The 72089-nt window shown below is 38.7% G+C and overlaps 2 protein-coding genes and 1 pseudogene across 2 annotated transcripts; all 3 read right to left on the bottom strand.

Annotated features, from left to right (window-relative positions):
- Positions 1 to 14032: 14032 nt before the first annotated feature.
- LOC101424534 (olfactory receptor 7A10-like) lies at positions 14033 to 14989 on the bottom strand. Its single transcript, XM_004467560.1, has one exon. The coding sequence runs from the start codon at positions 14987 to 14989 to the stop codon at positions 14033 to 14035; it is 957 nt and encodes a 318-aa protein (XP_004467617.1).
- A 27921-nt stretch (positions 14990 to 42910) lies between these two features.
- LOC139437913 (olfactory receptor 7A5-like) lies at positions 42911 to 43606 on the bottom strand. The gene has a single exon (XM_071212807.1). The coding sequence runs from the start codon at positions 43604 to 43606 to the stop codon at positions 42911 to 42913; it is 696 nt and encodes a 231-aa protein (XP_071068908.1).
- Positions 43607 to 70626: 27020 nt separating this feature from the next.
- On the bottom strand, positions 70627 to 71569 carry LOC101447975 (olfactory receptor 7C1-like; annotated as a pseudogene).
- Between the last annotated feature and the right edge of the window lie 520 nt (positions 71570 to 72089).

Raw genomic sequence — 72089 nt, 5'->3', positions numbered from 1 at the left:
TTGTTGATGTGGGAGGACTGGGTGGTGAGGAGTGGCATGTATGGGAACCTCTTGAATTTTTTGACGTGATATTTTGCGTGATTCTATGTTTAACAAAAAAAGGCAATTAAAAAGTTGGCTAAAAAATGAAGCCAAGAGAAAATCAAATAAAATTAATAAGAAAATGAAATAGTAGTGATTTTTAAAGTAACAAATAAAATACAGAACAATTTAAAAATTAAATAATATAAAAGATTTTTAGACATTCTGTCATTCATTGCTCTAAGGTCTGTTGTCTTATATATGTAGTAACAATTTCTTCCATATATTCTCACAATGTCTTCTTTTTCCATTTTTGCTTCAAAGAAGCTAAAATGGTTACCTTCAAAGGTTATAGGAAATATAAGGTGGGAAGCAGATGCGATTTAAAAAATTGGGTTCCTGTCTAGGAGAGGTCCATGGTTTGATTCCTGGTGAAGGCAACCTGGCCCACATGGAAAGCTGGTCTGAATAGAGTTCTGGCCCATGCAGAGCGCTGGCCTGTGTCGCAAGCTGGCCCAAATGTAGTTTTGGTCCATGCAACAGTGATGGCCTGCGCATTGGTCCTGGCATGCACAACAAGAGGGCCCAAGCAGAGAGCTGGCTCACTAAGGTGAGGCAACAAAAAGAGACACAAAAGAGAGACAATAAGAGATGCAGCAGACCAGGGAACTGAGGTGGTACAAGAGATTGAACATCTCTTTACCAATCTGTAAGGTCACAGGACTGGTTCCCAGTGCCACCTAAAGAAAAGATGAGCATACATAAAAGAACACACAGCAAATGCTCACAGAGATCAGACAACAAGGGGGGAGGGAGGAAATTAATAAAAAAATATTTTAAAAAAGAAAATATAGGGGATTCCCAAATATCCCATATCCTTCCTTTTTTCCATTCTTCCTTATTAGTAGCATTTTACATGAGAATGGTACATTTGTTACAATTGGTGAACAAATATTGAAGCACTGCTGTTAACCATAGTCAAGGGTTTACATTGTGGTTTATATTTTGGAACATATAATTTTAGAGGTTTTGACAAGATTTATAATGCCCTTTATCAATTATTGCAAGATCATGTAGAACAATTCTAATGCCCTAAGATTTCTCTATGTTACATCTCTTCTATTCTTCCCTCTACTTGCCCTCAGAACTTATAGTACCCACTAGTTTCAACTTTTGAATAGTAAGGTTCACAGTTACTTGCAATAATGAGGGTTTGCCATATTAGTCTGTTTTCTTTTATTGGGTACTGTCTATGTTCTTGAGGAGTTCTTGTCCCTCAAATTGAGAATACAAGATGGGAGTTTCATATTTTCTTGTTTATTGTGTTGGTCTCCACCCACTGAGATACTGCAGTGTAACAAGATGAACACTTAGTTATTCCACTGAAGCATGCTCAAGGTGTGCCCTATCCCACATACGTCCTCACACCCAGTGTCCTTAGCTGGTAAATCTCCCTTGCTATATTTGCCAAAAGAACTTTCCTAACATTGTATTGTTAAACACACACATGCAAATCCCCAACAGTCACTCTCATCACAGTTCCATGGATCAAGTAAATCAACCTCCCTACTGCCTCCCTCTCAGAATGCATACCATCAAGCCCATTAGCATCACTGCACCACTCTCATGCCCATCCACTGCACAACAACATCATTCGAACTTCTCGCATTTCTCCAAATGCCTCAATACTGAGAGATAGCAGCACAGCCAAGGAGCTTCCACAATGTCCCCTTCTTATTCCTGTTCCTCATGCTGTAGATGAAGGGTTCAGCATGGGGTTGACTAATGCACATATGCTGAGGCCAACAGATTTTTCCTAGAGGATGGTGTGGTTTCAAAGCTCAGGCAGACGCCAGTGCCTATGCCATAGAACAGGGAGTCAGCTGACAGGGGAGACCCACAGGTAGAAAAGGCTTTGTATTTAACACAGCTGAGGAAATCTTTAGAATGGAGGAGACAATCTTGGAATAGGAGAAAAGGATCCCAATGACAAAAGGAATGCCACTAACAATAGCTACAAAATACACAAGTAAATTATTGAGGAGGATGTCAGAAGAGGCGATCTTCACGACTTCAAGAAGGACATCTCTGTTAGTGCAGAAGGAGAGCCTCAAGAGGGTAAACATCTCAATCAGGACCATTATGATAGTGAGACACCAGGACCCCAGAACCATCATGACACAGGACCAGGGTTTCATGATAACTGTTTAATGCAGGGGTGATAGATGTCCACAAAGTGGTCATAGGCCATAGCAGTCAGTTGGAAACTGTCCAGGTATCCAAATACAAAGAAAATAATATCTGGGTGAGGCAGGCTGCATGGCTGATAACTTTGTTCTGTGTCTGAATGCCCAGCAGCACTGTTGGGATGGTGGTATTGGTGAACCCAAAGTCAGCCAAGGACAGGTAGGAGAGCAAGAAGTACATGGGCATATGGAATTAGTGTCTGAGATGATAGCCTAGATGATGAGCAGGTTCCCAGGGAAGGTAACCAGATACATAGACAAGAACAGCCCAAAGAGCAGAGGCTGCAATTCCTTCTCATCAGCAAATCTCAGGCAGAGAAAGTTTGGTACTCCTGTTTGGTTTCTTGTTTCCATGGGATGGCTAGGTTGCCCAACTTGAGGGGAAAAGAAACAAAATAATCAGTCCAAATTGACATTTCCTGCATGACAGCGATACCATAAACTCAGTAGCTCATGATGCCATGCATCTTGTCTAATAATTGGTTCTCCTTGATGACAAATGATGGTTATTTTTGCTGCCTTGACTGGATTCCAATGCTACAATGTATTCTTAGCACCCTAACACCTTACAGGTCAATGCTGTGGGATTGGAAATTCCCCAACTCAAGGACAGATATTTCAGTCATTTTCAATGTCCTTTGTTCTATCTTTCAGTCACTTGTACATGTTACATTCTCTAGTGCCTTTGCCAATTCTATGGCTAAAAAATTAACATCCACTCTAATAACTATTTATTGTTTGCATTTCATTTATGTGACAGTTTTTCTGATACAAATTCAACAGAAATGGAGACTAAATACTGTCCTCTTTTAACATAAGAGAATCTAATGAACATTTTCCAATATACTCCAATGCTCTTCAGATTAAAAATATTCTATTATGTCATATTCTGTTTATGTACCACCCATTTTCAGACCATACTTCAATGTTTTCTTAATGAAATATGATGGTTTGTTTAATTTTAATTAAACATTTTTTCACTGAAACTGTTAGTTTAAGGAAAGATCATGCATAAAGTAAATAGTTCCCATATACCCTCCCTTGTACAAACAATTTCTCTATTTTGAATTAATATATTTTCTCTTTTATCTATCTATAAAACGCTTTTGCTAAACAAATTTCCATCGTCTCTTTAATCACTTTCTTAGAAATGATCATCTATTTCATGATCTTTATGTATCTATAGTGAGAAGCTTCAAATCTTTGGTCTTTATTTTTATTTTTATATCTTCATAATATGTTTAAATATTGAATAAATAAATTCACTTAGCATTCTATCATAACTTCATTCCAGGTGCCACCTTATTCTACTAGATGAATTCAGAATCATTTTGCCACATGCAAAGAAAATATCAGTGGAATTTTAACGTGGATTCCATTAAAGATATGAAATAATTTAGAAAGAGTTAACATTTTTCTTAAGTTCATGTTCTTATTGCAATAATAGAAAAAATATTTTAGATATTTAAATACCATTTCAGTAAATATTCTTGCAGTGTTTATGAATATCATGGTCATCTCTGGCTAAGAGTTGGTTAAGTTCAATATCAATAGGGTAGAGGTTACTCCCTCCAATATGTCTGTGATATTTCAATTAAGCTAGAAATTCTTTTGATTATTTTTGGTATTGTCATTTTAGCTTTCTGGGTTTTTTTAATCACTTTAACAATTTTTCTCAAATCCATTTTCTTTCACCAAATAATTTATAAATAACACATATTCCATATAATTACTAATAGCCATTTATTTTTAAATTATTTTACCTTAGTTTAAAATTCCCAAAAATTTCAAGAATAATGGCAAATGTGACACTAATCTTTCATTTTATGATTTTAAATGGAATAACCCTAGATTTTTAAATTTAATTTTCTGTGCACTATGATTTAGGAGATGTTAATTTATGACACATTAACTTTAATATATTTAGTTCTTATTTACATTAGACAAGTTGTTTTAACATTGTGAAAAAGTGTTTGATGACATTAACTATTTAGAAGAACATAAAGTTAGACTATATCTCTCTATTCTCAAATAAATTTCAAACAAATTTAAAAAATGAATAAATAAAATAAAATAAAATAAAAACCAAATATAAATAAGAGAAAATACTAGCTATTAGAAGAAAATACAGATGAACATATAGATACATAAATTTCTGCATAGTTTCAATCTTAAAAAAATAGTATTTTCTGAATTTAAAGTCTTTGGCAGAAATAGGAGAGGATAAGATGAAAAATTGGAAGAGCATGTTGAAAAACTCAAAACAAAATATCATGCAGAAAAAGTAAAATGAAAAATCCATTCACTCAAATCTCCTAATTATGAGGAGCAGAAAGATTACTAATTTTGTGAGCAAAAACAGTATTGGATATTAACAATTCACTTTGGAGATGTACATGAGGTTATAACTGGAGAAAATTTCATCATATTATTTTCGCATGAAAATGAAATTAAAAGAAGATGTCATCTTCACTGAACGATTTAAAAATTCTTTTTTAAGAAAGTATTAATGCAAAATTCTACTGGATGGTGAATACTAACAGTCATATACTGCTACAAATAAATAATTGATCTACTGATCTGGGATGGAGAATTTAAATTAGACTACATTTCTTTTATCAGGAAACCCATATTTGCCAATACCCAAGGTAAAAATAAAAAGTGCAACAGACTACTCTAAATTGTTAAAAGCGTTCACCACTAAGCTGTAAAGTTAACCTTGATTATTATAGTCATTTTCTTTGAATATCTTTCCCAAAAGTAGAAGAACACTTATGCATTCTAGTCTTAAGAAATGAAAACTTTAAATGTTTGACAATGTTATTGAAAAAAGTTCCAGAAAACAAACCTAGAATAGGGAGAGCTGAAGCCCAATAGTTAAATGACCTAATCAAACTATACTTCTTGGCCATATCTGAGGCACAATGACAGCATAACTGCACTGAGCTTCCAGGAACTGAACTTGATCCTGACTGACCCCTACACCAGCTGCTCAGTAAAAGGAAAATGATAGGTATGTCACTGTAAGAGCCAATTATATATTGTGATACTGGTAACATAAAGACAGCTCCCATGTAAACAGAGGAGTGGAGAACAAAGGAAGCTTAAAGGAAAATTAGAGAAAGAACAAGGAGGGAAAGGTGGAAAAGAGCATGGACTATCTCTAAATGCACAAACTCCCCATGGCCCCACATGCCTTCTTCTTTGCAAATGGCCCTGAATCCCCCACTATGACACAGGATCAAGGACCCATACATAGCCAGTAGGATATTCTTGGCATGGTGAGTGGATGTTCAGCCCAGGTGAACCTGATTGTGCATGATGGGGGTGGCTTTTGTCCCCCTTCAAGACTTTGGTATTTGGTAGCAGTGTTTCCCCTGTAATGAGCCGCTCAGAACACAGGGGAAATGCATGGTGCCCATAGGGTTCTGGTGTCAATTATGGAAAGGGGCAGAACCTTGGTCTTCTCTCATTGAGCAGCAGTTAGGGGTAGTGTAAGACACCTGTCAGGCCTGTGAATTGCTTACAGGATCACAAAAAAAAAGAGTCTGGAGGCTGTCAGAAGGATTGCCCTTATGCACAACTGAGCAGAGTCTAAGAGACAGATAAAGTAGATACAATCCCCAGGTATTGGTTCCTTTGGGGGGCTAAAGGGACCCATGGGTTCTATGGTCATGGCAGATAGGGTTCACTGCCATGTCAGATGGCCCTTCTTTGGAGCTGGTGTTTATGCGTGATGAAACTGGACCCAGAGGGGATCTCTTTGCATAAGACTATCATGCTACTTTACTGGAATTGTAGTTGGTATTGGGGTTTAAGATATATTTAGGGGATTGAATCTTTTTACTGACAATATGATAGCCAGGCCCTGAGCCTCAACAGACTCCAGCTCCTACAATCTGATTTATTGGACTCACCTCACTCAGCTAAGATGGAGTTGAAGAAGGACAACCACCACACCATGGAGCCTAGAGTGCCTACAACTGAAAGCAGGAGGATTGCATCCAGTAACCATGAGGAATCTGAGCCTCCTCTTGACATAGAGGTGCAATGGACACAACCAATCCAAGGTCCACAGAGAAAAGGTGGCATGGGAGTGGGAAAAGTGGACATGGTGGCTGATGGGTATGGGGAATGGCAGGAAGAGATGAGATGTGGAGGCGCCTTTGGGACTTGGAGTTGCCCTGGATGGTGCTTCAGGGGCAATCACCGGGCATTGTAAATCCTCCCAGGGCCCACTGGATGGAATGGGGGAGAGTGTGGGCCATGATGTGGACCAATGACCATGAGGTGCAGAGATACCCAGAGATGTAGTTACCAAATGCAATGGATGTTCATGATGATGGGAGTGAGTGTTGCTGGGGGGGGGGGGGGAGGGGTGCGGTGGGGGTGGTGGGGTTGAATGGGACCTCATATTTTTTTAATGTAATATTTTTACAAAATCAATTAAAAAAAAAAAAAAGGATCACAATGAGTCCTAGTATGAAACTCCCTCCCTGTGGCAGGATGGTACTTTCATAGTTGAATGCCCCCAGAACTGGGGTGGCTCAGATGACCACAATGACTACGTGGGGTTTATATCTGAAACCAGTCGATGTTGAGTACTAGCCCCCTGTCTGCAGAGTTGCATGAAGTATTAGGACCTATAGAGTGTTGAGTTGACCCCTCAGCTAGAGGGCTTCCTGGTCCCCAGGCTTTAAAGTGTAGCCCACACAAGGATGGAATGGATGCTATACCTGCTGATGCCTGGTGTACAAATGGGTCCACCAAAGGCATAGTGATATCTTGGGCCACTGTAGGTATCTGAGTGGATAAAGAAGATATCTGATTTGAAAGCAGAGTTTGTCAAAGCAGCCAATGAGCTGAACTGAGAGCCTTGTGGCTAGTTATAATGCATGAACCAAGACCCATTACTGTGTGTATAGATATTTGGGCCATGTACAAAGGACTAACTTTATGGCTGCCCCAGTCAGAGTGGCAAGAATGGATGGTTGGTAAAAGATCTTTCTGGTGACAAAATTTGTGGTAGGACTTGTGATACAAAGGACAAGAATGTAGCATAACGGTTAATCATGTTGCATGGCATAAGCCTCTCATAAGTCCACGAAATGACTCTGCAGAATCTACAAAAAGTAAGAACTTTTTTACCATCCAAAAGATGGATGAATCACCTGGTTGCATAGACACATGGGTCATGTGGGTGCTCGAACCTTCCTGCAGATAGCCAAGTGATATAGCATCCCATTAACAACTGCAGATGAAATGAACACGTTAACAGCATGGGAGCTATATGCTAAATAATACCCATGCAGAAATCGGGTTCCCCTGAAAGAAGGAGTTGTAAAGCAAGGAGACAGACGTCCTACAGTTATGGAAACTAGATGATAATGGAGCTCTTCCCTCTGATAAAGTATATAATTTTCTCTTCACAACTGTGGATACTAATACAGGTTTAGTTTTTGAATTTCCATTCCATATAACCACCCAAAAAAAGTATCATTGTGGCATTGAATATTTTAAGTGCCCAGTATGGGCATTCTTTTGAAGTGCAGAGTGACAGAGGAACCAATTTCACAGGTTCCAAAGTGCAAACCTGGGCAAAAATGAAGGCATTGTTTGGCATTTGCATGTCCCATATTGAGTGAAGGCTGCAGGCGTAATTGAACAGTATAATGGTTTATTAAAAGACAAATTTTCATGACGTCTCCAAAGGAGCTGACCTTGCAAGTGTGGGCTACCCACCAGTTGTGGGCAGTAGACCTTATAAGTAAGCAGCTATGTTGAATGGGCCAGTAGCCTTTAGAATTGGTTGTACAGGGATGTGCTTTACCCTTGCATGTAATAATGAACACATCAGACTCTCTTGCATTTCCTAAAGTTTTAGATGGAAATTTGGTATTGCGCAGCTCTCCTGCCTTGGGGTCTGGAGAAATAGTGGTGTGGTGTGGATATGGCCATGGACTGTTGTAACTGAAGACCACACTTTGGAAAGCCATCCTGTTAACATATGGAGATGATATGAAGAGGGGATTGATGATGACACGATGGGATTCTAAATGACCATCTGAAGTATGAGTGGCACTGCCTGAAAACTCAGGGGGAACCCTTCTGAGGCAAACGTTTGACTTGAAAATGTGGCCCATACTTTTGCTCCCAGTGGAGCTCTCCCCTTTGTGATCAGGTTTAGTTTGGGGAGACAAGGTATGGAAATCCAGACCAGAGCAGCCACCAGAGCCTGCCACGATTCTGTCCCAGGTTGACAGCAGCCAATACTGTACTGTTGTAGACTCATATCTATGCCATGTTCACAACATAACCCAGCGCTGAGCATTCACTGACCTGTCAAGAGAGGGAGCAGGCTTCCATGGACAATTGCCATTGTGACTGAGGATACCTAGACATGTCTTCCGACAGCTGACCAATCCACAGCAGAGTGGGATACAATATGAAGACAAGCAGAGCACCACTCAGAGATATGGACAATACCCACTGCCCAGTGGGTCAAGATATCTATACTGTGGGGGAGGGGGGGTTACAGCTGAAACATGTAACCTTAAGGGAGATAGTAACCCAGTGCTTTGAACAACATGCCAATAATTCCCAGAGAATAGCAGGATGGACCGCTGGTTTCTTTGCCATCGTACTGTAACCAATAAACTGTGTATTTGTGGGAACATCTGGTATCCATTTGGAAGTGGGCTGTGTTAATTGGCCTTAGTTTTGTAATTTCCTTAATTATGTTTTGTTGTGTATTATATTGTTGTAGTGGCCTTTGGGTCAGGGTTGCAGCCCTGTGGTTATGAGTTGCTAAGATGCCAGACACTTAAGGTATACCACTGTAAGAGACAATCATATGTTCTCCTAGTAGTGACATAAAAACAGTTTCCACGTAGACAGAAGAGTGGAGAGAACAAAGATAGCTTAAAGGAGTAGGAGCAGAAGAGAGAGCAGAGGAAGTAAAAGAGCATGGAATAAACTCAATGTGCATGAACTGCCCACAGCTCTGCCTGCCTTCTTTTTTGCAAATGGTACTCACTCTAACAGGTGGTCTCAGACCCAACAGTTGGTATTCAAACAAGTACATCAATATGATTGCAGTGATGGCACAAATTTTCTACATTTTTGGGAGTGAATCATGTCCCCCACAAAGGATAAGTTAATCTCCTAACCTCCAGTACTCTGTACATGAAATCACTTTCAAATAGGACCCTTGAAGTTGTTATAATTATTTTATGTAGGGCCTCATTTAAGAATATGGTCTACACAGACTCTACATACATGAGGCCACATTAAGTCATGGTGGACTTTAAACCATAATTTTGGCTTCTTCGTAAGCAAAGGAAAAAAAGTCAGAGTCAATTGAAGTCAGAAGTAAGAAGAAACCAGAGATGAGGCAGATGGTCATGTGAAAGAGGCAGAGATGCACACGAGGCAGCCCTATGGATTGTTGCTACAGGATCTGGGAGGAAGCCCTTCCTGCAGAGACCTTGATTTTGGACTTCTAGATTTGAAGTTGAGGAGGAAAAATTCTTATTGTTTTTGACAACAAGCCTGAAGTTTGTATCACAGTCACTTGGCAAAATAAAACACCACATTTGTCAGACTCCTTCTCATTTCAGTGTGACTCTGTGGAGCTCTTCAACTACCTTTGTTTCTGGGAAGTACTTAAAGCATCTGCTTCCTTTGGTCAAGAGTATATGCTGAAAGGGAAGTAGCTGCAGAGGCTTTGGCATGATTCTGCTTCTTTATTTGGAGCACTGAATCTGTCACATGAATAATTCTTCAGCTGGCTTGCTAGAGGATGAAAGAGCACGTACATCAAAAGTGAGAGACTCAGTTGAGACCAATTGGACTTCCATAGGGCCAGGTAAGAACCCAGTATGAAAGAGAACCCAGACAAGGCCATCAGAGCCACCCTGGGTGGCATAAAACTGATGACATACTCAGGAGGTTCCTGCAACGATCACTTGGCAGCCATACAATGTAAAAGCATTATCTTAAACCATCTACTTATGCAATGGCTTGTTGTATATCAAGAGCTGATTGATACAATAATAAATCAAAACAAACCTGGGTCATTCAGAATGATCACTGATCCTCGTTTTCAGCATTCCTGCAGCTATTTAAATACAGCATTATCATATTTTGGGTCTCCACCTAATGATATAACCCACTATGACCAAATGAGCACTCACACACTCCCTAGAAGCCTGCCATGTATCAGATGCCCCTACTTAAGCATATTAAACAGGTAACCTTCATTATTAGATTTTCTAAAGAGATTTCTCAATATTATAGTTTAAACCACATACTTGACAATCTCTTATGTCCAAATGTTCCCCCCACCCTCCCCCAATTTCTTGGGCCATCTGATCTATCCTCCCATCCCTAGCCCCCCTCAAGCTCAGAAAATCCCACACAAATGTATCCCTACACCCCATTTTATCCCTTTCCTGTACAAATACTTAACTCTAGTTTATCAAAGATTTCACCCATGTAGGTGTCAGCTTGCAACCTTCCTCCCCCCCAACTTCCTTTAAGCTTATCATCCAGTCTCTAGCTCTCTGAGACAGCTTATTTTACTTACTTAATATCAGAGAGGTCATATAGTATTTATCCTTCAATGCTTGGCTTGCTTAACTTAACCTAAGGTCCTCAAGATTCATCCAAGTTATCACATATGTTCGTACTGTATTTGTTCTTATACTGAATACTATTCCATTGTATGTCTACACCACATTTTATTTATCCACTCATCTGCTGATGGGCATTTTGGTTGATTCCAACTTTTGGCAATAGTGAATAGTGCTGCTATGAACATTGGTGGGCATATTTCAGTTTGTGTCCTTGTTTTCAGTTCTACTGGGTATATACCCAGCAGTCAAATTGCTGGGTCATATGGCAAATCTATAGTTAGTTTTTTGAGAAACTGCCAAACTGTCCTCCTGTATGGCTGGCTCCTTCTGCATTTCTACCTGCAGTGGATGAGAGTTCCCATTCCTCCACATCCTCTCCAGCACTTGAAGTCTCCTGATTTTTTGATAGCTGCCAGTCTCATGGGAATAAGATGGTATCTCATTGTAGTTTTGATTTGTATATCCCTAATAGCTGGTGATTTTGAGCATTTTTTCATGTTCTTTTTAGTCATTTTTATTTCTTCTTTGGAGAAGCATCTGTTCAAATCTTTCTCCCATTTTTTAAAATGGGTTGTTTGTCTTTTTATTTTTGAGATATAGGAATTCTTTTTTTATTATATTTTTTGTCTTTATTTTTTTAATATTACATTCACAAAATATGAGGTCCCCCATTCCCCACGACAACAATCTCTTCCATTATCAGGAGACATTAATCTCACCTGGTGAACACATCTCTGAGCATCACCGCAACTCATGGTCAATGGTCCACATCATGGCCCACACTTTCCCACATTCCACCCAGTGGGCCATGGGAGGACACACAATGTCTGGCAACTGTCCCTGCAGCACCACCAAGGTCAACTCCAAGTTCCAAAAATGCCCCCACATCTCATCTCCTCCTCCTACTCCCTACCCCCAAAAAGAGCTGGGAGGTTATCAGAGGGGTTGCCCTTATGCACACCTGAACAGAGTCCCAGAGACAGATAAAGTGGATACAACCCCATGTGTTGGTTCTCCTGAGGGCTGCAAGACACACAGGTCCTATGGTCATAGCAGATGGAGTTCAGTGCCATTTCAGTTGGCCCTACTTTGGTGTTTTTGTTTCTTTCTGATGGAGCTGGACTTAGATGTGATCTTTGTCCACAAGTCTCTTCTTTTACTTTTACTGGAGCTGTAGTTGGTGCTGGGGTTTAATGTACACCCAGGGGACCTGAATCTCTGGACTGACCATTTGATAGGCAGGCCCTGAGCCTCAACTGACTTGCAACTCCTATAGTCTGGTTTATTGGACTTACCCCACTCAGCTAACATGGAGGTGAAGAAGGTCAACAACCACACCAGGGAGCCAAGAGTGCCTGCAACTGAAAGCAGAATTGCATCCAGCATCCATGTGGAATCTAAGCCCCCTCTTGATAAAGATGTGGAGTGGACACGACCATTCTAAAGTCCACAGGATGGAGAAATAGAGTATGGATTAGAGTGGATTTACTGATATTCTATTCATGAACTATTGTGATTAGTAATTGAAGAAAATGTGGCATTGGTGTGGAGAGAGAGGAATTCATTATATATGCAGGATATAAATCTCCTATCAGATATATGGTTACCAAATATTTTCTCCCATTGTGTAGGCTTTCTTTTCACTTTCATGACACACTCCTTTGAGGTGTAAATAGCTTTAATTTTTAGGAAGGCCAATTTATCTATGTGTTCATTTGCTGCTCGTGCTTTTGGTGTGAATTTCTATAAGCCATTTCCTATTAACAGTTCCTGTAATAGGATCCTATTACAGATGCTTCCCTATATTGCTTTTCAAGGTCTTTATGGTCTTGGCTCTTATATTTAGGTCTTAGATCCATCTTGAGTTTATTTTTGTATAAGGTATGAGTTGATAATTGTCTTTCATTCTTTTACATATGGATATCCAGTTCTTCAGGCACCATTTGTTGAAGAGGCCATTCTCTCCCAGTTGAGTGGGTTTGGTGGCATTGTTGACTGTCAGATGACTGTGTATATGAGGGTCTATATCAGAACTGTCAGTTTGGTTCCATTGGACAGGAAGTCTATCCTTGTGCCAATACCATGGTGCTTTCACTACTGTAGCTTTGTAGTATGTGTTGAAGTCAGGTAGTGTGATTCCTTCAAATTCATTTTTCTTTATAAATATGTCTTTGGTTATTCGGGGCCTCTCCCCTTTCCAAATAAATTTCCTGGTTAGTTTTTCTAGTTCATTAAAGAATGCCGTGTTGATTTTTTTTTGGAATTGCATACTACAGTGTAAACCATGATCCATGTGGAGCAGCAGTGCTCCAAAATGTATTCACCAAATGAAATGAATGTCCCACAATGATGAAGAGGTTATTGATGTGGGAAGAGTGGGGTGATGGGGATGGGGGGTATATGGGGGCCTCTTCTATTTTTTAATGTAACATTTAAAAAATAAAGAGAGAAAAATAAATAAATACAGCATTCATGATAACCTTGGAATTCACGTTAATTGCAGATAACTATATTAAAAGGAAACTACATTACTGTTAGCCATCTGGTAACCAGCAGTATGTGCAAGGACATGTGTGTTAGTGAAGTAAAAAATTATGGCTTTGAATGAAAACCCTCCATTCCAAGAGGGATTATTAGGCAGATTTTTAAACTCTTCTTTATATTCATATATGAACAAATATATATAAGAAAGCACTGAACAAAAAAGAGGTAAAAATAACGATATTAAAGGAAATCACTAGATTGACAAATGCCTGCTCTTTAAAATTAATGATGTAATTTTGAACAAGGGCAGATATTGTTTTCAGAGGGAGCAAAGAGTTATATTCATCAGCTGCCCTGGAAGTATTTAAGCAAAACAGAAAGGTGATATAATAAAATAATATAGAAATTGCAACACATTCCTCTACACCAGTAACTAAACTTCAACATGGACATGAAGCTAGCAATGTCAAGGAGAAATTTCTCGTCATCAAAAATTTAAATTGATCTCATAATACACTGTTTGATTGAAATTTTTACTTCATCGTATTTGAGGTCATCTGGACTCTTGGCAGGTTTACATCTATGATCTATCTAAAGAAAGCAGATTTCTGGTTCTACGGGTCTGAAAGTTGCTAAAACAGCTTTTCAGCCACCACAGAACAAATGACACTTTGCAGACTTTCCTCCAAAGCATTTTTTCAGAGCCCCCTTTATGTCTTTATTCCTCAGACTGTAGATGAAAGGGTTCAGCATGGGAGTGATCACAGTGTACATCACTGAGGCTGATGTCCCAGAATGTGTGTTGTGTGAAGCAGCAGAACTTAGGTACACCCCTATGCTGGTACAATAAAATAGGGAAACCACTGAGAGGTGAGATGCACAGGTGGAAAATGCTTTATACTTCCCCTGAGCTGATGAGATGGCAAGTATGGAACAAACAATCTTAGAGTAAGAGAAAAGGATCCAACCAAGAGGACCTCCAGCCAGCACTCCAGCTATTAAATACATTGCTAAGTAGTTGAAAAAAGTGTCAGAACAGGCAAGTTGGACCATCTGGCGAAGTTCACAGAAAAAGTGGGGGATTTCTACATGTGTGCAAAAAGACAGCCGTAACACCATTAACCCCTGTAAACAGGATTGAATAAAAGTCATGACCCAGGACGCAAAAACCATCAGGACACAGATCTGGGGGTTCATGATGACTGTGTAGTGAAGGGGGTGACAGATGGCCACAAAGCGGTCATAGGCCATCACGGCCAGGAGGAAGTCATCCAAGCCCGCAAAGATCATGAAAAAATACATCTGGGTGATGCAGCCTGTGTAGGTTATGGCTCTGCCCTGTGCCTGGATGTTCACCAGCATCTTTGGGACAGTGGTGGAGGATAAACCGATGTCACAAAGGGACAGATTGGAGAGGAAGAAATACATGGGTGTGTGGAGGTGAGAATCAGTGATGATGACCAGGATTATGAGCAGGTTCCCAAAGATGGTGACCAGGTAAATGGACAGGAACAGCCAAAAGAGGAGGTGCTGCACTTCTGGATCCTCTGAAAATCCCAGGAGAAGAAATTCTGAAATTTGTGTTTCATTTCCAGTTCCCATGTGGTTGATGAGACTAAGAAGAAATAGAAAAGAACTTGGGTAGTTTTTATAGAACAGATAGTACTATCCAAACAGAAATATTACATCATCTATTTCAATGAAAAATATAATATCTATATTATTTATATGGATCTTATCCCTTTAGTGCATTTCTAGTGTCTCTTCTGATTAGGAATTCCTTCCCTCAAACTCATCTCTTTATCAAGGATTCACACACACTACAGATTTCATGAGAAATTCATTCATTTGTGAAATATATATTGAATTGTAACTAAGGGGCATGTAGAGTTGTGGCAATGAGTCCACAATGCTGTAATTGAAAAGTCCCAAACGTCTGTTCTTAGAGAGAGAATATATGCAATTCAAACATAATCATCTTACAAATAAGAAGATTACGCATGCTTTAAGGAAAAGAAAGCAGGCCAAAAAAAAAGTGAAATGATGGTGTTTTCTTCACTTGGTGCTCAGAAAAGTGCCATGTATGATATGAAATTTAAAGCAGCACCTCAAGGGGGAGAAGGCAGAAGCCATGAGGACATTAGGGGAAATTTGTAGCCAGTGAAGAGAACTTCCTGTGAAAAGACCTTAAAAGACACTTGTCTCAGATGTTCAGAGTGAAATAGGAGGTCTGTGTGGCAGGGACATGATTAAGAGGATAGAGAAGAGAGATGAATTCAGAGGATGTTTAAGAACAAGTCAGCCTTTTTGCTGCTGAATCTTTAAATTCAGGGAGTCCTTTATCCATATGGTGAACTGCTCACACTTCATTAATTTGGTTGCAATGCTGTCCCACCAAATGCGATGGAACTAGTCCTATCGGGTTTTGTGGAATATCCCCCAGACTCTGTATTATATACGAGCTCAGATACCCCTGCTCTGAGGGCTGGTCACACCCCATCAAATACACACATCACACCCACACGCATGATGCACACCTTAGCATCATTGGGCTGAGCTAACATCATGCTTTTCTCACATTCAGCCACATTGATCACCCAGGAGTAAATACAATCCATGCTGACAATATCAGTTTTTCTATCCCCCAAATTTTTAGAAATGATGCTCTGAAATTTCAGCTGACAAACCTGTGCACATTAAATAAGGTGCTAGCTTTTGTTATGATCACTTTGTTCCCTTTATTTAAAGAAACAGAAAAATGTGCGGAGTAAAATGAGAGGAAGGAATTAAATGACCGTCAAGTAAAGGGAAAGATATTATCTTCACATGAGAAATTGAAGCATCACATGAGAAATTGGTTTTGCTGGCATTCCAAGTCTCATTATATCTCCTTGAAACCCAGAAAAACTAAAAAATGAACAAAAAGAAATTCATCCAAAAGACAAAGGCAGTGATATCGTTTTACAATGACAAGACAATAATAGAATGATCACTTCAACAGGAAAATGATCTATGGGAATAAACAAATGTTTCACAATTGAAAACATATTAGTAGCAGAAAAATATTGGGAATTTTTACATGAAGCATTTGTTGTCTTTTTAAAATTACATTAAGTGCACAGTTTTGGAATCAGATATGCCTTATTTTGAATCTTAGATGCAATTTATATTAGTTGGTAATAATTGAACTTTAAAACTTTCACCGGTATTGTGGGCATTATGGCATCTATCCTCTGAAAACTCTTATCAGACATAATCAATGTGCATGAAAACCTCAGCATAACTCCATCTTCTTAGTAAGGATTTGCCTATCACTGGTGATGACAGAGGTGCATTTTTCTTCTGATTCTCAAATGTCACAATCTTTCTGCATCTCTCAGACTCTATTCAACAGCCTTATTTCAGTTCCATTGGTTCCTTCCCAGCAAGAGTAGACTGAAAACTGCTCTAGGGTGTGTAAATTATAAAGGCAACCTGTGGTCCAATGGAAAGTAAAATGCCTTCCAAATGATGGCAGAAGGTGATGCGATTTCAGAAGTAGATCTAACCTCAAAAGGCCAAAAGGCACAGTGAGGAAAATGGATGAGAAAGACAGGTGGCAATACACATAAAAATTGATCCTATTAACTTGATGGAAGCAGAACTTTCAAAGTTTGAAAACAAGTGGGGTGAATATTTTTTGTTATGATGATAGACATTCACACATTCCCCTAAATATGTCTATAAAGGCATAGAAGAACTAAATGTCAAAGAAGAAATTTGAGGGGAAACAACCTGCAGATGTTTGTTTGAATGTTTACTTTGAAAATAAGAAGGACATACACCCTAATATACAGAGGTACAGAGTTGCACAACTAAGTTGAAATAGGGGATGTAAATGATCAAGGGACAACATATGTAATCTGCCCTATAAAAGTAATTGCTGAGATGCAGGGGGAGAATGCTGTCACACAGCTTCTCCAGCCCCATACTGGAAGGTTGGGACCAGAATACTAGAGCTTCTTAAACCAAAAAATGGGTCCTTTTCTCCAGCCCACAACAGCAGCATTCAAGCCAAGCCACAAACTCGGCTTGGACAGAGCCATAATTGCTCCAGGTCCCTGAGTGGGCAGGAGCCCACATTATTTTTAAATTGTGCTTTTATGAAATAATCTATTCTAGTGAGTGGGCCTTTGGTCCTGAGGAGTGCTTTGTAATGCATTAAAGGGTGTGCACTGTGAGATTTGTGAATAATTTTGCAGTAAAGAGCTGGTTTTAAAAAATATATATTACTGAGTAAAAGTGGTAATACATACATTCCACCCATTATATAAAAATACTATTTTACATGACAATCCAATGTGAGAATAATACCTCATGAAATGCTATTGAAAAGAAATATCTACCTCCATTGGATTAGATATTTCCCATGAATAGACACTTGCTTAAAAATACCTCTTGACATAGATGTGCAATGGACACAACCAATCCAAGGTCCACAGAGAAAATGTGGCATGGGTGTGGGAAGGGTGGCCATGGTGGCTGCTGGGTGCGGGGAATGGGAGGAAGAGATGAGATGGGGAGGCGTTTTCGGGACTTGGAGTTGTGCTGGGTGGTGCTTCACGGATAATTACGGGACATTGTAGATCCCCCGAGGGCCCACTGGATGGAACGTGGGAGAGTGTGGGCTATGATGTGGACCATTGACTATGGGGTGCAGAGATGCCCAGAGATGTACTTAACAGGTGCAATGGATGTGTCATGATGATGGGAGAGAGTGTTGCTGTGAGGGGAGAGGGGGATGGTGGCGGTGGGGTTGAATGGGACTTCATATTTTTTGAATGTAATATTTTTTAAAAAAAGAATAAAAAAAATACCTCATCTTGTACGTAAAAAAAAATCAAATAAACAAACAAACAAAAAAGCGTAGCCTCAATTCTCTGCACATTCTGCCACTGCTACTAGCCCTTTCCCTTATTCCCACTTACCTGCAAAGCTCCTTGGACAGATATTTCCCTTTTACTGGAACTTCTTTATCCCTGCTCTTCCCTCTTCTAAATGGACTTCCACTCCCATTTCTTAGTCATCTGTAAAGTGCCCTGCATTACTGACTCAAGTAGTCAATCATTTTTAATGTAAAAAAAAAAAAATTAGCAGGCATGAGAACTAGTACAATGATCACTTAACTCTGGGTCAGGCTGGAGTAGATATGGAGTAGATCCCAAATGAGCTCAAGTCAAAGCTCTCAATGTCCATCCACCCTGGCTCTTTGTTGCATGACCTACTGGGCTTTCCGACTCACCTGGATAGAATCGGTAAGGTCTTACTGCAGAAGTCCACATGCGTGGTTGGTTAAGGAGACTGAGGCTGTATCCCTATAAAGACAGCAGAAGAGAGTCAGGCATTAGTCCCCAAACCAGACTTGGGACTGCAAAGAAATATCCATATGCCATCCAGCCTGACTGTACATAAGATAACTGAGTACAGCAGAGGAGATATTTACAGCTCCTCTATATTTGTTCATTAGGCATCTGTTCTTCTTGTTGATCCAAACTTGAATAATCATTTCCCTGTGGGACACTGAACTAGACAGAGAGAATGTTTTTCTTATTGATTCTCTGTTCTCCAAACACCAGGTTATGAATCAGGGGAATTCAGGTTTTATTCTCTTCCAAGAACTCTCCTGTCTTCCACACTTCTAAACTGGTAGCAATTTTCCTCAACCATTGAATTTAAATGATCAAAATTAACACTGAGGGACTCATGACCTAGGGCTCTTGACTTTCCAAAGCACTGACATGGGGTGTGTACACAGTCCATCCTAAGAGTTACTATCAGAAAATTGCTATTCTCTTCAAGAAAGTAAAGATCTGTGTTCATTTGACATAAAATCATGGTTGCTAAAACCCTCTAATTGATAATGCTATTCGAAATCAATTAAGAATATTATGTTTGTAACACAACTTAAGACCTGTAAAGTAGTCCTTCATCTGTAAAATAATTGCTGATTATGAGAACTGTATTGAGAGATTTTTAGATACTACATACCTTATATTGAATGTCTCAATTAGTTTCTCCCATATACTTTAAGTATGCTCAAATAATTTAATTAATAGATCAAGTACAATTTATTTCAGTAAAGACTGAAAAGAAAACTGATATATATATATATATATGTAATTTTTTTATTATAGAAACATAGATACAACTCAAAAATTTGCATTTTATAATTTACTGGTAAAAATGCAATTACAATATTGCACTGTCAACAAGATAAATTACCTAGAGTTTACATCACCTCAAACACAATATCTGAAAGTTTTTTTGGAGATTATATTATATTTCATTGAAAAGAACTTCCAAAATTTTCCCACTGTTAATGTATGTTCTATCATTTCTCACTAAAATCTTTAGGAAATCCAAAGTTCTGGTATTAAAAGTAGGTTTTCTTTTTCTTGAATTATCTAAAACATGTCAGTTGGAATTAGGCTTCAGATTTTCAGGCCAAAAATATATTCAAATAAGTGTTTGCGGAATATGTTTTAACACATTTATGAAGTTTGTTTGCAGTTTTGACAGAAATACCTTCAACTTTCAGACACCAAAAAATCAAACACCCAAATTAAATTAAAGGTATGATGGGCCTAGGTACTACTGAGTGAAAGAAAGTTCTCATCAATCAATTTTCACACCAAATTCTAAAACGTATTCAAAAAGCTTTTGAATCTTCTATTTGCCAAACAGTATAGTCATGTGGTTGAAGAAACCACCACATTTCCTAAAATAATAAACTATTTTTATTGCTTGGAAAATATGTTTTACTTTTCATCTCATATTTATTTTAAATGCTCACACATAATTCTGTTACTTCCCTGAAATGACGTGTTTCATGCAATAGTTTTCAGTTCATGTTGAAAAAAATACTTGATCATTTTAATCACTTTTAATGGTTTAATGATTGTTGGATTAACAATTTATTCAGTAATATAGATGGCATATGGTCCTATACGAGCAATGATCTGATAGTTGCTGTGTAATTCTACCCATTAGTAATACTTAAACCAAAAATTTGACACATATTATAGGTTATAGTACAAGTTTCCCTGTGATTTGATCAACAAAAAATATTAACACAATGTAATGATTTTTTCCTTTTCCATCAATTCTTCCAACATTCCACCCTCCTTCCTTCTTTCCTTCCTTCCCTACTCTTTTTCTGTCTTTTTTTTAAAGCAGCTTAATTATTTGGGAGTTGGTTATTATGATACAGTGAGCCTAAGGGGAAAAGTATAAAATGACAGTTATCACCAATACACTCATCTCATATGGTTACAGTTATGGATATTACTAATTCTTGTGTTACTAATCACTTATCTATAGATCATAAATCAAAGCCATTAATTTGAATTTGACATATATATTCAATACATGCACAATCTTAGGTGAAATATTTTTCATAATATTTAAACTTTAAAAAATTGGAAACTAAATATCTGTGCTGATTTGTATTTTAACGTAGAACAAAACCAGAACATTCAGCTAGGGAATGATAGATTTACCCTGCTGATAAATCTCTCCATGTGAACGATGTCACCCCCCCCATCATACTACCACAGGCTAAATAAACAATGTCTTGTGAGGGTTCAGTAAGAGAAAAATATCAGTCACAGACTTAAGACCTTAATTTGAAAGGAACTAAGGAAAAGCAAATCGGAAGTTGAGATTTCATCTCATAAATGGTCTTAGTTTTTCCTCTTATAGAAAACTTTATATTAGTTCATTATAAACATACCTAAACCACTCATTTTTGCAGGTTTCTTGTAAAGTCCACACCTTTGTTTACACAATGTCTGTGAGAAGAGGTCAGCAGACTTCATCTAATCATGACATCATCCATTCAAGTCCTGGCACAATGCCTCACTGGTCAGAGCAGAGCGTGCCTGGATATAACATTAGTGATCTTTAATAGAATTAAGTTTCAAAACCTGGGAGATTTTTGCTACAGTCATACACTCTTTAACATCTTATTTATTAACAAATGTCAGCAAACCGGGCTATCCTTTGCCTTCATATTCTAACATGTTATAAAGTTCTTCTCTAGATACAGAAATCCTTTCTCTATGCTGTACACAAACCTATTACAAACTGTTAGCACAGTACAAATGCCAGGAAAAGTGAAGAGATTGTTGGCGACCAATATGCCACGTTAGGAAACATGTATTATTAACCACACTCTCTTCCACTTCCTATTGTAGGGGATGTATGCACAACGTCATTCCTAGAAAATTGATAATGAGGGTAGTTTTCCCTGCACTGTCCAAACCAACGATGTGAGCTTTGTGCTTGCAGTGACTGAACAGTCTCCAAAGCATGGTGAAGAGAATTCCATTCTTGGGTACTGATTCTCCTCCATCCAACAGGGTTGCCTGCTGTCCTGGGTTCAGGCTAAGGGACAGGACCAGCCTCTGCTTTTCTTGCTGTTGCTTCCACACTCTCCACTGGTGAGATTCCCTGGAGCCCAGAAGGAGGCCGAAGCCCAGGCCGCCCTACTTCCTTCGAGGACCTGCCTTGCTCCCCTGGTGCTCCCCTGGCTCAGACATCTCTGCACAGAGGCATGTGGCCACCTCCTCCCTCAGTACCTCTCGGGCAGCTGCGGTGGCTGCAACCACCTGAGTTGGGAGCAAGTATAAAACTTTCCAGCAATAATTTTCCATTCCCCTTGCCTCAGTTTCTTAGTATACTCTATTGTACTATTTTTTTTTCTCTACGAATTTGCTTCCTCTAAGCATTTCACATCAACGGAATCATACAACATTTCTCTTTTGTGTCTGCATTATTTGAGCCAGTATGATGTCTTCGAGGTTTTCCCATAAAGGAGAATGTATTAGATCTTCATTCCTTTTTATTTCCAAGCAATGTTATTGTGGTGAAATACACATAACATAAAAGAACCCATTTTAAAATGAACAATTCAATGATTTTTAGGACATTCACAATGTTGTTCAACTACATCATTTATATAGTTTCAAAATATTATTTATCATCCTAAAAGAAAACCCTAGACCTATTAAGCATTCAATCCCCATTCCGTCCTCCCCAGACCTGATAACTACCAGTCTGCCTTTTGACTCTATGGATTTGTTCATTTGGAATACTTTATATTAAAAGGATAATATAATATCTGGTCCTTTGTGCCTTGCGTCCTTCACTGAACATAGTGTGCCCAGGGTTCATCTACTTTCTAGCATGTATCAGTACTTTATCCTAATGACTACTGATGTTGAGATCTTTTCATGTGCCTCTTGGCCATTTGTCTACCTTCTTTGGAGAAATATTTATTCAAGTCCTTCGCCCATTTTAAAATGGTATCATTTGTCTTTTTTGAGTTCTAAGAGTTTTGTGTCTAATCACATGTCTCTTGGTCTTCCCTTGTTTCACAGATTTCAGGGCCTATGAGCTGTCTCACCTCCGGGAATTGATTGAGGGACATGATTTTATGTGTGCATGTGTGTGTCTCCAATTAGTCTTTTTTTCACTTAACTTGGAACACTTCTTCTTATAGATATTAAGTCAGATTCTTGTAGACCATCCATTTCAATTCTAGATATGCCAAGATCAACTAGCCAATGTCACGTGTCCTTGAATCAGACCATTCTGATTACAGCTTTGTACTTTTTGTCCATTAAGTTATCCACGTACACCTTGTCCTTGGCAATTAAGTGCTGCCATATGAGTTCCCCCACTCAGAATCTGATAATTCCCATTGTTTTTAAGGATCCAAGTTCAGTGACAGCAATGGAACCCCCTGAGGTAATGGACTTTCAAGACAAACTCCCATCATTACCAACAGCCACCATCCCTCTTTTGTTCCAGACCTATAACTACACTGACCTATAATTACACAGTAAGTCCCAATAGTTGAGATACTAAGTGTGCTGCACACCAAAAGAAGCGCATGATTTTTCCAATGTGCAGACAGAATTCAGGGAATTATGTCTGATAAGGATATGAAGGGTATGGGTGGAGCAAAAAGTTGGATCAGGCTGAATTTATTGATGAGAGCCCACTAATCTGAGACCCTGGACTCATTCAATTTAGAAGGCCTGCATCAGTTTCTTCAGTCCTTTGGATGAAGCATGGGCTGAGCAGTAGCCTACATTAAGTGATGTTGAAATGCCAGAAATGTTCTGGTATAATGCTTATAAAGAAACACAAAGGCTTAGAAAAATTGGAATGTTGGAGTGGGTTGATCATGTAAGACCTGCTCATCCACCCAAAAAAAGTCAAGAGGACACATCTTTCACCACATTTGTAAGAAATAAATTGTGAGAGCATCCCCATCATCCTTGAAGAGCCATGTGGTCATTTTTCCTGTAAATCAGAAATTTGTGTGAGAATTGCTGTCACTAATATAGGCTCCTTTTCAGCTCATGCTGAACTGGGATTTCAGTGTAGTTATAGGTCTGGAATCAAAGAGGGTGGTGGCTGTTGGTTTTGATGGGAGTTTGTGGTGCCTTGAAAGTCCATTAACTCAAGGAGTTCCATTACAGTTACATCTGGTGAAACACTGTTAATGTTTTCAGCTGGGGAAGGGAAGGCTGATTCCTCAGAGAAGACAGGAGGTCGGAGCCTGAGTCCTCTAAGCAGAGCATTACAGGATTATCTGGCAAAGAACTTTCCCTACTATCATTATCCATACAGCATGATTCCAAGTTCAGTAATCCATTCCATCCTGTTGAGTGTCCTTTTTTTTAACAGCAGACACAATGCATATTGGTCCCTTAATCTACATTATAATTAAACACTCACCCAATGATACTAAGCAGCAGATTTTCTGTAATCTCAAGTCTCCATCTGCAAAAAAAAAAAAAAAAAAAGATTCCTTCAGGGCACCCATAGGAACTTTCATGCCCTTCAGGTGGTGCTTGAAATGCAAACTTGAAGTCCTGAACTCATTCTTTAACTTTTTCCAGCATATTGAGGAACAACTAGCCCATATATATATATGTATATATATATGTGTATATAATACATATATATATAGTATTTTTTGAGGATACATAGGTCACAAAAAAAGTTACATTAAAAAATATGAGTTTTCTATATATCCCACAGCCCACCACCCCCACTCCTCCCATATCAACAATCTCTTTCATCACTGTGGCACACTCATTGTATTTGGAGATACATTTTAGAGCACTGTTGTACAGAATGTATTCTAGTTTACACTGGAGTTGACACCCTTCCCCAGTATATTCAGTGGGTTATGGTAGGATATAAAATGTCCAGCATCTGTCCCTAAATGTCTGATCCTAAATGTCCATCATTTAGGACAACTCCAAGTACTGAAAATGCCCCATCACTTCTCTTCTTCCCTCTCCCTGCCCTCAGCAACTACCGTGGCCACTTTCTCCACATCAATGCTAGAGTTTTTTTCATTACTAGTCACAGTAATTATATAGGAGAATATCAGTAAATCCACTCTAATCCATATTTTATTCCTCCACCCTGTGGACCCTGGGATGGTGATATCCACTCTAACTTTATATCAAGATGGGCTTGGATCCCACAATGTTGATGGATGTGATTGCTTGGAATGCCTACATAATTTTAACAGCATAAATTTTTAACCTCATAAAGCTTAGTTACATTATCAAATATTCTGTCTCCCAGAGTCTTAACTCTCATGAGCATTTGAGTAGCAGTATCCAAAGGTGATGTTTGTGAGTCTCTATTGTGATTTCACCCCATGGAATATCAGTGTGTTCTTGATCACTGGAAAAAGTCATGATTCCTGTTTAAGTTAACCACCAGAGAGAACCCATTTTAAAAACCCAGAATAAACTCAGAAATTTCATGTTTAAAATATTCTTCTTCAAAAAGCCATCCTGGTATCAAATTTGTATTAGGATTCCCCAGAAAAACAGAATAGTATTTAATATACAATTAGGCTTCTATTAATACAACTGTGGGGGTTGGCAAGTCTGAATTCCATACAGTAGGCCACGAGTTAGAAATTTGATTAAGATAACTTCATATTCTCCAGGAGAAGCTGCCTGTCTGAAACAGAGATAGAAATTATTCGTCCTGACTGCTGCAATTTTCAGTTTTTATAAATTCTCTCTGAATGCTAAAAATTCAGTTCTCCCTTGAAGGTCACCTACTGATTGGATGAGGAGGCTTTGCTCCTTACTAAAGGCAATCTCTTTAATGAATGTAGATGCTATCAGCTCTATATGCAATCAACTGACTAATGATTTCAATCCATCTACAAAATGCCTGCATGGTGGGAAGAATAGATGCAATATGGGGGCACTTTCAGGACATTTAAATTGTCTTGCATGACATTGAAATGATGGATACACACTATTATTGCCAAAACTTATAAAGTAGTGTGGGGAGAATGCAAATTATAATGTAAACTATATTCCATGGTTAATAAAAATGTTTTGATATGTGTTCATCAATTGTAAGAAATATACCACACTAATGAAAGATGTTTATGTGGGAAAGTCTGGGAAGGAGGATATAGGAAGCCCTTATGATTTTTGCATTTTTAAAAAATGTATTGAAGTATATCACTCACATGTAAACATACATAGAAAATAAGTGTATAGTAATAGTTGTGAACTTACAAAACAATCATACATAGCATTATACAGGACTTCCATAACCCACCCTACCACCAATGTATTGTATTATTGTTAAACATTTTAAAGTAATGATTAAAGAGCACTGTCAAAATATTCCTACTAACCAAGTTATTTTCCCGCAACCCACCATATTATTACTATTATCTTTCTAAGATTTATATATGAACATACATAAACAATAAGTGTATAGTAAAAGTTGTGGACTTACAAAGCAAACATGCATATCATTATACAGGGGTCCCATACATCACCCTTTAACCAACACCATGCATTGTCATGAGACATATGTTATAGATTATGAAATAATATTGTCAAAATCTTACTACTAATTATAACCCTTATCTTACATTTGGTATATATTTCCCCCAACCCACCTTACTATTATTTTTAATATATTTTTTATGACAGAAGTTGTAAACTTAAAAAACAATCAGGCACATATGCAGAATTCGCAAACAAAACCCATTCTATCAAGACACTACACATGGTGGAACATTTGTTACAGATAAAATAATATTATCTAATTGATTTTTTAAAAATTTTTATTTTTTAATTATTTACTTTTTTTATTCATTTTAAAAAAATATTACATTAAAAAATATGAGGTCCCCATTCACCCCCACTGCCCCCACCCTACCACTCCCCCCACAGGAACACTCTCCCCCATCATAATGGCACATCCATTGCATTTGGTGAGTACATCTTTGGGCATCACTGCACCTCATGGTCAATGCTCCACATCATACCCTATACTCTCCCACGTTTCATCCAGTGGGCCCTGGGAGGATCTACAATGTTCGGTAATTGTCCCTGCAGCACCACCCAGGACAACCCCAAGTCCTGAAAATGCCTCCACATCTCATCTCTTCCTCCCATTTCCGCACCCAGCAGCCATCATGGCCACGTTTTCCACAACAATACCACATTTTCTTGATTACTAACCACAATAGTTCATGAATAGAATATCAATAAGTTCACTCTAATCCTTATTGTATTCCTCCTTCCTGTGGACCTTGGATTGGTTGTGTCCATTCCAAAACTATGTCAAGGGGGGCTTAGATTCCACATGGATACTGGATGCAATCCTCCTGCTTTCAGTTATAGGCACTCTTGGCTCCATGGTGTGGTGGTTGACATTCTTCAACTCCATGTTAGCTGAGTGGGGTAAGTCCAATAAATCAGAATGTAGGAGCTGAAGTCTGTTGAGGCTCAGGGCTTGGCTATCATATTGTCAGTCCAGGGATTCAGATCCCCTAGATATATCTTAAACTCCAGCACCAACTACAATTCCAGTAAAGTAGCAGGGGAGGCTTGTGAAAAGAGGTCACATCTGAGTCCAGCTCCATCATGCAGAGACACCAACTCCAAAGAAGGGCCAACTGACATGGCAGTGGACTCCATATGCCATGACCATAAAACCTGTGGGTCTCTTTAGCCCTCAGAAGAACCAAAACCTGGGGTTGTATCTACTTTATCTGTCTCTGAGACTCTGCTCAGGTGTGCGTAAGGGCAATCCTTCTGACAACCTGCAGCCTCTTTTTTAGGGACTCATAGCCATATAAACTCAATTGGCCTTTTCATTTCCCCCTTACTTTAGGTCAAACAGCATTTTTAACTCCTGTTATTATATATAGACAGGGATATTCTGCTGGTTTGCGTTGAACATTTTATTCAAGGTTATTTTCTAGTTACGTCATCAGCTGGTACTTAGTAGTGATCCCTCGGTGCCAGGGAGGCTCATCCCCAGGTGTCATGTCCCACGTTGGGGGGAAGGCAGTGCATTTACATGCTGAGTTTAGCTTTGAGACTGGCCACATTTGACTAACACGGAGGCTGTCAGGAGGGAACCCTTAGGCACTGTGCTGCTCTAGGCCTTGTTCTTATTTCAGGTGTATAGGCTCACAAGCATAGTCATTAGAATCAGGGACTCATGGTTGGACCCTCATACCTTCCTGGTCTTTGCTGTTGCACCCAGGGGACTGCCACTGCTCCCCTAGGGACCACAACAGAGCCCACCCCCCCCAGCCAGGAACCCAGCACCCCCCGAGCTGTTGTTTTTAATTGTTTCCACTATGAGTATATCCAAGCATTTCCATGTACCCCAGACATATGCCCTGTATAACTCCCTGTCAAACCTATGTCCCCTTTCAATAACATCCCATACCAGTATTCCTCTGCTGGTATTGTTGAACCACTCTGTGATCCAAAACTTCCTGAAAAGTGAAGCCTAATATAATGCCAGGTTCCCTTAATAGTAAAATGGAATATAGCGATGAGTTTAAAGGTTAGATATAGGACACATATTGATTTGGAAAAATTCTACATCCTATCTTTTTCTTTTCTTTTTTCCTAATTATTGAGCTTCTCTTCACAAGAGCCTTAGATCACAGTAATTCATATATACAATATAGAGTACTCCCACATATCCAATATAAAATCTTATCCTTTCCACAGCAATAAACTTTTAACATATTCATACCATATTTACTGAAACTGATGTACAGATATTGAGACAATAGCTTTCAAACAAGGTAACATTTGTGTTTACATTGTGGTTTATAGTTTAGGCTATACAATTTTCTAAATTTTTAGTTATCCTATGTTTTACATTATGATTTACATTATTAGTCTTTCAGCCCCCATGTGTTTTTGGTGTAATATTACATGTTTTATATCCATCCTTGTGTATTCTTGTGAAACACTTCTATTGCCGTCACAGTTACTTTGGTTCCATCTATTCAATATCTATTTCCCCCTCCCCTTGGGGCCCAAAGTGACAGTCAATCTTCATTTCTTGAGGAGCCATGTTCAGAGATACTTGCAACAGTGTTGAGGGCTTGACTTGCTCAACTGCTCTAATGCCCTGGGAGCCACCATTTCTCTTGAGGGATACAGTTCCCTCTATTTAATGGCATTGGTCCTCCCCAGGATGTGGGTCTACCTTCACTCTCATTATATGGGTCTCCACCCGATGGTATAACCCACTCTGGCAAAATGAGCATTCGCATATTCCCTAGGAGTCTGTCTTACATCAGATTATCCCCTTTAAGTCTCTTAAACAGGTAACTTTCCTAATTATATTTTGAAAAGGTTTTCTCAGCATTATACTCTCAAGCAACATGTGATATTCTCCTATGTTCATATGTTGCCCCACCCTCTCCCCAATTTCTTGGGGATTATTACCTATCCACTCATCCCTAGCCCCACTCAAGCCCACAAAGCCCCACTGAAAGGTAACCCTATGCCCCCATTTTATCCCTTCCTTGTACACATACTTACCTGCAGCTTATCATAGATTTCCCCTATGTAGATGTCACCTTATATCCTTCCTCTACACCCCATATCCTTTAAGCTTATCCTCCAGTCTCTACCTCTCTGAGGCAGCTTGGTTTACTTATTTCATATCATTGAGGTCATGTAGTATTTGTCCTTCCATGCCTGGGTTGCTTCACTCAACATAAGGTTCTCAAGATTCATCCATGTTTTCACATGTGTTTGTAGTTTATTTGTTCTTAAAGCCGAGTAGTATTCCATTGTATGTATATACCACATTTTATTGATCCACTCATCTGTTGATAGGCAATTGGGTTGATTCCAACTTTTGGCGATAGTGAACAATGCTGCTATGAACATTGGTGTGCATATATCGGTTTGTGTCCTTGTTTTCAGTTCTGCTGGGTATATGCCCAGCAGTGGAATTGCTGGGTCATATGGCAAATCTATGGTTAGTTTTTGAGAAACTGCCAAACTGTCCTCCAGAATGTTTGAATCCTTCTAGTGGATAAGTGTTCCCATTTCTTCACATCCTCTCCAGCATTTGTATTCTTCTGGCTTTTTTTTTCATAGCTGCCAATATTATGGGAGTAAGATGGTATCTCATTGTAGTTTTGATTTGCATTTCCCTGATAGCTAAAGATTTGGAGCATTTTTTCATGTGCTTTTTAGCCATTTGTATTTCACCTTTGGAGAAGTGTCTGTTTAATTCTTTTTCCCATTTTTTAAATAGGTTGTTTATCTTTTTCTTTTCAAGATATAGGAGTTCTTTATATATGCAAGTTATAAGTCTGTTATTGGATATATGGCTGCCAAATATATTTTCCCATTGTGTAGGCTCCCTTTTTACTTTCCTGACAAACTCCTTTGAGGTGCAGAAGGCTTTAATTTTGAGGAAGTCCCATTTATCTATTTGTTCTTTTCCTGCTTGTGCTTTTTGTGTGATGTTCATGAAGCCATTTCCTATTACAATGTCTTGTAGATGTTTCCCTACACTGCTTTCCAAAGTCTTTATGGTCTTGGCTCTTATATTTAGGTCTTTGATCCATCTTGAGTTGATCTTTGTATAAGGTGTGAGATGGTAATCCTCTTTCATTCTTCTACATATGGATATCCAGTTCTCCAGGCACCATTTGTTGAATAGGCCATTCTCTCCCAGTTGAGAGGGTTTGGTGGCTTTATCGAATATTATATGGCTATATATATGAGGTTCTATATCAGAACTTTCAATTCGATTCCATTATTCTGTGCATCTCTCCTTATGCCAAACCATGCTGTTTTCACTACTGTAGCTTTGTAGTATGTTTTGAAGTCTGGTAGTGTGATTCCTCGTATTTCGTTTTTCTTTTTCAAAATGTCTTTGGCTATTCGGGGCCTCTTTCCTTTCCAAATAAATTTCATAGTTAGTTTTTCTAGTTCCTTAAAGAAGGCTGTGTTGATTTTTATTGGGATTGCATTGAATGTGTAGATCAGCTTTGGTAGGTAGACATCTTAATAATATGTAGTCTTCCTAACCATGAAGAGGGAATATTCTTCCATTTATTTAGGTCTTCTTTGATTTCCTTGAACAGCCTTGTATCGTTCTCGGTGTATTAGTTTTTTATATCTTTAGTTAAATTTATTCCTAAATATTTGATTTTTTTATTTACTATTGTAAATGGTATTTTTTTCTTGATTTCTTCCTGATCTTGCTCATTATTGGTGTACAGAAATGCTACTGATTTTTGTGCATTGATCTTATAACCTGCGACTTTACTAAACTCATTTATGAATTCTAGAAGCTTTGTTGTAGACCTCTCAGGGTTTTCCATGTATAGAATAATGTCATCTGCAAATAATGAAATTTTTACTTCTTCCTTTCCAATTTGAATGGCTTTTATATCGGGTTCTTGTTGCAGTGCTCGAGCAAGTACTTCTAAGACAATATTAAATAGAAGGGGAGATAGTGGGCATCCTTGTCTTCTTCCTGAATTTAGAGGGAAGGATTTTAGGATTTCTCCATTGTAAACAATGTTAGGTGTGGGTTTTTCATATATACTCTTTATCATGTTCAAAAAATTTCCTTGTATTCTGATCTTTTGGAGTGCTTTTATCAAGAAAGGGTGCTGTATTTTGTCAAATGTTTTTTCTGCATCTATAGATATAATCATGTGTTTTTTTCCTTCAATCTGTTTATATGGTGCATTACAGTGTTAATTTCCTTATGTTGAACCATCCTTGCATACCTTGAATGAATCCCACTTGGTCGTGGTGTATAATTCGTTTAATGTGTTGTTGAATATGATTAGCAAGTATTTTGTTAAGTATTTTTGCATCTAGGTTCATTAGAGAAATTGGTCTGTAATTTTCCTTTCTTGTGGTGTCTTTGTTTGGCTTTGGTGCTAGGGTAATTTTGGCATCATAGAAGGAGTTAGGCAATTTTCCTTCTGTTTCAATTTTTTGCAAGAGTTTCAGGAGGATTGGTGTTAGTTCTTTCCAGAATGTTTTGTAGAATTCACCTGTGGCGCCATCTGGCCCTGGGCTCTTCTTAGTTGGAAGGTTTTTAATGACTGATTCTATCTCTTTTCTTGTCATTTGTTTGTTGAGATCATCAATTTCTTCTTTGGTCAATATAGGCTGCTTATGTGTTTCTAGGAATTTGTCCATTTCCTCTGAATTGTCATTTTTGTTGGAATATAGTTTTTCAAATTATCCCCTTATGATAGTCTTTATTTCTGTGGGGTCAGTGGTGATATCTCCTTTCTCATTTCTTATTTTGTGTATTTGCATCTTCTCTCTTTTTTTCTTTGTTAGTCTCACTAAAGGTTTGTCAATTTTGTTGATCTTCTCAAAAAACCAGCTCTTGGTCTTGTTTATCTTTTGAAGTGCTTTCATATTTTCTATTTCATTTAGTTTTGTTCTTATCTTTGTTCTTTCTTTCTTCTTCCTGTGGGATTACTTTATAGTTTTTTACTAATTCCACCAAATGTGCAGTTAGTTTTTCAATTTTTGCTCTTTCTTCTTTTTTGATGTATGAATTTATGGCTATAAATTTCCCTCTCAGTACTGCTTTTGCTGCATCCCGTAATTTTTCGTATGTTGTCTTATCATTTTCATTTGTTTCAAGGTAGTTATTGATTTCTTTGAGATTTCCTCTTTGACCCACCGTTTTTCCAAGAGTGTGCTGTTTAATTTCCATATCTTGGTGTGAAATCTGGGCCTCTGGCCCTTGCAGATTTCAAGCTTCACTCCACTGTGGTCAGAGATATTATTTTATATGATTTTGATCTTTCTGAATTCATTAAGCCTTTTTTTGTGGCCTAGCATATGGTCTGTCTTGGAGAATGATCTATGTCCACTTGAGAAAAATGTATATCCTGCTGTGTTTGGGTGTAATGATCTGTATATGTCTATTAGATCCAGCTCCTCTAATATACTGTTCAAATGTTATGTTTCTTTATTGATTCTCTTTTGAGATGTTCTGTCCAGAGCTGATAGTGCTGTATTAAATTCTCCCACTATATTTGTAGATGCATCTATTCTTTCACTTTGTTTTTCCAGTGTTTGCCTCACGTATTTAGAGGCGCCCTTGTTAGAAGCATAAATATTTTTCATTGTTTGTTCTTCTTGAGAGATTGTCCCTTTCACTAATATGTAGTATTCTTCTTTGTCTCTCACAATTGTTTCACATTTAAAGTCTATTATTTCTGATATTAATATAGCTACTCCTGCCTTTTTTGTTGTTGTTGTTTATTGTTTGCTTTTAAACTTGTTTTCCAACCATTCATTTTCAGCCTCCATGAATCTCTGGGTCTAAGATGTGTCTCTTGTAGACAGCATACAGTTGGGTCATATTTCCTTATCCAATGTCCCAGTCTGAATTTTTTGATAGGTGAGTTTAATCCATTGACATTCAGTGTTATTACTTTCAAGGAATTATTTATGTTAGCCATATTTTGATTGGACTTGTGTTTGTGATATTTTATTTGTTTTTTTTTTCCTTCTCTTTTTGTCTTTTTTGTTGTTCTTACACTCTCCTCCAACTCTGCCTGTCCTGTTTTTTCCTTTCTTCCTGCAGAACTCCCTTTATAATTTCTTGAAGGGGAGGTTTCTTGTTGGCATACTCTTTCAATTTCTGTTTATCTGTGAATATTTTGAACTCTCCATCATTTTTGAATGCTAGTTTAGCTGGATCGAATATTCTTGGTTGGAAATTTTTTTCTTTCAGTAACTTGACTATATCATACCACTGCCTTCTTGCTTCCATCGTGTCAGATGTGAAATCAGCACTTAATCTTATGGAGCCTCCCTTGTATGTGATGGTTGTCTTTTCTCTTGCTGCTTTTAGAATTTTCTCTTTGTCTTGAACATTGGATACTTTATCTAATTGTTATCAATCTATAGTGTACATTTGGCACACATTCTCCATACTTTTGCATTATCAACACATTACATGTTTGGCATAGATGCAAGCATATTACATTATTACTGCTAACCACAGTCCATACATCATTCCAGTTGTATTTTTCCTATGTTTTCCCACATTCACACCGCCTTGCAGGAGTGATGTACATTTGCTCTAGCTCACAAAGGACACTCTTGCATCTGTACCATCAATCACATTTCTCATCCTCCTCTTGGTTTACTGTGCTAATCAGTTCTTAGATTATTCTCTTGTATTCTGTCAATTGGCATTTGCATCCCCAGTCTACCCCTATCAGCCACATCCTCATTTATAAGCTGAGTATTATTCTTACCATCCACACTTTACAGTTCCACATTTTTTCATTAAAGCTAATTAGAACTTCTACATATATTAAACATCAGTAGTCCATTTCAGTCCTTGTCTTATGCCCTTTAAGAATCCAGTACCTACATCCAGGGCTTGCTTATATTTTTCTACAATTTCTTCTAGAAATTATATGGTTCTTGCTTTTCCTTTAGGTTTTTGATCCATTTTGAGCTAATTTTTGAGTAAAGTTTGAGATGGGTTCCTCTTTCCTTCTTTTGGCTATGGATATCCAGTTGTCTCAACACCATTTGTTGAATTGACTGTTCTGCCCAAACTGTGTGGGTTTGACAGGCTGGTCAAACTTAACTTGGTCATAGATGTTAGAGTCTGTTACTGAACCATGAATTTGGTTCCATTGGTCTATGTGTCTGTCTTCATGTCAGTACTATGCTGTTTTTACCACTATAGCCAGGTAATATGAAGTCTGGATATGAGAGTTCACTTTTCCTCTTTAAGATGGTTTTGGCTATTCAGGACCCCTGACACTTTCAAATAAATTTGATAATCATGTTTTCAATTTAAAAGAAAACTGCTGGTGGAATTTTTATTGGGATTGCATTGAATCTGCATATCAATTTGAGTAGAACAGACATCTTTATGAGATAAAGTTTTCCAATTCATGAGTATGCAATGTTTTTCCAATTATTTATGCCTTTTTTGATTTCTTTGAACATTGAGATGCATTTTGTTTAATACAAGTGCTATTCATTGTTGGTTAAGTTTGTTGCTATTTGTGTTTTATCTTTCATATTTTATTATCCCCACTCTTTTGACACTTTTGGTTATTTTATTGATATAATATTTATTTCCAGACTCTCTACCAGTCCTTCTCTCCTGTTTTCTCAGGCTCCAGCACACCCTTTAGCATTTCCTGAAAATCTGGTCCCTTGGTTAGAAATTCTCTCACTTTCTGTTATTTGTGAATATTCTAAACTTACCCTCATTTTGGAAAGACAATTTTGCTGTATATAAGATTCTTGTCTGGGAGTTTTTCTATTGTCCTATCTTAAATATATCACTGAATTTTGCCTACATGGTTTCTGGTGAGAAATCAGCACTTAATGTTATTTGGTATCCCTTTTATCTTATGTATGGCTTTTTCCTTGCAGCTCTCAAAATTCTCTTTTTGTCTTTGGCATTTGACATTCTGATTGTTACGTGTCTTGGAGTTGTTCTATTCAGATTTTTTCAGATGGGAGTACATTGTACTTCTTGGACATGGATATCTATGTCCTTCAATAGGCTTGGGGAATTTTCTACCATTATTTCTTCAAATATTCCTTCTGCCCATTTTGCCTACTCTTCTACTTCTGGGACACCCATGACACATATGTTTTCACATCTTCTGGTGTCTTTAAGTTCTCTGAGACATTGTTCAATTTTTTTTTCCATTCTTTTACTCATCTGTTCTTTTGTATGTTCTCTTTCATACAGGGGCCATTTCTTCAAGCTTGCCAATCCTTTATTCTCCCTCCTCAAATCTGCTATTATATGATTCCAATATTTTTAAAATATCGTTTATTGTGATTTTCATTACAATAGGATCTTCTGTTTTCATATGTATGCTTTCAAATTCTTTTTTTCACACTTCAAACATTTTATTGAAGTATAACATTCATACTTGAACACACATAAAAAATAAGTGTACAGTAATAATTGCAAACTTACAAATCAAGGATGCATGGCATCACACATGGGTCCCATAAATCACCCCACAAAGAACACCTTGCTTTCATGTGAAACATTTGTTTCAAATTATGAAAGTATATCATGAATATGTTATGACTAAATATAGTCCATATCTTTCATTTCATGAATTTCCCTGAACTCATACTATTATTAAAATTTTTAAATATATTTTTATTACTGAAGTTGTTAACTTGTAATGGAATCATGCTTATGTGTAGAATTTCATTTCAACACCCCTTCACCAACACACCATACTGGAGTGGAACATTTTTTTCTGAATATGAGATAATATCATGAGATGATTACAATCAACCATGCTCTTTCAGTGTCCTCTTAATATCCTTAATCTCTTTAGTCATCTCATTGAATTTATTAAGGGGACTTCTTTGAATACCTATGATTTGTTGTCTCAACTCCTTTATGTCATCTTGAGGCTTATTATGTTCCTTTAACTGGGTCATATCTTCCTGTTTCTTTGTGTGGATTGTAATTTTTTGTTAGTATCTTGACATCTGGATTACTAGGGTATTTATTCTGGATGCAGTTTTTCTCTTTAGTTTAGGGTTTTGTGCCCTTTCTCCCTTGCTCCTTGTGCAATAGGAGGCAAGGATGTAGTCAGTGCTACAAATTGTGGAAGCTCAAGCTGCCCTCATTGTCCCAGGAATGAATGAAGCTTCTCTCAACTTTCTCCTTTACTAGGAGACAGAGTCACAGCTGTGTGAAATTGTCCAAGTTGTGCAGGCCTAGACTGTACCTGCCCAGAGAGACTGATGATGCTTCACACCCCTTTCTCCCCTTCCTGGGTCAGGGATGGAGCTGCAGGTGTGGGCAGCAATGTATACAGTCTGGTTCCAAGATGACTGCAGTTGCCCCAGTTGAACTGTGATTATTCAGTCTGTGCCAGTCAAAGGTACTTGTAGTAACCTGGATAGGCTAGTACTGGACCCACCATCTTCCTCCCTGCCAGAGGTGGGCTGAAGCTCTGGTTAGGGCTGCAGGCCAACCTGGGTGAAAGAAACCAATTCCTACCCTGACTGATTTTCAATCCTGACTTCCCCTCAGTCTGGGTGTGGAGTCAAAATGGTAGCTATCAATCTCTTTCACATCCTAGCTGATCCTAGGGTTATACCTCAAACATCTAAGTGTACTAATCAGTAACCAAAATCAATGGCCAACTGTCTCCTTTTCCCTTTTTTTGGGAAATGTAACTTCCAATTCCAGCCACTACATTGCTCCTGGGGCAGCTTGTGCTGCTGAAGTAGGATATTTACCAACCTCCATGGCTTGGCCAGTAATTTCCCAGAGTGGCTGGTGCAGTTTCCTCCATCTTCTTTCCTCCAAGTATTGGAACTGGGGTTTAAACTAGACCTGAAATCTGATTTGGATGGAAAAATGTTGGTCCCCACCAGCACTGTGATTTTCAGTTGGCCCTGCTTCCGCTCATGCCAGGTGTGGAGTTAAGATGGTGGCTACGGGCCTCTTTCGGACTTGGACAGAGTCAAACTTTAGCTGTTCTTAGAGTGATATTTTGGCTCACTGAATTTACTCATCAGTAGCTGAAGTTGAGTCCCAACCTGCTCTTCCTCCCCTGTTTTTGAGAAGTGGAGCTTTGAATTCTAGCCATGGAACAGCTCCAGAAGTGGTTTGTGCCTCCAGTGAACGATGGGCAACAGCCTTCTTGGTGTGGAATGGTCTACTCAAGAATCTTCTCTGCAGATGGGCAGTCTCCTCCTTCAATTCTTCAAGGATGTGGCAGGATGCTCTTCTGGTCTCCTGGAACTCCCAAACAATTGTTTCAGCTAGCTCCAGATAGCTCTGGGTGTTTACTAACTCCTTGTAGCAGGAGCTGACTCTAGGAGCTCCTTACTCTGCCATCACCTTGCTGGTTCAGCCCTTATTTTTAAACTGCAAATTTTATGTACTCTAAAACTTCTTTAAAAATGAAAAAAAAATATAAAATTAAACCTATTTGTCATAGAAACTCTAAGAAAAGCATACCATCACATTAGCATTAGGTCAGAGCTTGCTTGAGCAAGAACCATAACCTAGATAAACTGACAAATGAAATTAATAATCATAAAAAAAAGCCTCACAGAAATGTAAGGGAGCCACTCCTGTTTCCATGGGAAGGGTTGTGTCTGTATTCTATATTGTAGAAGGCCCTTCTTAGAATTTATGAATTAAAATATACCTGCTATGGTGACTGTGCAAACCACCAAATATGCATAGACCTATTCAAAGAGACACACACACAGAAACACACAGATGCAATGGCACACAAAGACACAAATCGAAACATACAGTCATACATGTAAGCACACACTGAGTTGGAAGCACACACACAGGAAGGCAGACACACATGTACACACATGTACATACATGCACACAGAAACACTGAAACACTGAGACACAGAGAGAGAGAAACTCACAAAAACACGATGAAATGATTTCCTAGTGCCCTGTTGGTCAAATGCCCTTCTCACACACAGAAAACTGAGAAGAACATGGATGGCTACAGTTTAAGCTGCCATCATAGTATTTCCCCCCAAATATGTAGGAATGGTACCAAAAAATCCCAAAGACTCCTTCCATATGAAAATTAGGGGCTTCATTTGGTTATAGCAATTCTCTTGCCTGTGTTTAAAGAAAAATAAAAATCTGCTACATAGGCAGAGGTAAAATAATGTACCTGGTGAAGAGGAAAATTATAATAAAAATCACCATGGAGGAGCTGTGATAAAGAAAATTTCCTTTGTTCTGATGGCATTCCAAAATTGATAGTGTACCCTGATACTTAGAAAAGCTAATAAAAGAACAAAAACCAATTTATCCAAAATAAAAGTAGTCATATTTTCTTGGAATTAAGACATCATACAGATTGAACACTGAAAGACTAAAATGAGTGAAGGTAACAAACCAAATTTACACAAAAGAAAGTATACTAAGTAGCACAAAAGTTGGGAAATTTTATGGGAAGCAGTAGTATATATTTAAGAGATATTAAATATAAAATAATGTTGGAACCAGATCAAATTGATTTTGAAGCACAGATCAACAATTATATTAGTTGTTGAAATTTGATAGGAACCAAAATATTTTAATTCTTAATACAGCCATCTATAAAGGATTGATCTTGGCATCCATTCTACTGAAATAGTTTAAATGATGAATTAATATCTTCAAAAGTATTATGGTTCCTTCCCATCCACTAATGAATGGCTACCACAGGTGAAGAAATGGGGCTAATTTTTAATCTACCTCTCCAATGTCTCATTTTTTCCAAATAAGTCTCCAGTCCTCAATCCATTTTTCATTTCTTTAGGATCCTTCTCAGTAATCAGTGATGAAGTACCCTTTAGAATGTGCAGAGAATAAAGGTGACCTGTTGTTCAGTGATAAAGAAAAATGCTTTTAGGCGATGACAGAATGAGATGTGAGTACAGAAATAGGTGTAACAACAAAAGACAAAAAATACAATAAAGAAAACAGTAGTGTGAAATCAAGAAGGCAATATATATAAAACATTAATCATTATTAAAGATTAATATAATATGTATAAAACATTAATCATTGTTAATCAAGTCAATGGAAGAGGGGGGTTTCAGTGTTCACCTGGGACAGGTTTCTAGGGAATATGTGAGTGTTCAAGTGTTCATCTTGCCATAATGTATGATATGGTAGGTGGAGACCCACCTAAAGAGTCTCAAGGTGTTCCTAAATGTTTTGGCGGGTGTCTTTGGAGAGTATGGGCAGTATCTTATAGGGGAGGGCAAACCAGTGTACAAGACCACAGAGTTGTTGCAAGTAACCATGAATTATTTCCATCAAGGAATGAAGCCTGGTAATTGCTACAGATACTGAGGGGAATGGAGAAATAGAATAGATGGAAGAGGGAGAATTTTGGGGGAGATGGAAGTGTTCTACATAATATTGCTATTTTGGATACAGGCCATGTAGAATTGCATCAACATTTATAAAAGTGTGTGGTCCAAAAGGTAAACCGTATTGTAAATCATTGATCATGGTTGGTAGCTATGTTTCAGTATTTTTACATTAGTTGTTATAAATGTATCAGTCACATATACAATATTATTAATAGGGGATGGAGAAAAAGGGAAAGATGTCCCCTGTATTTGGTATATTACTTTTCTATAACCTAAAACTTCTTTGAGGACAAAATGATAAAAATTTATTAAAAATTATAAAAAAAGTAACTGGGATAACATATGGGAGACAATGTTATTGTACATATAAGACAACAGATGTTACATTGATGAAACTGAAAATCCAAAAAAATTTTAAAATGTTTTCATTACCTTTATTTTCTGAAAAATTTAAAAAATTTTTTAAATTTTATTTCTTATTTTTAAACTATCATTATTTTATTTTCTTATTAATTATATTTAGCTATTTTATTTGCTTCATTTTTTAAGAAGTTTTGGATCATGGAAGAGTTACAAGTGTGGCAGAGGAGTACCATTGGTGTGGGTTGTCAGGGATGGGGGATACAAGGAAGGATTCTCACGTGAGCATATATATATATAAGGCATATAAATGTGTTCAAATGTCCATGGGCCATTTTCATGGTGGTTGGAGATTCATACAACAACTGAAGGAATATCAAATTCCCACCCTGGGGAGCTCTGCCACATTTTCTAATACATCAGCCAGAATCCCCAAAGTACAGAGGCAATGACCAGTGAAGGAGGAGAGTCCATTGACCGATCCTTGATATTGATGACTGTGCATATGGACCTTTACTCTGGAAATTGAAACGTAGCATAGTATTATAGTGTGCCTAAGAATTCCCTTCTGGAAGCCTTCTTGTTGCTCAAATTTGGCCTATCTCTAAGCCAAACTCAGCATATAAACACATTACCTTTCCCCCAGTGTGGGACATCACTCCAAGAGATGACCCTCCCTGGCACTACAGGATTACAACCAAGCACCAACTAGCAAAACAACTGTTAAAAGACCTTTACCAAAGGGGGGAAAATGTAAAGATGAATGAGTTTATATTGTTAAGAGACTTCAAGTGAGTTGGGATATCATTCAAGAGGTCACACTTATGCATGACTCAGCACGTGCTCTTTCATTGCCCAAGTAGATACTACCCCAAATAGTGGGGGTCCTGAGGGCTCTGGAGACTTCTAGACAGTATAGGCAAGGCAAATATACTCAGGAGTAAAGTGCCTTGCCAGTCGGCCCTACTTTGGAATTGAAGCTCCCCAGAGTGACAGAGTTGGATACAGTTGTGGCTTCTCTGCACATGGACCTCTGTCCTTCTATTTGAATTTATAATTAGGATTAGAGTTGGTAGATGTACATCCAAGGGTCTTAAATCTTTGGGCTCTCCATGTGCCAGCTGGGCCCTGAATCTCAATAGAGTTGCAATACCTACACTCCAGAGCATTGGTATCACCCAGGATAAATAATATGAAGTTGGTGTTAGATAACTACCATACCAAGGTATGGAGAGAGTCCACAATTGCATGCATGCAAGACTGTCCCACCTATTTTCCCTATGGTATTACATCCCCCTCTCAATTACTGGTGGAGTAGACTTCACAGTACAAAAATTCCCAAGTTTGCTGAATAAATTATGGACTAAAGTAAACTTACTGGAATTCTACTATAGACTTATTGTGATTCTAGCAATGGAATAAACTATATCATTAATGTAGACACAGTGACTACTGTCTGTTCTGAGGGCAAAGAGAGGCAACTACAGGTAAAATACAAGGGCATTTTTTGATGTGGAAATTGTCCTGAATGACATTGCAACAATAGACACAGGCCATGTTAAATCTTACCATAACCTACAGAGTTGGGTGGATGAGGGTATAGACTACCATGTAAACTTTAAAGCACACTTAGTGGCAATGCTCCAGAATGTATGTGTTCATTAATACAATCAATGTATCTCACTCAGGAAGGATGTCGTTAAAATGTAGGAAAATGTGGGAGGCTTGGGGAGCAGGGCATATGGGAATCCCCTATATTTTATGTGATATTTGTATAATCTTATTGTCTTCAATAAAATAAAAGTAATTACATTTAAAAAACAAATAAATTTGATTGCAGTGATGAATGCACAAACCTTTGATTATACAAAAAAATTGAATGTGCACTTTATATGTATTGTATGGTATGTGATTACTCCTTAATAAAATTGGTTTAGGAAAAATCACTAAAATTAATGTCATCATCGAGGTAGCCATGAGTGTTTGCAAGGGCATAGAGGCTTGTGCAGTAGCAACTTATGGCTGTAAATCAGAACACTCATTGAAAGAGGTATGATAGAATTTCAAACGTCTGAGTTTACTTCTATCTGATCAAGAATATATATTAGATTAGAAATTGATGAATGCAGAACTATGTGATTGTATCTTTGACAGGATTATATGCTTCATTAATATGTATCAATAAATTTTATTTTTTAAGGAAAAATATAGAATAGAGATTTGAACATAAAAGAGATAAAGAACTGCATGGTAGAGTAAATACCCAGACTGTCATTTGTCAATTCTTTAAATATTATGACAGTCTTGAGCAAGGGCAGATGTTCTATTCAGAGGAAATCACAGAGTCATAGGAAGCCCTGGAAGGATTCCAGCAGGACTAGAAAGGTCATTCAATAAAATAATTCAGAAAATGGAACTCATTCCTCTATGCCATTTAAAAACTCCTTAAACATGTAAATAAAGTTTTCATACTTCAAGGAGAACACTTTCATCCTCAAAAATAAAATCTTGCACTAGTAAAACAATGTGTGATTCAAAATTTTTCTTCATCATATATGAGGTCATCTTGACTCTAGCAGGTCTACATGCACACACTGAACAAAGAAAATCAATGTTAGCTCTGACAGTTTGAGAGCTGCTAAAACTGGCCTTTCAGCTGCTGCAGGACAAATGACACTTTGCAGGTTTTCCTTCCAAAGCAGTTGTTCAGAACCCCCTTTATGTCTTTATTCCTCAGACTGTAGATGAAGGGGTTCAGCATGGGTGTGACCACGGTGTACATGACCGCAGCTGGTGCACCTGAATGTGTGCTGTGTGAAGCAGCAGGACTGAGGTACACACCTATGCTAGTACAATAAAATAAGGAGACGACCAGCAGGTGAGATGCACAAGTGGAAAATGCTTTATACTTCCCTTAAGCTGACGAGATTGTATGCACAGAGGAAACAATCTTACAGTAAGAGAAAAGGACCCCAGGTAGGGAACCCCTGGCCAGCACTCCAGCTACTAAATAAATTTCTAAGTAATTGAAAAAAGTTACAGAACAGGCAAGTTGGATCATCTGACGAAGTTCACAGAAAAAATGGGGGATTTCCACACATGAACAAAAGGACAGTCGTAACACCATTAGCCCTTGTAAACAGGAGTGCAGAACGGTCATGGTCCAACACCCCAGAACCAGAAGGACACAGAACTGGGGGTTCATGATGACCATGTAGTGACGGGGGTGGCAGATGGCCACGAAGCGGTCATAGGCCATCACAGCCAGGAGGAAGACCTCCAGTCCCACAAAGACCATGAAAAAGCTCATCTGGGTGAGGCAGCCTGCGTAGGTCATGACTCTGCTCTGTGCTTGGATGTTCACCAGCATCTTTGGGACAACGGTGGAGGATAAACCAATGTCACAAAAGGACAAGTTGGAGAGGAAGAAGTACATGGGCATGTGGAGGTGGGAGTCTGAGGTGATGGCCAGGATGATGAGCAGGTTCCCAAAGATAGTGACCAGGAACATGGACAGGAACAGCCCAAAGAGAAGATGTTGTAATTCTGGATCCTCTGTTAATCCCAGGAGAAGAAATTCTGAAATTTGTGTTTCATTTCCAGGTCCCATATGGTGGATGTCACTAACAGGATTTATAAAAGCAACTTGACTAATTTTCATATAAAGATGCAGCTCTCTGAAAATAGAAATCCCAAAAATGGTATATCTTAAAGGAACATTTTAATTCCCATATTTTTATTTGGAAATTATTCCTTTAACATATTTCTAGTACTACGTCTGATTAGGAATTCCATCCGCAAATCTCAGACTTTCTCAAGCATTCATGAAATCTACAGATTTTATGAGAAATTAATTCAAATGTAGAATAAATATAGATTTGTGACTAACAGACAAGTATAGTCGAAGCAATAAGTCTAGAGTCCTATAAATCAGAAGCCCAAAACTCAGAAGATAAAGAATATATACAAATAAAAGCATAATTATATTAGAAATCAGCTGATAACATGTGTTTAAGGAAAAGAAAATTGACAATAAGTCAAGTCCTCAATATTAATGCATGTAACTATGAATCTAATTCTTCAAAAATTGAAAATTCCTGCCTACCATAGGTTCCAAATGGAGGGAGATGAAAGAATGTGTGGAGTATAGGGCATTTTTAGTGCAGTGGATTTGTTCCACATGATCTTGCAGTGACAGATATAGGCCAATATACATTTTGTCAAAGCCTATTAAAGTGCACGGTGTAAAATGTAAACTGTAATGTAAACCATTGATCATGTTTAGTAGCAATGCTTCAATATTTGTTCATCATTTACAACAAAAGTGCCATACTAAAGTTTGAAGTTATTAATAAAATAAAATATGAGTGGGGAAGGGGTAAGGTGTGTGGGAATGTCCTATATTTTCTCTGTGACTTTTCTGTAACCAAATGCTTCTTTGAAAATAAATAGAAAAAAACAAGACAATGGTGAAAAAGAAAGAATATATGTAAATATAAACACAATCATATTACAAACCAGCTGATCATAGTTGCTTTAAGGAAAAGAAAGAAGGTAAAAACAGAGTGAAGTGAGCATGATATTTTTCAAACAGTGTTCAGGAAAGACCCATATATAATGGGAAAATTGAAGAAGCAGCTTAAGGAAGAGAAGGGTGGAGACATGATGATATAGAGGAATTTTATGACCAGAAGAGAGAACATCCAGGGCATAAACCTATAAAAAAGACTTGTTTCAGATTTTCAGGGTGAACAAAGTAGGGAGTGTTGCAGGGAAATGAGTACAAGGACAGGGACAAGAGATGGATTCATAGAAGTTTTAAGAGCAGCAGCCTTGCTGCTCCTGAAACTAAAAATGCATGAATTCCTTTATCCATATGGTGAGCATCTCATATTTCATTAATTTGCTTGGAAATCTATCCTACCAAATGGATTAGAATGAGTCCAATTGGCATTTGTAGATTTGCATACAGACTCTGTTTTATAGTAGATATCCTCTGAAATAAATGAGCTCAGATACCCTGCTCTAAGGACTGGTCACACCTGAATAACACATATGCACAAAAACACACACAGGATGCACACTTTGGCATCTTAGGGCTGAATTAAAACCATGCTCTTCTAACACCCAGCCACACTGACATACCAGGAGTAAATACAATCCTAGGTGGCGGACTTGGCCCAGTGGTTAGGGGAACATTCTACCACATCAGAGGTCCGTAGTTCAAATCCTGGGCCTCCTTGACCCATGTGGAGCTTGCCCATGCACAGTGCTGATGCGCAAAAGGATTGTGGTGCCACGCAGGGGTGTCCCCCGCAAAGGGTAACCCCATGCACAAGGAGTGTGCCCAGTAAGGAGAGCTGCCCAGCGAAAGAATGGCCCTGCCCACACAGAGAGCTGACACAACAAGATGATGCAACCAAAACACAGATTCCTGTGCCTCTGACAACAACAGAAGTGGACAAAAAAGACACAGAGAATAGACACAGAATAGACAACCAGGGCAGGGGAGTAAGGGGTAAGGGGAGAGAAATAAATAAATAAATAAATAAATAAATAAATAAATAAATAAATCTTTTAAAAAATACAATCCTAGCTGACAATCTCATATTTTCTATTCCCCAAATATTTAGAAATTGTTCTCTGAAATTCCAGCTGACAAGCCATTCTTGGGCATGTAAACATGTTTCTCCTTTTTGTTATGGTCACTTTCTGCCCTTTGTTTAAAGAAACATAAAAATCTGCTCAGTAATTTGAGAAGAAAGAATTAAAATGCCTGGAAGGAAGAGAAAAGAAGTAAAATCAAGTATTCCTTGAGAGACATTGATGAATTAATCCTTCCTTGGTTCTCATGGCATTCTGATTCCAGTTATAGCCCCTTGAAACCCAGAAAAAAAAAAAAGTATTCATCCAAAAAATAAATGTAGTGATATCTGTTTATAGCGACAAGACACTTTATAAAGTGAACACTACAAGTATAAAATTAACAAAAGGAATAAACAAATATTTCACAATTGAAATATATAACAAATAAAAAATTTTTTTTTTCACAGAAGCATCTGAAGTCTTTAAAATGATATAAAATGCACAATTTTTGGAGACAGATAAACCTGATTTTGAATTTCAGATGTGCTGTATATTAGATGGTAAATTTTGGACTTTAAGATTTTCACCTATATAGTAGACATTATGGCATCCATCCTCATAAGGCATTTAATAGACATAATCCATACATGAGACAACCTGAGCACCACTCCATCCTCATGGTAAAAAATTTGGTTATCACTGTTGATACGAGGCACATTTTTCTACTGTCAAATGTGTTATTATTTCTGCATCTCTCAGTGTCTATTCAACAGTCCCATTTCACTTCCTCAGGATCCTTCCAGCAATTACATACTGGAAACTGTTCTAGATTATGAAAATAATAAAGGAAACCTGTGGTCCAAGGGAAAGAAAAATTTCTTTCAAATGATGGCAGAAGCTGATGCAATTTCAAAGGTATATCCAACCACAAAATTCCAAAAGGCACAATAAGGAAAACAGATATGAAAGACAAGTGAAAATAAATATAAAATAGCGATCTACAATTAACTCAATGAAAGCAGAGATTTCTAAGTTTGAAAAACAGTGAGAAAAACATCATATGTGACACTGAAAAACATTCACACATTCCCCCAAACACATTTATAGGGACATAGAAGACCTAAATGGCAAAGAGTAAAGTTTGAGGAAAACCTCTGATTGTAGTTCTCTGATTGACAGATTATTTTTAAAAAAGAAGGTAAAGAAGAAAATCAGTGTAAAGAAGTGAATGAATAATTTTCAATAGGGAGAATAAAAAACCAAAAAGTTATAGGTAACTTCACTTATAAAAGAAAAATTGTAAAGTAAATGTTATAGAATATTCCTTTCCACCCCTTAATAAAAATAGCCTTTTTATGTGAAAAAACAGTGTGAGTATATGTCTTGAGAAATGCTGTTTCAAGGAAATATCTAACTCAGATGGATAATTCCCAGTCATTTCACACCCATGCTTAAATATACATAATATGAATTGTTAAAGGAAAGCCTCACTTTACTACACATTATGCCACTGCTAATTCTCCATTTCCCTATTTCCACTTCACTGCAGAGCTCCTTGGGCAGACATTCTACTTTTCTTGGAACTGCTTAATCCCTGCAATTCCTTTTTCTGAAGGGTCTTCCATACCCAAGTCTTAGTCATCCAAAATGAGCTCTGCAAATGGACACTTCCTTTTTAAAATAGTAACAAAACGCTTTATTTACTGAGCAAGTGGGTAAACAAGCAAAGGATCTCTCACCTCTGGGCTAGCTTGGATTTGCTCCCAGACAAGCTCAAGTGAAATATCTTGCCACCCATCAAACCTGAGTCTTCTCTGCAGGATCTGCTGGTCTCTCTAACTCACCTGGATGGAAGCTGTAAGAAGGGATTTTAAAGGAATTACACATTTCTCCTTGTGTGGATGGTGATGCAGAATGAAGTTCTATGCCAAAAAAGAGACAGCGGGAGAGAATCAGGCATCAGTCCCCTAACCAAACTTAGGACCCCGAAAGGAAAATCCATGTGCAGTGTGCATAAAGGTTCCCAAGAAAAAGGATGGCAGCAGAGGGGATATTTACAGATTTCATATATCTGTTTATTCGGCAACTTTCCCACTTGTTGTACAATCCCTTAATAATCATTTCCCTGTGGGACAATGGACTGGACAGAATGAAAGTTTTGCTTATTGGTTCTCTGTTTTCCAAACCCCAAGTTATGAGTCAGGGGAATCCAGGTTTTATTACTCTTCCCACAAGAACATGCTTCTATCCCTTATTTCTAACCTGGTAATAATTTAACTCATCCAATGACTCAAAATTTACTCCAAAAATTAACACTGGTAGTCCAATATTGACTAGTCTCATTGTTCTCCAAAACACTGGCATGGGCTGAGAAAACAGGCGTAGTAGTTGCCATCAGAAAATTTCTCTTTTCCGCTTCAACCAAAGAGAACTGTCTTCACTTGACTTCAGACCATGGATGCTGTAGTTTGATTATGCTATTGCAAAGCAATTAGGAATACTATGCTTGTAACACAAGTTAATTCATGTAATTTATTCTCTGATCTCTAAAATGATTGATCATGATAAGAAATACATATTTAGAAATGTTTCTGTACCATGTAGCTTATATTGACTGTCTCATTAAATTTACTCTTGTATAAAGAAACCTAATTATATATATATGTGTGTATATATATATACATGTTATTGTAGTAACATGCATACAACTCAAAAATTGGATTTTTGTCACTTCCAAGTATACAGTATACAGGTGAAAATGGATTCAAAATATTACACTATAATCAATATGCACTGCATAAAATTTACATCATATCAAAACACAAAATCTAAAACTTACAATCATTTTCCATTCCCATTGCCTCAATATCTAGGAAAACAGTAATCTAAACTTTTTCTCTATGAATTTGTTTCCTTTATTTCACGTGAGCAAGATCATACAACATTTCTCTTTTGTATCTGTTATTATTTCACTCATCATGATTTCTTCAAGATTTATCAATGCAAGAGCATTCAACAGATCTTTATTTCATTGTTCCAAGTAATTGTATTGAGGTGAAATTCACATAACATAAAAGTAACCATTTTAAAGTGAACAATTTAGTGGCATTTAGAATATTCACAATGTGTTGCAACCACCACTTCTATCTAGTTTCAAAACATTTTCTTCATCAGTAAATTTTCACCAGACCCATTTAGAATTTACATCCCATTTTCCCCTTTCTCCAGACACGAACAAATACCAATCTGCATACAGTCCCATGAATTTCTCAGTTACGCGTATTTCATATAAATAGAATCATATAGTGTTTGACTCTTTCTGCCTGACTTCCATCACTTAGCATAATGTGCCCAACAATCATCAACTTTCTAGCATGTATAAATACTTCACCCCTATTGACTAGTGGTGTTGAGCATTTTTTTCGTGTACCTATTGGCCATTTGTCTATCTGAGGGGCAATATACTTTTTGAAACCATTGCCCTTTTTTTTCCCTTTTTTCTTTTTCTTTTTCTGTTATTTTATTTTATTTTTTTTCTTCTTTATTTTTTTTAAATGTTACATCTAAAAAATGAGGTCTCCATATACCCCCCACCCCCCTTACCCCACTCTTCCCACATCAACAACCTCTTCCGTCATCATGGTACATTCACTGCACCTGGTGAATACATTTTGGAGCACTGCTGTACCACATGGATAGTGGTCTATAATATAGTCTACACTCTTCCCCAGTCCATACAGTGAGCCATGGTAGAACACACAATGTCCAGCATCTGTCCCTGTAGAACCACCCAGGACAACTCCAAATCCTGAAAATGCCCCCACATCATATCTCCTCTTCCTTCTTCCTTTCATCAGCAGCTACCATGGCCACTTTCTCCACATCAGTGCTATGATTTCTTCCATTACTAATCACAATATTTCCCCAGCAGAAGACCAGTAAGTCCACTCTAATCCATACTCTATTCCTCCATTCTGTGGACCGTGGGATGGTTATGTGCGGCGGCTTGCTCGGTCGGTAGAGGTGGGGTCTGGCTGCGGACGAGGGGTCGGTCCAGCTCTGGACGAGGGGTCGGTCCCGCTTGGGACGAGGGGTCGGTGCGGCAGCAGACGAGGGATCGGTCTCACAAGGGATTGCGCGGTTCGGCTGACGGGGTCGCCCGGCGAAGCCGGCGACGAAGGGGTCGCCCGGAGAAGCAGGCGATGAAGGGGTCGCCCGGCGAAGCCGGCGACGAAGGGGTCGCCTGGAGAAGCAGGCGACGAACTGGGGACAAGGGAGGCCAGGCCCTTGTCGGGGGCTCTCAGGACTGGAGGGCGCACGGCAGAAGAACTACCGCGGAGACAAGGTAAACACGCAAGTCCACTTTACTGAGGGAGAGGCAACAGTTTTATAGGGGCTGGGGAAGGCTGATTGGTCGAAGCCACGCCCTGTTCTGATTGGTTGCCGGCAAAAGGTCAGTGGGCGGTACTGGACGGGGGAGGGGTGGTGGTTAGGGATTGGCTGTCCCTGTTGCTGGGGGAAGGGGCAGGGTTTAGGGATTGGTGGCTGCTGTTGCTGGGGTGGAGGGCAGACTTGAGTTTCCCGCCCACGCCTGGCTGTTGCTGCTGTCGGGGGAAGGGAAAAGGGTGGGCTGGATTTTTCCGCCCACACCTGGCTGTTGCTGCTGTCGGGGGAGGGGAAAAGGGCGGGCTGGATTTTTCCGCCCACGCCTGGCTGTTGCTGCTGTCGGGGGAGGGGAAAAGGGCGGGCTGGATTTTTCCGCCCACGCCTGGCTGTTGCTGCTGTCGGGGGAGGGGAAAAGGGCGGGCTGGATTTTTCCGCCCACACCTGGCTGTTGCTGCTGTCGGGGGAGGGGAAAAGGGCAGGCTGGAATTTTCCGCCCTGCGCCTGCGCAGGGAGAAAGAAGAAGAAGGGTGCTGCCCCACAGGCATCGGGTGGCGCCATCCGGGAGGAGGGGCGGCCGCGGAAGCATGGCTGCCGAGAAGGGGAGACCCGAGGGCACTCTGCGCCCATGCCGAGCTTCCTTCAGGGGTGGCAGTGAGTCCGACCAGCCACCCTATTATGGGGGCAGCGGCTTGGCCTGCCGCGGCTGCTCCCCCGCCAGGCCAGCAAACCACACTTCAGCCCGAGGGGTGACCGCAGTTATGTCCAGTCTCCATCTACTTGAAGAGGGGGCTTAGATTCCACATGGATGATGGATGCAATTCTCCTGCTTGCAATTGTAAGCACTCTTGCTCCCTGATGTGGTGGTTGACCTTCCTCGCCTCCCTGTTAGCTGGTCAGGGTAAGCCCAATTTTAAAATTATATTGTTTGTCTTATGTTGTTGAGATGTAAGTATTCTGTGTCTATTGTGTATATTTAACCCTTATCAGTTATATGGTTTCCGTGTAGGTTATCTTTCACTCTTTTTTATTTGAGAAGTTATAGATTTACTGAAAATCATGTAGAAAATAAAGAATTCCTATATAATTACTCTACTATTAACATCTGCATTAATGTGGTACATTTGTTACAATGGATCAGTTATAATAACATTATTACCTACAGTCCATTGTTTATAATAGGGCTCCATTCTGGAGTTGTACATTCCTATGGTTACTTTGTTTTTTACATTTTTATTCTCTTCAGACATATGCAATCCAAAATACCCCCTTTTTTTTTAATTGACTTTGTAATAATATTACATTAAAAATATATATATATGAGGTCCCATTGAACCCTACCACCCCCACCCCACCTCTCCCCCCCCCCCTCAGCAACACTCCCTCCCATCATCATGACACAGCCATTGCATTTTGCAAGTATATCTCTGGGCACCCCCGCACCCCATGGTCAACGGTTCACACCATGGCCCACACTCTCCCCCATTCCATCCAGTGGGCCCTGTGAGGATTTACAATGTCTGGTGATTGCCCCTGAAGCACCATCCAGGGCAGCTCCATGTCCCAAAGACGCCTCCACCTCTCATCTCTTCCTGCCTTTCCCCATACCCATCAGCCATCATGTCCACTTTTCTCAATCCAATGCCACCTTTTCTATGTGGACATTGGATTGGTTGTGTCCATTGCACCTCTATGTCAAGAGGAGGCTCAGATTCCACATGGATGCTGGATGCAATCCTCCCACTTTCAGTTGTAATCACTCTAGGCTCCATGGTGTGGTCGTTGTCCTTCTTCAACTCCATCTTAGCTGAGTGTGGTGAGCCCAATAAGTCAGATTGTAGGTGCTGGAGTCTGTTGAGGCTCAGGACCTGGCTATCACATTGTCAGTCCAGAGATTCAAATCCCCTAAATATATCTTAAACCCCGACACTAACTGCACCTCCAGCACATTAGCATGAAAGTCTTATGAAGAGAGATCCCATCTGAGTCCAGATTCGTCACACATAAACACCAGTTCCAAAGAGGGGCCATCTGACCTGGTAGTTAACCCCATCGGCCATGACCATAACTCCCATGAGTCTCTTTAGCCCTCGAAGGAACTGATATATGGGGGTTGTATCTGCTTTATCTGTCTCTCTGACTCTGCTCAGTTGTGCATAAGGGCAATCCTTCTGACAGCCTCCAGACTCTTTTTTAGAGACTCGTAGCCATATAAACTCATTTCTCCTTTCCATTTCCCCCTTACATTAGGTCAAACAGCATTTTAAAGTCATGATATTTTATGTAGACAGGGATATTCCGCTGATCCGCGTTGAACCTTCCGTATGAGGTCATTTTCCAGTTGCATCATCAGTTGGTAGTTGATAGTGGTCCCTCGGTGCCAGGGAGGCTCATCCCCGGGTGTCATGTCCCACGCCGGGGGGAAGGCATTGCATTTACATGCTGAGTTTGGCTTCGAGTCTGGCCACATTTGAGTAACATGAAGGCTGACAGGAGGAAATTCCCAGGCACAATGCTGCTCTAGGCCTTGTTCTTATTTTAGGCTTATCAGCTCACAAGCATAGTCATTAGCGTCATGGGCTCACTGTTGAACCCCCACTCCCTCCAGGTCCCCGCCGCTGCACCTGGGAGACTGTCGCTGCTCCCCTAGGGACCATGACAGAGCACCACTGGCCAGGAACCCAGTACCCCCCCTACTGTGGTTTTTAATTGTTGCCACTATGAGTATATCCAAACATTGCCATGCACCCTGGACATATGTTCTGTACAGCTCCCTGTCAGCCATATATCCCCTGTCAATGGTATCCCATACCAGTATTCCTCCATTGCCTTTTTTGAACCACTCTGTGATCCAGAACTCCCTGAAATTTGAAGCCCAATATAATGTCAGGGTCCCTTACTAGGAAATGGCATATAGCGATGGGTTTAAAGGTTATATAAAGAATACGTGTTGACTTGGAAAAAATTCTATGTCCTATCTTTCCCCCACCCCCCTAATTATTGAGCTTCTCTTCACAGGAGCCCTAGACCACAGAAATGCATATATATAGTATACTGCACTCCCATACATCCACCACAAAACCTTTCCCTTCCACAGCAATACTCTTACACCCTATTCACATCATATTTACTTAATGCAAAATACCCCCTTTTAACTGTATTCAATTATATGTAATTAAATTACCTACTATGCATTTTATAATTATCCTCTGAATTGATGGGATCTACTCCTATTTTGGAAATGTTGCCCTTGGAACTCATTTACAAAGATACATTCTGACTTCTTTGGATTGCACTGTTATGTTGTTATGAGAATTAAATCAACTCAAAGATTTCCCCCTCCTCCTCTGCATCACTTTTCTTGAGACACATCTACTTTACTGAATTTTCCTTTTCATCCTGGTATGTATTTTCTTATTTCAAGACTATATATCATCATCTTTTTAACTGCAATGTCTTTTAAATATCTTGAATGGGAAACCATTTTTCAACTTTTCACTTTTAACTTTGTCCTTTCTTGGGACACAGCAAACCCATCCTTTTTTGTCATTCTCAAAATGTTGTTATGATTATTTTCCTCCATGCACAGCAGTAGAGAGAACAGTAACTTGTACTCCACAATTTCAATGGTTGTCAATATTCTACCCATCTGGTTTCAACTGTACTTCCCTTATGTTGTTCTTGTTTAATTTTTGCTGGAGTAAGTTAAAGCAAATTCAAGACATATTAAAAATTGATATGCAAGTATTTCAGTATGTATTTCCAACAGACAAGGACTAGTTTTTAAAATAATCATACCATTTTGACACCTAAGGAAATTATTTCTTTGTCTCATCTATCACCCAGACTGTGTTCCTTTTCTCTTTCTCAAAAAGTTTTATTCAATATTTTTGTACAGATCATGGTCCAAACACGTCCACCAGTTGCACTTGGTTGGTAGGTCTCTTAAATCTTATTTCCATTCTAAAAAACAATCATTATTATTGGCTGCTTTGGTTTTGAAGTCCAAGACTGAATCAGCACAAATGAATTGGACGCTTTGTTAAAAATATTGGCTTTTACTGTTTCTTTGCTAGAGGTATAATAAAGAATGAATTGGGAGCCTTTTTTGTTTTTTATATTTTTAACTAAAGTCCATACTTTTCATATATTTTCTTAGTTTTTAACTAATCTCCCTTTGTTCACTGCCCTACTTCTTTCCTATATAATTGTAGTGAGAGGTATAGATTTGATGAGAACAATTTGTTTAATGAAAGATTCCTGCATAGGTAGTGCTCTGTTCCCTTGTATCCCACCAGGATCATGGCATTTAATTGCCCCTCCTTTGGTAAAACCATGATTGTTCAGTGAGTCAATGGGGTGGCACCTTGTTCATCCATTTAAATAAGCCCTATCAGCATTTTCTGTAATAGTTTTTGGAGTCTTGATCATCATTACCTATACCCTTTATTTCATTAGTTAACTCCCAAGTATTTTTGAACTGACCACAGTTGTCCTGGAGGACTTGCTGTCACATAGTGTCTCATGATCATTTGCATATTTCCTGCCAATTTCTGTGGAACCATCCATTTCTCCAAGGATCCCTGGTTCCTTTTAGCGGGTGGTAGTACTTAGTGACCATAATCTTGGCACTGAAGTTGCTCATTGTTCATGGGTTGTCATTATATCTAGACTTTGTCCGTGGATTTAGCTACAAAATATTATTTTAGAAAGAGAGAAGTCATGAGTTCATTTTGATATTTCTAATTAAAGTGAAAGATTATGGGTCACTAACTTCTTTGATTTTATATTTTTCTCTGTGTGGGTTTGGAGCTACATAATCCCAGGAAAATATGTTCTTAAATGTAATCCTTTCCTGTCGGTGTGAACCCACTGTAAATAGGGCCTTTTCATGATGTTTACTTTTGTTATGGTGTACTCCAACTGAATCATGATGGGTCTTAATTCTATTAATGAATTTCTTACAAGGAATGGCACAGAGAGAAAGCACAGGGAAAGCAGCCAGAAGTTGTACATCAGTGCAATCCAAAGAAGTCAGGAGAGTCTGTCACGTGCTTTGTTGGGTGTTCATGATGGCATGTAATTCAGGGGGTAACAGAAGGCTATGAAAGAGTCATAGGCCATGCCAGCCAGGAGGAAGTCATCCAAACCTGCAAAGATCATGAAAAAGTATATCTGGGTGAGGCAGCCTGCATAGGTTATGATTCCACTCTCAGTCTATAGATTTACCAGCATCTTTGACAATGTGGTTGTTAAACAGATGTCTATAAAGACAGGGCTGGCAGGAAGAAGTACAGGGGCATGTGGAGGTGGAAGTCAGAGATGGTGGCCAGAAAAATGACCAGGTACCAAAGAGAGTGTTCAGGTAAATGGACAGAAAGAGTCGAAAGACAGGGTACAATTCTTGTTCCTCTGAAAATCCCCAAAGGAGAAATTCTGAAATTCCTGTGTGATTTCCTGGTTCCATGTCTTTGATGTGATTAATTGGAAAGAGAAATAAAACATGACAAAATTTCAACCAAACAACCATTACTAACCTATCTATAATGTATAAGTTGGAGTCAGGAAAATAATTTATGGATTAGTTTATCAAATCTAAACAGAGGACCAATCCTGATTAACAATTGCTCCCCTAGTTTCAAAATTTTGCTGTCTCTCATGCAATGTAAGCTTTTTATGGAAATAAATTTGCTCATTTGTAGAATGAATATTCAAACCATCTCTGCTGTAGGCACTGACTATGCAAGTTTATTTTGTGCAGAAAAAAAAAACAACAACTTACCTGCAGTCTGAGTCTACAGAAAGAAATTGAGCAAATAAAATCATACTTACAAAACATGTGACATGGTGACCACTGCTAAAATGAAAAGAAAGCAAGTAAGGCCAACAGACAGGAGAACATTGGGACACACCTCAACACAGAAGGCAGAAGTCACAAGAGTATCAGAATTTTATGACCAACGGAGGGAGTATCCAGGGCAAAGGCACTAAGGAATGGCTTTATGTGATATTCAGTGTCAATACATATCCATCAACAGGTGAATGGATAAGCAAAATTTGGCATATACATGCAATGAAATTTTACTCACCTGTAAGAAGGAAGGCAGTATTAACAAATAGGATGACAAGAATGACTCTTGAAGACCACACTTTGAGTAAAGTAAACCAATCACTGAGGGACAAATATTACATTACATCACTAATATGACCTAAGCAAGTTCAGCAACCTCAAAGTGCTAGAGTCTGGAAGATAGGATAACAGGAGACGGTGAGTAGAGTTGGGTGAGCTGATGCCCATATGGGCCAAATCTAGGATAAGGTGGAAGGGGGTGGTTAGGCAGTGAATTGGTCTGAGAGTGGTGCAGTAATGTGGATGGTATTGCAGTGCTGGTCTGTGAAGGGGAGTAAGATGAGTGGGGGGGTTGTGTTGGATTAACCAATGAACTGGGGGTAGGGTTGGAGGAAGGAGCTGGTGATCTCTGGGCATTTGCAGGTCGGTGGTTTAAACTACAATAGTGTGAATGTTCTTTTGGCAAATATGGCAGAGGAGGGTTACTAGTGTAGGGCTTTGTATGTTGAGGGATATACAGGATAAGTCACACCCGGGTCATGATTGTATGGACTATGTAAGTGTTCATTTTGTCACAGTGTGTTATCTCAGTGCACGTAGACCCACACAGTAAACAAGAAAAGATTTAACTCCCATCTTGGAGAGTTCTGGTATGTTCTGAATTAGAGGCACAAGAATATCTCAAGAATATAGGCAGTGCTTCATAAAATAAAATGGGAAAATACATCATTCCCTCAATATGATTTCAAGTAATACATATTCAAAAATTGAAACTCAGTGGTTACCCTAGGTTGCAAGGGTAAGAGGAGAACATAGGGCATGATTAGGGCATTAGAATTGCTCTGCATTATCTTTTTAAAAATGATATGGGCCATTTTGAATGTTGTCAAAACCTGTAAAGTGTATGGTGCAAAATTTTTTCCATAATGTAAACCTTTGACAAAGGTTAGTAACAATGCTTCCATTTCTCTACATCAATTATATTCAATGTACCTTCCACTCTAAAATATTAGTAGGGGAAATGAAAAAGAGGAAGGACTTTGTGCATGTGGGATTCCCCTATATTTTCTAAGTGACCTTTCTTTAACCTAAAGCCTCATTGAAGATAAAATAAAAAAAAAATATTAAGACACTGAGGGAACCTAAGGAAGAAATTATCACTTATACGATTAAAGATCTTACAGTGATGAAAGATGTAATGTATAATATTTATTTAATTTCAACTTTGAAATTTATTTCTTTTGTTTGATACTTGTTAAATTATTATTATTTTATTTTATTAATTTTATTTTGTTATTCTTTGGCTTCATTTTTGGAAAAGCTTTGGGTCTCAAAGGGGTGACAACTGTGGCAGGGAAGGGTCCCTAGTGTGGGGTGTTGGTGATGGGGTAATGTGTGGGGAGGGGTGCACTTGGACATGTTTCTATGTCATATGAATTTATTCAACTGTTCATGGGGTTTGGGCTTCATAGGTGGAGACCAACATAGTAACCAAAACAATATTGAATTTCCATCCTGGGGAGTCTGCTACATTCTCTAATAGAATGGCAAGAGTGCCCTGAGTGCAAGGGCAATGACTAGTGAAGGAAATAGACCATTATGCCAGGCCCTTGATATGGATGATTGTATTTATGAACTTTTCCTTGTGAAATTGAAACTTAGCCTAATATAACATATTGCCTAAGAATTACCTTTTGAAAATCTCCTTGTTTTTCCAATGTGGCATCTCTCTAAGCAAAACTCAGCATATAAATGCACTAACTTCCCCCTAACATGGGACATGACTTACAGGGATGAGCTTCCCTTTGACTGAGGGATTGTTACCAGCACCAACTAGCAATGCATCTGGAATAAGACATTGACCAAAAGTGACAAATACTAAATACAAATTACTTTTTTTATGGCTAAGGGTTTTCACAGTGGGTCTGGAGGTCATTACGAAGATTATGCTTGTGCATATCTTAGCAGGATCTTATTGAGAGCCAGAATAAACAGTGCCTCAAACAGTCATTCTCCTGAGGGCTCTAGGGATATCTAGACAGTGTAAGTAGGATAGACAAACTCAGGAATATAGCATCCATTCAATGCACTTTATTTGGCAATTTATGTTCCCCAGGGTAACAGAGTTAGAGTCATTTGTAGTTTCCTTACACATGGCTCTTCTGGCCCTTTTATTTGAACCTATAAATATCATTTTACTTGTTAAATATATGTCCCAGAGTCTTAAATCTTTGGTCTCTTCATGTTCCCGGTGAGCCATAAATCTCAGTAGACTTGTAACACCTACTCTCCTTTTCTTTGGACTCACCCAGGAGAGCTGATGATGATGGACAATGACCATCCCAAGGAACAGAGAGAATCTGCAACTGCAAGCAAGATAGCTCCATTCATCTGCCCCATGGGATTGAAAACTCTCTTTGAAAAAGATTGGGCATCACCATCTCCAAACCTGCAAGATTGGGGATGAACTTTGGAATAAATAGAATTACTATTATTCTTTTATAGACTTATAATTCTTGCAATTCAAGAAGTATTATCATTGATATAAAGGTAGTGGCTGCAAGAGGTTTAGATGGGAGAGAGCGGGAAAAGAAGGCATAGCCTGGGGTCATTTTTGCATTGAAATTTTCCTGCATGACATTGAAATGATGGATTGCATTTATCCATTGCCATTGTCCATTTGGTCATAACCTATGAAATTGTGCAGAGCAGAGTGCTAACTAAGCCCAGGTAAGCCCGCATAAAGAGATCAAAATATATCTCACTTAATTAAAAATATTATTTAAATAAAGGACTATAATGGTACTTCTTGACTTATGTTACAGCAGGGCCTTGCTAATTAATTGAACAAAATTGTGATTGAGGAAAGAGCTGTGTCCTGTTTTTCTTTTTATATTCTAGGATCACATTTCTCCATTTTGTTTCAAAAGGAAAAAGAATGTCCCGGAGAGAATGTCATGGGCTGTAACTTAACCCCAAGTCAAGGCTTTGGTGATTCAAGGGACTAATGGAGATGGCATCATCAGTCATAGATATGGTAAAATCTTTAATTTGAAAGACGGCAAAGGTGCTAGAAGGTTAGCCCTGCATGTGGAAGTAGAATCTATGAGGAGGAGCAGTGATGAAAGCTGGATTCTCCTGGCACAAACATAAAAGAATGTATCTTAGTTCTGCTGATTCACAAACCATACTTTTAAGTACAGCAGCTTAAGTACAGCAGTGTCCATCAGCTTCAGTGATATACCCTGTGGTCACACCCATGCTGAACCCCTTCATCTACAGTCTGAGGAATAAAGACATAAATGGGGCTCTGAAAAATTTCTTTGGATGGAAAATATTAAATGATCATGATTGCTTGGGTTAAGCAAGTGCCTGTGAATGCAGGACTCAAGGACATGTCCAGAGATTGTAATTCCTGTATCAGAATATGAAGCTAAATCTGTCTCTTTCTATTCATTTCAGAGTTTCAGTATGTTGGATTTCAAGCTATGCCTTATATGTATGCCCCAGGCCATCCTTCCCCAATGCACACCCATCCCTGACACCCACACCAATGATCCTCTGTTGTGATCCAAATTTCTTCAAAAATGAAGCAAAAAAAAAATTTAAGAAAAAATGCCATGACATCAATGCTTTTACCCCGATTAACTGTCTTCAAATGCTGTGGCCCTATAAAAAATCATACCACACATTCACTTATTTTATTATACTCTGACTTCTCCATTAAAGTATCAGATTCTAATGAACAGAGATTTCACCTGTTTTTTCACAAAGATGTGAATATCTGAATATTAAAAAAGAAAGCATAATTTAAGAAAATTAAAAGTTAAAAAAATTAAAAGAATGTAAATGAAAATAACAGTTAAATATACTGGATTCAAAGCCACTGTATTAAACAATAGAATGGAAAATGTAAAACTAAAATTGGAAAGAAAAAATGTACCATAACAGTAATATATTGACATTAACATGGTTCACTAATTCAAAATTTGATTGACAAAGACCTGAGAGTGAAAGTATATAAAAATACAGTTGTCTCAAATGCAAGGAGAAATTAGTATCAAAAGTTATACTTTAAACTGTATAAAATGATATTGATTTATTCTGATGAAAACATTAAAGGTGATCTTTACTTGAATGAAAAACAAGAATGCTTTTCAACTGATGACATAGTTGCTGCTACTTTTTAAAAAATCTAACCACAAAAGGAAACATGGAACAATGAGAAAACAACATGGCAGTACATAAACAAGATGATTTATTAACACAAAAGATGCAGGAAAAAAATCTTTTCTGTGTTTGAAAAATAATGGGGGAGAGGTGGTCCGGCCACCATGGAAGACAAAGCATTCACCAAGGAGCTAGGCCAGTGCGTGGAGCAGCTGAACAAGAACCAAGTGCAGGCCCTGTGTGAGAAGGCTAAGGAAATTTTAACAAAATCATCAATTGTGCAAGGGTTTGACCCAGCAGCCTGGTCTTGGAGAACCTCATGTTACTTGGTGCACCCCAGACTGCTTCCTGTAAATTGCTCCTCAGAAAACCTGCCTTTGTATGTGGAAGTACACCTGGATTTTAAAAATACATATATTTAAAATACATATTTTTAAAAACAAAAAAAAAACCAACAGTAATCTATGTGTTTCTGTAACAAGTTGGGATCTAGCTTGGCAATAAACCACATCATGGACTAAAATGTGCCATATCAATGGTAAGTATTTAGTGCAATTTGAGACTGAAATTCAGTACCATGTTGTTCTGGATCAATCTTAACAGTTTGCCTGCTGTATTTGTAGTAACCAGTTTTCTCTGTTTCTTGCTGTGGCCTGTAATTTTTTGGTTGGTGTCTTTACATCTGGCTAACTAGGTTATTTTTTCTGGGTGCACTTTTTCTCTTTAGTTTAGGGCTTCCTATCCTTTCTCCCTTGCTGCTTGTGCAGTAGAAGCCAAGTATGGAGTTGGTGCTGTAACAGGTGGAGGCTCAGGCTGCCCTCATTCACCAGGGATGAATGAAGTTCTTCCAACTTTCTCCTTTGCCAGGGATAGGGGCAGAGTCACAGCTATGTGGAATAATCCCCATGAAGGCCTAGACTGTAGCTGCGCAGAAAGACTGATGAAGCTTCACATCCCTTTTTCTCCTACCTGGAACAGGGATGGAGCTGCAGGTGTGGGCAGCAGTCTAAGCAGAGTGGTTCTAAGATGACCACAGTTACCCTGGTAGACTTCTGATTTTCAGCCTATGCCAGCCAAAGTTCCCTGCAGTTACCTGTATAGCTGGTGCAGGGCTTCACAGCCTCCTCCCTCCCAGAGGTGGGGCTAAAGCCTGGGTCAGCTGCAGGCTGATCTGTGTGAAAGAAACTGAGAAACTGTCAGCCCACCTTCCCCTCAGGCTGGGGGCAGAGTCAGAATGGCAGCTACTGGCCTCTTTCTGACTTGGACTGGCTCTCACTTGAGCTGTTCACTGGGTTATCTCTTAGCCAGCCAAGTCTCCCGATCAGTAGCGGCAATCAGCAGCCAACTGTCTCCTTCTCCCCTGTTTCTGGGAAATGGAGCTTCCAATTCTTGTCACAAAGCAGCTCCTCAGGTGGCTTGTGCTGCCAGAGTAGGACAATCACCGGCCTCTGCGGTTTGGCGGGTAATTTCCTGGAGAGGCTGGGGTTGGTCCCCGCAGCTTCTTCTCTGCTGGAGGTGGCGCTGGGGCCAAGGCTAGAGCTGCAGTCTGGCCTGTATGGGAAGCAGCCAGCCGCCACCTGCACTAGGAAGTTCAGTCCCCTCCATTTCTCTCATGCCAGGTGCGGAGTTAAGATGGCAGATCCAGCCTATTTCTGACCTCGTCAGGCTCAAACCTTAGCTGTTCTCGGGATCATACTGTAGCCCACTGAATTTCCTCATCTTAGCTGAAATTGGTGCCCAATCATCTCTTCCTCCCCCATTTGAGGGAAGTGGAGTTTTCAGTTCCAGCTGCGGAACAGCTTGTGCCTCCTGTGGAGGATGAGCTCCAGCCTCCGGGACATGGAGCACTTTACTTAAGACTTAAGAGTCTTCTCTGCAGATGGGCAGTCTCCTTCCTCCACTGCACCAAAGACATTGCACGATGCTCTTCTGACCTCCTGGAGCCTCCAAACAGGGGCTTCAGCTAGCTCCAGAGAGCTCTGGGTGTTTACTAATTGCCCTGTAGCAAAAGCTGACTCTAGGAGCAACTTAATCCACCACCATCTTGCAGGTTCTCACAATATTTTGCTTATACTAAAATCCAGTGATTATACACTTTAAATAAATCATATGGTATATAAATTCCTCTCAAGGAAACTTCTTAATATATGAACAATTGTGTAAGAATATCCAGAAATAGCTATGTACGGTGGGGGGCAGGGGCATAGATAGATTGAGGGGTGAAGAATTTTCTTGATTGCTTATTTATCTGTCCTTTTTTTATTAGTATTGAACTAGTGAAAAATGCATTAGTAATAATTTATGTGGCAAATGTACACGTATGTGAATTTACCAAATACTATTGATTGTACCCTTTGATGAATTGTATGCATTGTTAAATTGGTAAGTTTAAAAAAGCTTATGTCCACAGGTCTGTCCACAGCCCAAACTGTGATGAAAACTAGAGTCACTGACTGTACACTTTGGATATATTGTACAAGGCCAGGGGCATATAACATAGGGAACCCAGTGGTGAAAGATAGACTGTGGTGAACTGTATGTGTATGATAATGTTCTCCCATAAGCTAAAAAATATATACAATGCTTATATATGCTGTTAGTAATAGATTGGTTTGTGGGAAAAATAATCCAAATACATACTATGGACTATAAATAGCAGCAGTATTATGTCAATGTTCTTTTATGATTTGTAACAAATGTGTCAAAACAATGTAAATTGGTGTTAAAGAGATGTATGGGATCCATCTTGAGTTGATTCCATGCATTTCTTTACCACCAACAATTTATATTGTTGTGACACATTAGAGGAGGAATGGACATCGCCATTCCAGGGTCCACAGGATGGAGGAACAAAATGTGGATTAGAGTGGATTTACTGATATTCTACTATGGAACTACTGTGAATAGTAATGGAAGAAATTTTAGCATTGATGTGGAGAAAGTGGTCATGGTAGTAGCTGAGGGTAGGGAGAGGGAAGAAGAAATGTGATGTGGGGCATTTTTAGGACTTGGACTTGTACGAAATGATAATGCTGGGACAGATGTTGGACATTATATATCCTGCCACAACCTACTGAATGTAATTGGGAAGAGCATAATCTACAATGTAAACTATTATCCGTGTGGTGCAGCAGTGCTCCAAAATGTATTCACCAAATGCAATTAATGTGTCACCATGATAAAAGAGTTTCTTGATGAGTGAGGAGTGGGGTTAGGGAGGGTGGGGGTATATGGGCACCTCTTATAGTTTTTGAACTTAACAAAAAAAAAAGAGATAATTGTTTTGGTACCTCACAACTTCTCAAATAAAGAAATAGAAATTAATTTTGTAGCTATAATATTAAATTTTGGAGAACACTTTTAACCAGTAATTAATCCATACATATTTCAAATTGAGTGCAAGAATGAAGAATATATATACTGCTTTATCTCTACATTTTGAGGATCATGCCTCCATAATTCCTTATGTTTTAATAGCATTCTATAGTGTACCAAGTGTGTACCCGTCTATTCTTTATTGTACACCACAAATGAAAGTAAGACAGGGTAGAAAATTGATGTGGAAACACTGATGCCAGTGATACGTGTTTCAAATGCAGTTTTCATTCTTTATATCATGCCACACACTTTCATGTCATTTTCCTGCCTAAAAGAAAGCATTCTGTTGACTCTGTATGATATTTTCTTAGGCTGTAGGCCAAAAATTAAAAGTTTCATTAGATGTGGTCATGTCAAACATCCTAACAGGCTATAACCAAAAGCAATTGTTTCCTTCAAACATGAAATTTCAATTGATCCAGTAGGATAGTATGTATTGGGACAATCTCCACTGGAGCTTATGCAGGGTTCTGGTATGTCAGCACCATCTGCAGGTCTTGATTGAGAGACACTAAGGTTTAGAATAATCTAAAGAAACCTTAGAAGATGGGAATTGGTTTTCTGTAGCTTAAGCATTACAGTTAAGTCTAAAGAAGAATGAATGATTCCTTTTGCTAAGTCAGGTCGGGGGATCTGCTTGCCAATCTAACATTTTAGGGAACTGAACCATGGCAGGTTTGGCTTGTGTCAAAGATTCCACCTAAGCCAGTGGTAGAAGGTCATGGTGTTTGGATGAGATCAGAAGCAGCAAGAAAGTTAAATTCCATGAGGTAATCATTTGAAATGGCCAACTGAATGCCAACTCCATAGTTTGGTCCTTTATAATCTACATAATGTTTTTATATAGATCCTCTTGCCCTGACCCCAGAGCCCAGCATTTGCTTGATTCATGTGTTATTTATTACTGTAGCTTTCCCAAGGTTTGTGTTTTCTCCAAAACTCATTTTAATAACATTTGATTGATATTAGGAGCAACAGATATTTTTCTGGCTTATACTATATTATTATTTCTCCTACAAATTAATTTCATGCATTTTAGTGAAGAATAAAATATCTACAAAGTACAATGAAAGTATCATTAGAAGAGTGCTCTAGTTCTTTCATTTTATCATTATTTAGAGAATACCTTATTAGTTTCTATAATCAAGCCATGGAGATAAGACCTTAGCAGTTTTTCATTTTTAACCCCAGGAGATAACACCAGATACCACTAAAGTAATGTGTACTACATTGGAAGAAGTACTCAGAATTAGAAGTCTCTGCTGAGTCTACATTTAGGTGTGTGACCTCAAGCAAGCCATTTTAAACTCTTTGTGCCCCATTTTCTAGCTGCTGAAGATAGGGAGAGGGAAGAAGAGATATGATATGGGGGTATTTTCAGGACTTGGAGTTGTCCTCAGTGGTACTGCAATGAAAGATGCTGGACATTATATGTCCTGTCATGGCCCACTGGGTGGACTGGGGGAGAATGTAAACTACAAAGTAAACCACGATCCATGTGGTGCAGCAGTGCTCCAAAATGTATTCACCAAATGCAATGAATGTGCCACGATGAGGAAAGAGGTTTTTAATGTGGGAGGAGTGGGATGAGGGGGGTGGGTGTATATGGGGACCTCATATTTTTTAAGTGGATATTTTTGAAATAGACAAAAGCATTAGTATGTTATTCATCTCTCAATGTCTATTGTTTAAAGAAATAATATTTGTTGATCCTTGATTAAGTGCATTCATGTAACAGTAACTCTCCATCCATGTACCAAATTTAAAATATTACATTAGTAACACCTGAAAATAGTATCAGAAATTTTAATTCATGAAAGACTGATATAAAATAAAACTCCAGGTATGTATTGGCACAATATGGTAATCATTACTTTTGAAAATCTTTTGAGAAATGGAATGACAAAGAAGAAAATACAGAATAGAAACTTTTAGTAAATAAGCCATAAAAGAAAACTGTTCTGTGGTCACTAAGTGCAACTTGTCCCTTTTAATAGTGCTTTGTTTTCATTTGTAGATTAATTTTCCAAGCTACATGGGACCTTTATGAGGCATTTATGGCTTTGTGCTGTTAACAAGTCTGTCTCTGGCAGTTTTGAGTCAAAATATTCACTGTGAGTTCTCAGAGAGCTATACCTATTGAGGGGTGTTTTTTAGGGAATTATTTCAAAGAAGTCTGGAAAGATCCTTTCCAAACCATGTAAGACCTTTGGCCTAGGGAACTTGACAGATGTGGCTAAGGTAAAACTGATCTTAGAAAGAAAACCTCTTCAGCCTGAAATATTCTGAACTCATTGCACTTGATATTTGTCATTATTCATATAGTTATGACTGTGTTTTATACAATTTTAGCAACTGTCCAGTTCATTTGCCCTTCTCTATGTATTAGCATGTTTAAACTTTGTGGTTACATAATGAAAATATAAAAATTAATCTATGCTTTATAATCAAAAACAATTTTTTGTTTCTTCATCTGATACCACAAGGGCATGTTTTTAGATTTTTACTTATTTGATTATATCTCCTTTGGAGGTCTTTTAATTTGTTAGAACATTTATTCATGTGAATGAGTCATCAAATGATAAAATGTAATATAATTGGTCTGGTTATTACAAAGTGCAATTACACTGTAATCACTTCGATCCTCATGCAGCTTTTATTTATTTTTTATTTTTTTATTTTTTGTCTTTATTCAATTTTTTAATATTATATTCAAAAATTTGGAGGTCCCACAAACCCCCCACCCCCCTCACCCCACTACTCCCCCCATAGCAACATTCTCCTCCATCATCATGACACATTCATTGCATTTGGTGAATACATCTCTGAGCATCGCTGCACATCATGGTCAATGGTCCACATCATAGCCCATACTCTCGCATGTTCCATCCAGTGGGCCATGGGAGGACCTACAATGTCCGGTAATTGTCCCTGGAGCACCACCCAGGACAACTCCGAGTCCTAAAAACGCCTCCACATCTCATCTCTTTCTCCCATTCCCCACACCCAGCAGCCATCATGGCCCCTTTCTTCACACCAATGCCACATTTTCTTTGATTACTAATCACAATAGTTCATGAATAGCATATCAGTAAGTCCACTCTAATCCATATTATATTCCTCCACCTTGTGGACCTTGGATTGGTTATGTCCATTCCACATCTATATCAAGAGGGGGCTTAGATTCCACACAGATGCTGATTGCAATCCTCCTGCTTTCAGTTGTAGGCACTCTTGGCTCCATGGTGTGGTGGTTGACCTTCTTTAACTCCATGTTAGCTGAGTGGGGTAAGTCCAATAAACTAGAGTGTAGGAGCTGAAGTCTGTTGAGGCTCAGGGCCTGGCTATCATGTGGTCATCCAGATATTCAGATCCCCTGGGTATATCTTAAACCCCAGCACCAAATACAATTCTGGTAAAGTAACAGGAAAGGCTTGTAAAAAGAGATCGCATCTGAGTCTACCTCCATCACACAGAAACACCAACTCCAAAGAAGGGCCCATTGACATGGCACTGAACTCGATCTGCCATGACCATAAAACCTGTGGGTCTCTGTAGCCTTCAGAAGAACCAATACCTGGGGTTGTATCTACTTTATCTGTCTCTGGAACTCTGCTCAGGTGTGCATTTGGGCAACCCCTCTCATAACCTCCTGGCTCTTTTTTAGGGACTCATAGCCAGATAAATTCATTTGTCATTTCCATTTCCCCCTTGATTTAGGTCAAAAAGCATTTTTAACTACTGTAATTATATGTAGACAGAGATATTCTGCTGGTCTGAGTTGACCATTTTATTCAAGGTCATTTTCTAGTTACATCATCAGCTGTTACTTGGTAGTGATCCTTCAGTGCCAGGGAGGCTCATCGCCGGGAGTCATGTCCCATGCTGGGGGTAAGGCAATAATTTATATGCTGAGTTTGGCTTCGAGACTGTCCACATTTGAGCAACACGGAGGCACTCAGGAACATGCAGCCATTTTATATAGTGGGAGATGGTACAAATTTCTCAAAGACAGTGTGTCTCAATAGGGATAACATTGGACTTCAAGTAACATAAAGCCCTACTAAAACAGTGACATATTAAGGATTAATAAAACACACATGAAAGGCCTGAGGTTAGGTAATCCAGGGGTGGTGTCGTAGCTCAGTGACATTGTTAGGGACTCATTGTTCTTTACTTTTCCCCACCACGATCCAAGTATAGTTTAATAAACCTGGTTAAAGAATAGCTACTGAACCTCCTGACACTGAATCCATTGGCAAGGAAGAAACAACAGGAAACGAATCAAGGGTGTAGTACAAGGGGGGTGCCAGATGTGCCTCAAAAATTCTTTTATTGAAATTTATCAAAAAATGGAAAAGTGCCATATCGCAAGCTTAATGAATTTCAAAAATGAAATAGTTTCCAGAACCAGAGTAAGACCAAAAAAACAAAAACAAAAAACACGCAAACACACACATGCAAAAAACAAAATCATAAAAGCAGACCATGACCAATCTTCCTTAACCCCGCAGCTTATTTTGTGCCAATTACAAGGACAACTCCTGCCTCCAACATAGCTACTATCCAGAAATCTAACAGTATAGATGATGTTTTCATTTATTGAACTTTACCAAAAAAAATGGCAGTTTCTTTTGTATTTGGATGCTGTGGGGAACATTATGCCTGTGCCTTTTTAAATTTTTATCAGTAAGGAAAATACATGTTTACTATATTACTTGAGGGACATATCATCACACCAATTACCATAGTAATTTGAAGTTAGAGGAAAAACCTAAAATAGCATAAGACTTCTAGAATAAAATATACTTAAGTATTGGTAAAGAAATACACAGGAATAGAACTGAGAACGTATTTGATGGACTCAAGTATGCTAAAAACCTGTATGGCAAAAACATTATAAAGAAAATAAAACATAAATGAAAATTTAGGGTCTGTATTTAGAATATATTGGGCATGAATACACATAAAATTGTAGATCTATCAATAGATGGATAAATCCAATAAAATTTAAAAACTCTTTCTATATAAATGATTAAATGATGCAAGCAAACAATTTAGAATGGATTACTACAAATATCATAATTTAATCAAAGAAGAAATGAAATAATTAGGGAAACCAAATTTTCCTAGGACAAACTTGTTGAATAAGTTTTTTAAAATCCAGATGTGGTGAGGCTGAGATAAAACAGATAAATTTTCCAATGGAAGAATTAACAATGGAAGGAGGATTGTCAAAGAAAACGGCTTCCACTGAGAGGTCTTACTCCAATATTTCATCTTTTTCTAAGGTGAAAGCCCTAAAAGAGGTAACATTTCTTGGTTGAGAAACAGACTTCTAAATGTGAGTTTAAATCAGAACATATCCTGCTATTATTTTAACTATTATTTTAAAAGGGTTTATTTAGAGTCAATAAAAAGATGCTTAAGACACTGATTTCAATTTATACAGCCCAGGATTTGACCTTGCCTTGACCTCTTCTCCATCTGTAACTAATGGAAAGTGATACTAGTCAGAAGAGTTATAGCAAGAATTAAATGAGGCAATATGTATAAAATGTTTAATCATTGTTGTCATATAGGAAGTGTCATGGATATTATTCAATAGATTTGAACTACTTTTTACTTGAAAAGCTTTTATAAATGCAATATGTTTGCTTTCCTCTGGTGCAGACACCACTTCATATTTAACAATCCACCTGTCCTGGTAACCCCATTCGACAATTAAACACTAAGGATAAACTCCATACCAGCACTGTACAAGGCATTATGTGTACAAAGGTGGAGAGTTAAACTCGGAAAGTCAAGGGATTCACATTGGGAAGCATTGAAAAATTCAGGAAATTTGACATAAATGAAATGGAAGAAAATAAGATGATAGGAGGGGAAATCTTGAGGCAGACTCAGTTGCACAACCCTAGAAAAAACATCTCTGTAAATGGGTTTGCAGATAGCATTCACATATAGGTATAGATACAATCATCTCTGATGATGATGGCAATGTTATATACGTGTGTGTGTGTTAATATAAAGTTTGAGATAAGATTGTTTTTCCTTCTTCCCCCCCGCCCCTGCCTTGCTCCTTTAGCTGTCTGTGTCCATGTACTGTGTGTTCATCTATTTCTTTTTTCTTCTATTCTCATCTTTCTCCTCTAGGAATCACCAGGTTTCATTCATGGGGACCTCTGATGTGGAGAGAGGTTCCCTGTCAATTGTGCCACCTCAGTTACTGTGCTTCACCTTGTCTCTTCCCTTTGTCTCTTTTTTGTTGCATCATCTTCTTGCTGTGTGACTCATTTCAGGAGCACTGGCTCACCACATGGACACTCAGCTTGCTGCATGGGCACTCTTTTCACCATGCAGGCATTGGCTTGATGTGTGGGAACTGGCTCACCATGTGGGCATTCATGGGGTCACTTAGCTCACCACTCAGACACTCTCATGGGCACTTGGCTCATTGCACAGGCACTTGGGTTGCCATGCAGGCACTTGGCTCACCATGTTGGTGCTCATGTGGGCATTTGGCCTACCTTGTGGGTACCCAGCTCACCATGCAGTCGCCCACATGGGCACTTGGCTCTCTGTGTGGGCACTTGGTTCTCTGTGTGGGCACTCGGTTCACCACATGGGCACTTGGCTTCCCATATGGGCACTGGCTCATCAAGAAGGCACACTTTCTCTTCTGTTTCACCAGGAAGCCTAAGGGATCAATCCCAGGCACTCCCATAAGGTAGTAGGGGCCCTTATCACTTGAGCCACATCTGCCTCCCATAAGATTTATTTTAAACCAAATCCAAATCAATAATATAGATAAGTGAGAGTATCAAGTTCAATTCAAATCACTGCATTTACCAATTAAGAAGTGAACAAGTAGATCTAAGTTATGACTTTATAAACAGTAGAAAGAAAGGTAGGAAAAGCCTAAAGAAAGATGTGAGAAATTAGTTGATTAAAAATTTGTAAATGTGCATATACTCAAAATATTGATTTCTGGCTCTTAGTACTTTGAGCCTGCCTACTATGACAGTTCTCCAATGGCCCCATCATTGAGAGGCAGTTGAACAACCAAGGAGCCTCCCCAGGGTCCCCTTAATGCCCCTGTTCCTCAGGCTGTAGATGAAGGGGTTCAGCATGGGGGTGACAAGGGCATACATCACCGAGGCCACCAGACTTTTCCTAGAGGATGGTGTGACTGCAGAACTCAGGTAGACCCCAATGCCTGTGCCATAGAACAAAGAGACAACTAACAGGTGAGACCCGCAGGTGGAAAAAGCTTTGTACTTACCACCAGCTGATGAAATTCTCAGAATGGAGGAGATAATCTGATAATAGGAGAAGAGGATCCCAATGAGAGGAGAAACACCTGTAAGAGTAGCCACAAAATACACTAGTATGTTATTGATGATGGTGTCAGAACAGGCGAGCTTCAGGAGTTCAGGAAGGTCGCAGTAAAAGTGTGGGATTTCTATGTTTGTGCAGAAGGAGAGCCTCAAGACAGGCAAGGTCTCAAGCAGAGATAATGAGACAGTGACACACCAGGACCCCAGAACCAGCAGGACACAGAGCTGGGGGTTCATGATGACCATGTAGTGCAGGGGGTGGCAGATGGCCACGAAGCGGTCATAGGCCATTACAGTCAGGAGTAAACTGTCCGTCCAGGCATCCAAACACAAAGAAAACAAATACCTGGGTTAGGCAGCCTGCATGGCTGATATTTATGTTCCGTGTCTCAATGCTCAGCAGCATTTTTGGGATGGTGTTTGAGGTGAATCCGATGTCAGCCAACGATAGGTTGGAGAGGAAGAAGTACATGGGCGTGTGAAGGTGAGAGTCTGAGATGATGACCAAGATGATGAGCAGGTTCCCCAAGAGTGTGATCAGGTACATGGACAGGAATAGCCCAAACAGCAGGGGCTGCAGGTCCTGCTCCTCTGTAAATCCCAGGAGGAGAAATTTTGCAAATCCTGTTTGGTTTCTTGTTTCCATGGAACGGCTGGGTTTGCACAGATTTAGGAAAAAAGGAACAAAACCATCACACTAAATAGGTATTCTCAGAATGATAGCAATATCCGAAACTGAGTAGCTCATGATGTGGTACATTTTGCCTAATAATTGTTTCTCCTTGCTGACAAATTTTGGTTACTTTTGCTACCTGGAATCCAATGCTCTCCTGTTTGCTTATCTCTCCAAGGCTTCCCACCATAAAATGAAGCTGCTCTTGGCCTTTCAGTTCAAGAAATTTCCCCACTCAAGAGCAGATTTTTCCAATCATGAGAAATTTCCAAATTCCTTTCCTCTACCTTTGAATTATTTGTAAATGTTAAATTTTGGGGGACCATTGGCAATCATATGACTAAAAATTAATATCTGCTCTAATGATTAATCATTGCTTACACTTCATTTATATTGCAGTTTTTCCTATATAAATTCAACAGAAATAGAATCTAAATAAAGACTGCTCTCTTTTCACATCAGGGAATCCAATGAACATTTTCCAATGTAATGC

The sequence above is a fragment of the Dasypus novemcinctus genome, chromosome 30 (genome assembly GCF_030445035.2).
Source record: "Dasypus novemcinctus isolate mDasNov1 chromosome 30, mDasNov1.1.hap2, whole genome shotgun sequence".
In the NCBI taxonomy this organism is placed as follows: Eukaryota; Metazoa; Chordata; class Mammalia; order Cingulata; family Dasypodidae; genus Dasypus; species Dasypus novemcinctus.
The sequence above is the reverse complement of the archived record's forward strand: the minus strand, read 5'-3'. Positions and strand labels throughout refer to the sequence as shown.

What these genes read in the sequence shown, in the direction of transcription:
- LOC101424534 (XM_004467560.1), bottom strand. Translation starts at nt 14,989, where the DNA reads ATGGGAACTGGAAATGAAACACAAATTTCAGAATTTCTTCTCCTGGGA.
- LOC139437913 (XM_071212807.1), bottom strand. Translation starts at nt 43,606, where the DNA reads ATGGGACCTGGAAATGAAACACAAATTTCAGAATTTCTTCTCCTGGGA.